The 72,089-nt window shown below is 38.6% G+C and overlaps 3 protein-coding genes and 1 long non-coding RNA gene across 7 annotated transcripts; 2 read left to right on the top strand and 2 right to left on the bottom strand.

Moving 5' to 3' along the window:
* Positions 1–18,617: 18,617 nt before the first annotated feature.
* si:ch211-214p13.9 (cell surface glycoprotein CD200 receptor 1-A) lies at positions 18,618–28,557 on the top strand. Of its 2 annotated transcripts, XM_027162637.2 has the most exons (7): positions 18,618–19,142; positions 20,245–20,307; positions 20,925–21,236; positions 22,623–22,904; positions 24,755–24,860; positions 26,901–26,964; positions 27,076–28,557. In XM_027162637.2, the coding sequence occupies exons 1-7, from the start codon at positions 19,073–19,075 to the stop codon at positions 27,166–27,168; spliced, it is 990 nt and encodes a 329-aa protein (XP_027018438.1). In that variant the 5' UTR covers positions 18,618–19,072; the 3' UTR covers positions 27,169–28,557. The 2 variants fall into 2 exon arrangements, with proteins under 2 accessions (XP_027018438.1, XP_027018439.1); XM_027162638.2 differs by lacking the exon at positions 20,245–20,307 and having other exon boundaries at positions 18,621–19,142.
* A 2,909-nt stretch (positions 28,558–31,466) lies between these two features.
* On the bottom strand, positions 31,467–38,932 carry si:ch211-214p13.7. 2 transcript variants are annotated; one of them, XM_047815122.1, is made up of 4 exons: positions 38,675–38,932; positions 38,193–38,215; positions 36,957–36,964; positions 31,467–32,013 (listed from the first exon to the last, which is right to left on the bottom strand). In XM_047815122.1, the coding sequence occupies exons 1-4, from the start codon at positions 38,701–38,703 to the stop codon at positions 31,825–31,827; spliced, it is 249 nt and encodes an 82-aa protein (XP_047671078.1). In that variant the 5' UTR covers positions 38,704–38,932; the 3' UTR covers positions 31,467–31,824. The 2 variants fall into 2 exon arrangements, with proteins under 2 accessions (XP_047671078.1, XP_047671077.1); XM_047815121.1 differs by having other exon boundaries at positions 31,467–32,022; positions 38,675–38,923.
* A 9,158-nt stretch (positions 38,933–48,090) lies between these two features.
* On the top strand, positions 48,091–51,907 carry LOC113653166. Of its 2 annotated transcripts, XR_007140911.1 has the most exons (4): positions 48,091–49,115; positions 49,980–50,021; positions 50,568–50,783; positions 51,555–51,907. It is a non-coding gene; the product is annotated as an uncharacterized LOC113653166 (long non-coding RNA). The 2 variants fall into 2 exon arrangements; XR_003443051.2 differs by lacking the exon at positions 51,555–51,907 and having other exon boundaries at positions 50,568–50,908.
* A 4,710-nt stretch (positions 51,908–56,617) lies between these two features.
* On the bottom strand, positions 56,618–60,783 carry si:ch211-214p13.8 (B- and T-lymphocyte attenuator). The gene is made up of 5 exons (XM_027162549.2): positions 60,504–60,783; positions 58,674–59,009; positions 58,411–58,563; positions 58,303–58,328; positions 56,618–58,195 (listed from the first exon to the last, which is right to left on the bottom strand). Exons 1-5 carry the CDS (start codon positions 60,586–60,588, stop codon positions 57,899–57,901), a joined length of 897 nt encoding a protein of 298 aa, XP_027018350.2. The 5' UTR covers positions 60,589–60,783; the 3' UTR covers positions 56,618–57,898.
* Positions 60,784–72,089: the final 11,306 nt, after the last annotated feature.

Genomic DNA, 72,089 nt, shown 5'->3' with positions numbered 1-72,089 from the left:
GTAATTATTTATAATTTATAAGAATATTGAAACAAAAAAGAGAGATATTGTGACCAAATGTGTCACAATATCATTACATTATTTCATCACATCACCATGCATAATAATAATAATAATAATAATAATAATAATAATAATAATAATAATAATAATAATAATAACCTTGTTACATACAATGCATTTTATTGCAGATTATTTCCAAGTATTATCAAAACTGATTATAGTAGTGGAAATCTTAAAATATAATAATAATAATAATAATAATAATAATAATAATAATAATAATAATAATAATAATAATAATAATTAAATTTTATTATTATTATTATTGTTATTATTATTATTATTATTATTATTATTATTATTATTATTATTACTACTACTACTACTACTACTACTACTACTACTACTACTAATATTACAACACTGCTCAATGTGGACCTAATGAGTTGTGTCAAAGGAACTTTCTGGAATAAATGGGAATTATTAGTGAAAGGGGCCTTTGGCTATTTATTACATAATAGTTGCTATATCATGTGGACCGTATGAACACACAAACAAACATACACAACACTTTGCATTCTTATCCCCCTTCTCTATCTCCACCTCCGCCACCACTAATGAGCATGCTTCTCTAAACCATGCACTGTCATTTCTGGGAAGTAGCTATGACTATCATGCTTTCCTCCACTGCAGGTTATTCTCTCTGTGAGACAGAAGCAGAATGTGGGCAAAGGTTCCCCCACCACCCACTACCAGAAACACTGTATCCTGTATTTACAGACACGTATACGGCATGAGAGTGTTTTTTACAGTTTCTACATTTTGAACTGTGGAACATACTGAAAACGTGTGTGTGTGTGTGTGTGTGTGTGTGTGTGTGTGTGTGTGTGTGTGTGTGTGTGTGTGTGTGTGTGTGTGAGATAGAGAGAGATAGAAACTGAAGTGAATAATGAAACTGAAGCTTCACCATGATAGCAGGTTCTTAGTAATTTGCTAAATTAAGTACACTTACACATAATATGTAAATTCAGTGTATACGCTATTGTCTTGCTTACAATAAAGCTGTTTTTATTTATGATAGTTTTATTTAAGGTCTTTTTATTATTTTATATCAGCATTAATCAGATACAGCTGGTTGCTATGCTTGAAAGATGGAAGGATTAAAATCTAAAAATAATAATTAAAGTACAGCAATGATCATTAGTGTTAAGCATTGTATAATATCATATTATATCAAGTCTGTGCATGATTTGTAAAAATCAAGAAAATAAGAAGATGTTGTAACACTTTTTTTAGGATATCAATAAACTCATTTTTAGCATCTGTTCTTTTGTTTACTTTGAAAGCACAAATTTGACCAGGCAGTTACTCAAGTCAAGTCAAGTAACTTTTATTGTCATTTCAACCATATATAGCTGTTGCAGTACACAGTGAAATGAGACAACGTTTCTCCAGGATCGTGGTGCTACATAAAACAAAGACAGGGCTAAGGACTTAGTAAGTAGTCCTAGCCACATAAAGTGTACTAAGAATAAATATAAATAAATGAATGCTGTATACTCTCATGACAGTTAAAAGCCTCCCACTCTCCAACTGTCGGGCCTCAGGGCCTCAGGGCCTCAGCTCTAGTCTCAATCAGATGCCCTCTAAACTCTTCTCTCTAAAAAGAATTGTTGAATACTGTGGTTACAAGCATAGGCTCTGTCTTACTTAAATGAACTTTATCTCTGTTCTTTCTTCACTCCCACACTACAGATGCTGTTCAGTTATGACAGTTACACAATTACATTGTCATTATGTACTATATAAGCAGATTTAAAATTAATTTACAATAAATAATAATAATAATAATAATAATAATAATAATAATAATAATAATAATATATTTTTCTTGTCAGATGTAAGATGTAACACTACTGACAAGCTTCATAATTAGTGCATCAATCTTTCAGATCTGTGAAAGCAATGCAATGCAGATAACCACAGAAACTATTCGAGAGTGTTTTCATGTAGCCATGGTGCTCTTCTCCACTGATTACTGATTCTGAACAAATGGAGTTGGATTATAAGTGCACAGTGCAATTTTTTTTTTTTTTTGATGATAGTTTAAAGTTTGACCGGCAAATAAATTCAGTCGTCAAAGCTTGCTTTTTTCAGCTGCGTCTGCTTTCTAAAGCAAAGTCTTTTCTTTCTTTTAAAGATTTTGAAAAAGTAATTCCCGTTTTTATTTCATCTAGGCTGGACTACTGTAGCTCGCTTTATTTTGGGATCAGCAAGACAGCTTTATATCGCTTGCAGCTTGTCCAAAATGCTGCGGTTTGACTCCTGTGTGGGGTAAAAAAGAGGGAGCATATTACTCCTATTTTACGCTCACTACATTGGTTTCCCGTTTGTTTTAGAGTAGATTTTAAAGTTTTGCTCCTCATTTATAAATCTAGGAATTGTTTGCCCCCCCTTATCTCAGCTTGTTACTGACTAAGTATCCACCTAATAGATCCCTTCGGTCTTCCAACCAGGATCTATTGTTTACCTCAAAGTCGAGGCTTAAGTGCAGGGGAGATCGTACTTTCTGTATCGCTGCCCCCAGGCTCTGGAATGCCTTGCCACTCTCCATTAGACAAGCCTCGTCTCTAAATATTTGTAAATCCAGGCTAAAGACATTTTTATTTTCAAAAGCATATGGCTGATGGGATGTTTGTATGATTTTCTGTTTGATTGTTGTGTGTTTTTAATGACCTAATGGAAAGCACATTGGTCAACGGAAGTTGAAATTATTCATGCTATATAAATAAATTGTCACTCTTATTGTCACAGTGTGATTAGCCTGTATTGTTTTTTATTGTATCCGCAAGCCCACATGGCCACTTCCTCCAGGGTTTCAATCTAAATGTAATGTCACTTACAGTAACTGTGATAAATGTGCTTCATTTGAGCCCACCATATGTGGCTAGCGCACATGACGCCTGTGGTTTGTGTATGATGTTTCCAGATTTGTCTGCTGCAGCATGCAGTGGCTTTCGTTGCTAGGGTCCACACTACTGTATATGTCTGATTTTGGGTTACTTACCTCAAGCATCTCTGGCTCACTCTTACGTTACATAAACATGCCAGTAGGTGGGATATCTATACTACGTTGCCCTTAACAGACCAGTTACAGGGACAGAAATAAATAAAAAGTGTAATTTTCCGCATGATTTGCTTTGGTTATATGCCATAATGTCATCAGAGCCTGCATTGATGTACATGCATTCCATGACTATATCTCATATAATTTATTGTACTTGGTCACAAGATAGTGTAATTACTCTGAAACCACTGGAGTTTTTCTATAAACAATGACTACAAACTCTTTTTAAGAAATCGGTTCAGTCTCACCATTGATCAATTCTAAAAAATATATATATATAATTTGCTAAGTAGGGACAATCTGATAAAATGTAGATATTTGTCTTGGGTTTAAGACTATACATAGCCTGATTTCACCATTAAAACAGTTTGAGAATATTATAGCAACCATTCCTCAAGGGGTGGGGAAAGTGGGGACTGTATTACTTATCTCTCCCAGAAAATGTAAATTTAGTCAGTCCGTATTCTCAGTCAAAGCTGCAATTGAACCAAACTCCATCTTTTCTATCATTGCCATCTCTCTCATGCTTGTATATGTAGCTCTGTGTTTTATTTAGTTTAGTTTTCTTATTATTGTATTTTACTTATGTGCAATCATGTGTTTGAAAATGTTTGGATTGTATTTTTTTGTTGGTGGGTATATGTGTGTAAGATGCTCTGTTTTTGTTTTTAGGGTGACTTTTTTCAACATTCTTTAACATGGGTCTGCAGATGAAAAATAGCAGAATCTAAACACGCACATTTACAGCCATGGTTATTAATGTGCATTGCCCCTGTAAACAATTAATTAAACTAAAAAAATAATTAAATGAACAATCAGCCAAATCAGGATGCCGAATCTGCTGTCACATCTGCCGCCTAAATGATTAGCTCATTTCCTTCCGTCATGAACATGCAGACCTGGTTGTAAATGTTGAGCTACTTTCAGTGAAATATTTCTTTTTTCCCCATTTCACTTTTCAGGTGCGCTTGCTTGCTAGAAACTTGAGAGTTGTTTGAGAGCCATGCAAAAGACAAAAATCAGGAAAGTGTATTGCTGTCAGATATGATTGCATTTCTGTCAGGACCACTTTGTCAAAAGAGAATTTATTAGATGATATGCATGCAGTCAGTGTTGGTGGTATGGTTCTGTTCTGGGCAAGAATCCACAAGCCTGTCTGTGCGCATGTATGGACAGAGCGGGGAGAGCAGCGACTAGGAAATAGAATAGACCCCCGTATAACAGAACCATTAATCATGCATGTATTAGATAGCTCTCTTATGCATTTGGAAAGTAATAAATGAATGGATGGATAAATAATTAATTAAATAATTAGAGAGAGAGAGGGAGAGAGAGAGAAAATATGTGGAGATTTATGACGTAAACTGGTACAACGGACATGGGTTTCGGCATGGTACAGTCGGGGTTGGAGGAGGGAGTTTAGATCACGGCAGCAGCAAGCCGTTAGAGCGGCTCTATGAATGGGAATTTAAATGGACGAGTAATATGGATGTCGTAACTGGATATGGTGCGGGCCTTGGACAGCTGATTAATTGATTAATAGCTGGTGCACGCTTGACAACATGGCCTGCCAGAACTAACGCGATGCTTGATTTCTGTCAGGACCACTTTGTGAAAAGAGAATTTATTAGATGATATGCATACAGTTAGTGTTGGCGGTATGGTTCTGTTCTGGGCAAGAATCCACGCACCCATCCATGCGCATGCATGGACAGAGCGGGTAGAGCAGCGACTAGGAAATAGAATAGACCCCCAAAACAAAACCATGTGCCAAGGGGAAAATAAACCCAACATAACTGCTGCAGCATGAAGCTGGTAAATCCGGAACTGGTCAAAGGTCGGAGGAGCGTCATCCAGGCTGAGCGAATGTCCGCATATTGCAACGAGCATGTCGCTGTAGTCGGTTAAAGCAAGGTGTGAAGCAAAGGGGAGTGTGATGCACCCCTGCGCAGCGATATAAACAAGCATGTTGGATATCCACTATATAATAGTGAGAACGGATAGGGGAGCACGCGTCCTGTAGAAACTCTGGTTTCTCATGAAGCTTGATTTCAACATCCAGAGGGAAGAGAACGTTGTGCAGTATGAAGCTAGTACATCCATTTAATCAAAGATCAGTGGAAGGTCACCCTGGGCTGAGCGAATGGCGGCATATTTGCAACGGGCATGTTGCTGTAGTCTGTTGAGATGAGTGTGAATCGTAGAAGGGGAAGCATAATACACCCCTGCGGCAGCGATATAATGACAAGCATGTGGTATATACACTAGGCAAAAGAGGGAATGGGTAGGGGAAGCATGCACCCTGTAGAAGTATGTCCGGGGCTAATCAACAATCTGGGGAAGCATAACCCTGGGCTGAGAAGATGGCGGCATATTTACGGCAGCCTGTAGCTGTAGACGTTGTGGCCGAGTGTGCGGCGTAATGGGGGAAGCAAAACACACCCCGCAGCAGTAATATGACGACGGCATGTTGTACATATGCTAGCTAGCAATAACAGGTAGGGGCGCATGCGCCCTGTCGAAGACTCGAAGACTGTAGAAGTACAGCTGGGGCTGATCAATAGTCAGGGGAAGCACCCTGGCTGAGCGGATGGCGCGTATTTGCAATTTTTTTTAAAAATTGCAACGAGCATGTTGTATATCCACTCAGCTAAGTGCAGCAGTGGAAGCTTCCCCTGAGCTGAGCGGGTGGTGGCATATTAGCAACAAGCATGTTGTATATCCACTCAGCTAAGTGCAGCAGTGGAAGCTTCCCCTGAGCTGAGCGGGTGGCGGCATATTAGCAACAAGCATGTTGTAAATCCACTCAGCTAAGTGCAGCAGGGGAAGCTTCCCCTGAGCTGAGCGGATGGTGGCATATTTGAAACAAGCATGACGTATCGGATGCTGCGGAGACGTTTTCCTGAGGGAGCAGAGAGAGCAGTCTGTGGGACGGGTGGCGCGTATTTGCAAAAAGCACGTTTTTTTTATTTATTATTTTATTATTATTATTTTTTTAAATTGCAAAATATGCTTGTTGTATATCCACTCAGCTAAGTGCAGCAGGGGAAGCATCACCCTGAGCTGAGCGGATGGTGGCATATTTTCAACAAGCATATTGCTGTAGTAAGTTGAAAAGCTATCCCTCAGAGAGAGAGCAGTCTGTGGGACGGGTGGCTGGAGTTATTGATGATCCTCCGGGCTTTCCTTATGCACCGCCTGGTGCAGATGTCCTGGAGGGAGGGAAGCTCACCTCCGACGATGTGGCTGGCAGTTCGCGCAACTCTTCTAAAGCTTTCCGTTTGCCAGCATGCTGTTCCGAACCAGGCAGTGGTGCAGCCCGTCAGGATGCTCTTTATAGTGCAGGTGTAGAATGTTCTGGGGATGCTAGGGCTCATTCCTATCTTCCTCAGCCGTCTTGCATAAAACGGGAAAAATTGGGGAGAGGAATGAGGTAACCTAGCATGACATGTTACTTAGCATGCATAACATAGCATAGCATAGCGAAGCATAGCATGATGTGGCGTGGCATGACAGACTGTACAACACGCTAGCCCTAAGGTCGCACCATTAAACACGAACACACGCGCCGTATCGATTAACCGTAAGTTTAAAGCATATTCAAACTTCCTTTAGGCTCAGGTATAACAGTAGTAATCATGACCGCTTATAGTTCCATATCGCGAACACCATATTGCGAAGGGAGACAGCTTGCGGTTTAATCTCTTAATAGCCACCGAGTTTAAATCGCAGCAGCAAGGAAGCGCAGTTTAGATCACGGCAGCAGCGAGACGCTAGAGCGGCTCTATGAATGGGAATTTAAATGGTCGGGTAACATGGATGTCGTAAACGGATTGGAGGACAGCTGACTATCAGCTGGTGCATGCTTGACGACGTGGCCTGCCAGAACTAACGTGATGCTTGATAACACTGCATAATAGAATATAAATCTTAGTGCTGGTTTCAAACCCAGGAAAAATAGGAGGGTTGCTTTAGGAAGGGCATCTGGCTTAAAACCTGAGCCAATCAAATCTGTGGACCAGAAGATCTGCCGTGTTGACCCTGAACAAGGGGCAGCAGAAAGATGAGGAAGAAGAAGAAGAACAACAGAATAATAGAATATGCAATACAAGATACTATCAGTCAGTATATTATATAGTCAATATCACTATCAGTATCTACAGAATGGTGGCTCTTCCATAGGGAAGGGTTTTGCCAAGCTTCACCATTTATATGTTAAGAATTTGTTAGTATTTTCAAAGTCCCCATTCAGAACTCTATATTATCGGTGGACTGTGAGCTTATTTCCTTTCCATGGAGTTGTTTTGCATCTTATGGTAAAAAAATAAGAACAGTCAAAATGCTTCTCCCTTTTGAGATAGTTTCTTTGGTGTGATTTTTAACGGTACTTGGGCTGGAAGCCAAGCAACCCTGATAAATTCTTTTAGCTTCCTTTTGTGACGGGGACCACTTAAGGTACTGAAACATGTGGTAGCCTAGTGGTTAAGGTTTTGGGCTACCAATTGGAAGGATGTAAGTTTGATTCCTACGTCCACCAAGCTGCCCCTGAGCAAGGCCCTTAACCCTCAGTTGTATAAAAATGAGATAAAAAATGTATGTTGCTCTGGATAAGGGCACCAGGTTCCCACTGCTGGGCCCCTGAGCAAAGCCCTTAACCCTCAATTGCTCAGTTGTATAGAAATGAGATAAAATGTATGTCTAAGTCTGCTAAATGCTGTAAATGTAAATGAAACACGGTTGAACAAATATACAATGCAAATTACTCAGAACAACCTGTACTGAATGCTGGATGACTTTCCGTTAAGGATTTTGAACCACACATTAGAGGATTACTGTGAAAACTCACTAGATAGTACCCAGTAGCACATTAAGTATGGAAGCCTTTTTAATGTCATTTAATTTTTCTTCGTTGTCTCAGTAATAATATTGTTCATCTCCATTAAAACAAAAAAGTCAAAAGTGGCTGCTTCAAAAATTTGTAGTCAGTACATTGCAGGTCACATGTGAAAATATCATTTCATCTTCCTCTTTGGTCACTGCCAGCTCATGTTCATGTGCTCCAAAGGAGAGGACTGAAGCTTAAAATAGCTAGAAGAGTGTGATTCTGATCCTGTTTTAGGGATACATAAAGACATAAGGACACACTCACGCTCACGCTCACACACACAAACACACACACAAACACACACAAACACACACACATACACACCCACACACACACACACGCACACACACGCACACACACATATGCACACACACTATTAACTTCTTGACCAGTTTAATGTCAGCAAAAATTTACACAAACAACAGCTCATAGCAGGAATTAAGGTCTTTTTCATATGCATTGTAAACACTTTAAATCGTCCCAGACATAAACATGCAATTTGTTTGTGATCAAAACAAGCATAAATGAGTCATACTGTGCTGGCCTTGTGGTTTAAGGGTCTATCCAGTTTTTCCATACGTCAACATAAAAAAAAGGCCAACTGTCAGCACCACTCTGTTTGCAAGATATGTGCAACCCTAGTGACATTTTCACCACACGTTTTCTCTTCTCAACACTAAAAAAACTTGTCAAGGGGGACATAGCTTACCGCATCCTGTATGATACTTATCTGATTATCATGCATAGAGCTGCATAAGCACACACATCACATTATGTTAGTATTTTGCTCTGATACACATACATATCAAATAAGATGTGTGTTAGTTAGAAGTTTGATTTCCTCAAGTGAGAACAAGTTCTGCTCTCTGCTTTACCTACTGTATTACCTAGGTTGCTTTTTTTTAGCAACTGAGCTTACACTTAAAAGCTGGACCTTTGGTGTGAGATAGACAGATACAAAATATTTCTTTTACTATATAAGCATTCAACATCTGGGATTTTACTGTTTGTTCCAGTCTCAAAAAGAAGTGATGATATAACTGAAAGAACCATTCACATATATAACATTTCTGCATATACATCACAACAGCTTAAACCCTGATCCTGTATTATCTTTGCACAATTTCTGCACAAATATTTGCACAACCCACTGGCTCAGAAACAGCCTGGGACTTAGATGGATCAGGCATGATATCAGGAAATACAACACAATACAATCTGAAGGAATATAGCTGGAAATGGGTGAGGGTAGGAATCCCGGTTATATCAGGTCCCAAACATAAAGCAAGTAAAGAAAAAAATGCTCACATATACAATAAGCTTGCCACTGAATAATTATAGAAATACAGTGATACCAGGAGAGAAGAGTGCATTGACATACGAATTTTTTGAGATACGGGCTGTGATTCGACCAAATTTTTGCCTTCGTCACGGAACGAATTAAACTCGTATCTCGAGGTATTACTGTATATGAAGTGCCAAATATTTAGGTTCAAATTTTTTTATTGTGTAACCATCATTAATACTGATTTTATCCATTTTTCAACAAATCAAACTTTTTTATAACAAACAACACAAACATCGCATTCAATCATGTAAGAAGCATGTTAGTTATACCCCAATCATTAAGATAAAATGAAATAAACCAACTAATAAGATAAACAAAGAAACAAAGTGGGTGGGCAAAAAAGAAAGAAAGAAAAAAAAAGGCATCAAACAGAAGACAGAGATTTAAGATTTTTTTTTTTTAAAGATGCTACTCTTCCCAGAGCGTCTAATATTTTCTACTGTAGTTTGAGAAAAAAACATGGTATATACAAGCCATTGAGATGTAGTAGGAGATTTCCAGTGAATTAGAACAACACCTAGCTAATAAAGACGTTTAGAACTAAACTGAGACCAGACCTTTGGAACCCCAAATATTGCATTAGCAGGGCAAACATCAATACAGACCCTGAGCACCTCGGACATCACTGTAAAATAATAAACCCAGAACATTTGCAATTTGGAAACAAGTAAAGAACATATGAGTCAATTTGCAAAGAGATTCTTGACGTCTATCACATCTGTACTATGTAGTAGAATATATTGCAGATAACCAGGCCTTAGAGACATGAATTCTATGTAGTATTTTAAATTGTATAAGGTTCAGACGAGCACATAAATTTTCAAAATTTGTGGCTTGTGATGAGGGTAAAATTTCAGAAATACTTTCTATTCTTATATAAGAGCTGAAGAGGGATAGTTAGGAAACCAAGTGACCGCACAATGTCTGACCTGTAAAAACTGAAACAGATGGGATTCGGGCAGCCCTAGTTCACTGTACATAATTACAAAAGGTACCTTCTTTATATAGGTCTTGAAAGCATCTGATGCCTTTTCCATGCCATTGCTTAAAAACAGGATCAGTACTAGATGGTGGAAAAGTGATTTTCCTGTAGTGGCATTAGTGTTGAGGCAGAGATGAATTTAAAATGTCGCCTGAATTTACCCCAGATCTGAAGAGTGGATATGACTACTGGATTATGTATTAAAGAAGTAACATTTACAAGATAGGGGTGAAGTAGGCAAAGCCAATAAAGAGGTAGGTATGCATGAACTTGCCTCCATCCTGCACCATAGTGCAGTGGATTAATCGAGCCAAAATATGGTATGGTGACCCATACTAACTTTGTGACCCATCCAAAGTGCACGCACAGCAGTGAACACACACACCGTAAACACCCACCCGGAGCAGTGGGCAGCCATTTATGCCATTAAGGGCACCTCAGTCGTTGCCAGCCCGAGACTCGAACCCACAACATTAGGATTACGAATCAGACTCTCTAACCATTAGGCCACGACTTTGCCCACAGGCCATGACCAATAGTAAAACATAATTGTAAACCCACCACTAACCCGACATCTATGAAGCAATACTGGGTACTTTACCGCCCCACAAAAAGTGGGTAACAATCTGGTCAAGAAATGCTTAGGAAAAAACAAAGGAATGCACAAGAAATTTAGGCAAAACATTCAGTTTTTCTGCAATAATCCGGCCAATCGATTACAAAAATAGACTGTTGCTGATATTTCCCCAACAAAGAAGAAAAATTTACAGACAGCAGAGAAAGCAGGGATTTAGTAATATTAATGCCAATATACCTCAGTCCTGTTTTACTTATTTTAACTAACAGGGCATTAACAGGGAAACACTCACTCTTCTGAAGATTTACCTTATACCCAGAAAATGATCCCAATTTTTCTATAATGGATAAAATATCTGGGAGACTCGAAATTGGATTGGCAATATATAATCATCAGCATAAAGTGACAGTTTAATTTCAATGCCTGTTGAACCATGTATCAAAACAAAGGACACGGCCAAACAGAAAAGGGGAAATTGAGCACTTCGGCCGTGTTCCCCTTCTCAGACTAAAATAGCTGGATCTTACATTATTGCTGTGTACAAAGTAAAATTAGTAAACATTGTTAAAATAAAATAAAAAAATAAATACATTTATATTAGAAATTACATTATAATAAATAAAATGATTCCCAAACCCAAATTGTTAAAAGATTTTGAATAAAGATATTCTTAATCTACTCGGTCAAATGCTTTATTTAGCATCAAATTTAATCACAACCTCAAATGTTATAGCAGATTGTTTGGAATTAATTACATTTAGAAGAGTGTGAGCATTAAAAAAAAGGTGTCACCCCCTAATAATACCGGTTTGATCCTCGGATATGATCTTTAAAAGTATGTTTTCCAGGCAAAAAGCCACCACTTTCACTAAAATCTTGGCATCTACATCTACAGGAGCTACAAGATTTGGGATCCTTATCCTTTTTTAAAAGCAAAATTATGGATGCTTGTGTGAGTGTCTCTGGTAGGAAGCCCTTCTCTATGGATTCCATGTATACAGCCAAAAGTAATTCGGACAATTTACTTTAAAATTGAAGTTCAGTTTTAATGGTCAATAAGTCATCATCCAGCATGGACCGTAGTTCATTACCAACTTAATTAACTCTAGTTTTTATTTCACTTGTCCAGACAAAGGACAAATCGTCCCTGCCAAACAAGCTTTAACGTTGACACTAGAAAATAGACAATAATGTGCATACATAACCAAAATCTGCTGGAATTCTGCAGGACCCTAAGTAAACAGGTGATACTCCATAACTCGCCTATCCGGAAGTGCCATATAATTATATATTTGATTCATTTAATTAATGACATGATATGTATATCAATCAGCTGTAACATGACAGGTTTAATATAGGTTAATTCAATTCAGTTTATTTGTATAGTGCTTTTAACAATTCACAGTGACAAAAAACAGCTTTACAGAAGTATAGAAGTATAGAAAACAGAATAAAAATAAAATTGAAAGTTTAAAAAAAAAATTTGAAAGTTGTTGGCTTTTCCTGCTATTCAATGGATTGTACCTACCAAAAGTGGCCCAAGGAAGCAATGTTCTGCTGGAAAACCTTGGCTGCTGGCATTCTTCTAGATGCTACTATAACACCAACCACCTACCTAAACATTGTTGCAGACCAAGTAGACCTTTTCCTGGTAACGTATACACTAACGGCAGTGGCCTCTTTCAGCAGGATAATGCACTCTGATACACTATTCAGGAATGGTCTGAGGAACATGATAGACTGGTCAAGGTGTTGATTTGGCCTTTTAAATTCCTCAAATCTCAGTCTGATCAAGCATTATTGGGATGTGCTGGTCAGATTAGTAGGAGGGCCTACTTTGCAACATATACTGTAGGACTTAAAGCTTAAAAAATGTCTTGGTGCCAAATACCACAGCACACCTCCAAAGTCTGTGCCTCGCCGGATTTTAAGTTTAACATTAAGTCACTATTTATATCTAACATCTGTCTTTAATGAGCAGTCAGGAGGCAACAGTGGCAAAAGAAAAACTCCCAGAGATGATATGAGGAAGAAACCTTGAGAGGAACCAGACTCAAAAGGGAACCCATCCTCATTTTAGTCCTCACATTTCTGTTTTTAATGAAAGAAATCTATTGATTGACTTTCTGGATAGTAAAGGTGAAAGAACAGTTATGAACATTATTGTTGATACTATATAGTTGATACCACACTAAGATCTGCTCACATTACTGTAGGTAAACATTAAATGATTCATCATGTTGCAGAAACTAAAAGTGTAAATCCACTGTGTTTTTTGATCGCATACAGTTATATGCACTCTGTGCTTTTATAGTACACTTGTATTTCAAATGTGATGAAATGTACAATATTTTTGTAAGGAAATCACAGAATCACAATGACAGCTGTCATGACGCGGGGCAGGAAGCGGACCCACATGCAGGATAGCAAAACAAAACAGGGTTTAATAACAAAGGGAACACAAAACATGACACAGACTGAAGACAAGACAGGACAACAGTAGATTCCGCGCTGCACAAGGCAACGCGGCACAATTAAATGCACAAGACAATCATGACACAATGAGGAGCAGGTGTGGTGACAGGAAGGAGCAGACGAAGGCGGGGCAGACACGTGACGAAAAACAAACAAAACTGCACGTGGCCAAAGTCCGAGCTGAATCATGACAGAGCCCCTCCCCAAGGCGCAGCTCCCGAAGCGCCAAATCCCGACAAGGTCCAGGAGGGGGGAGCGAGGCACACGGCAAAGGCAGGTGGGGGGAGCGAGGCACACGGTAAAGGCAGGTGGGGGGAGCGAGGCACACGGCAAAGGCAGGTGGGGGGAGCGAGGCACACGGCAAAGGCAGGTGGGGGGAGCGAGGCACACGGCAAAGGCAGGTGGGGGGAGCGAGGCACACGGCTAAGGCAGGTGGGGGGAGCGAGGCACACGGCTAAGGCAGGTGGGGGGAGCGAGGCACACGGCTAAGGCAGGTGGGGGGAGCGAGACACACGGCAAAGGCAGGTGGGGGGAGCGAGGCACACGGCAAAGGCAGGTGGGGGGAGCGAGGCACACGGCAAAGGCAGGTGGGGGGAGCGAGGCACACGGCAAAGGCAGGTGGGGGGAGCGAGGCACACGGCAAAGGCAGGTGGGGGGAGCGAGGCACACGGCAAAGGCAGGTGGGGGGAGCGAGGCACACGGCAAAGGCAGGTGGGGGGGAGCGAGGCACACGGCAAAGGCAGGTGGGGGGAGCGAGGCACACGGCAAAGGCAGGTGGGGGGAGCGAGGCACACGGCTGAAGGGCCGCGCATAACTCCCGACGCACCACTGCCAGTCCCACCCCTCAGGAACAGGGAGGGAGGGAGGGAGGGAGGGAGGGAGGGTGGGAAAGAAGAAAATTATATATATATCCTCCACAGAACAGAAAATCCCAAAAATACGGGCCTGCAACACCAACCACGAACAGGAAGTGGGGCGACGCCCTCCACGGGAACAAAACATGAAGCGACGCCCCCCACCGGACAAATGCGGGGCGATGTCACAGGACATCGAAAAAACAAAACAAAGTGAGGTGGCGCCCCCCGCGAAGAAACCGGATGCGGAGCGGCGTCCCTCACCGAAAAAATGCGGACCGATGTCACCAAACCCGCAAAGTCCGGGGGAGAAAAAAAACAAAACAAAAAAGCTCCCACGATAACCGGTCTGAGCTGCTATCCTGCTGGGTCCTGGTGCGGCGGAATCTTCTGTCATGACGCGGGGCAGGAAGCGGACCCAGACGCAGGACAGCAAAACAAAACAGGGTTTAATAACAGAGGAACACAAACCATGACACAGACTGAAGACAAGACATTCCGCGCCGCCATCGGCAACGCGGCACACTTAAATACAAAACACTAATGACACAATGAGGAGCAGGTGTGGTGACAGGAAGGAGCAGACGAAGGCAGGGCAGACACGTGACGAGAAACGTAAACAAAACTGCACATGGCCAAAGTCCGAGCTGAATTATGACAACAGATAATTTCATGTAATATTGTTTATTTTTATCTAGATAAATTATATAATGTGCCATGGAAAATGTCAGTGATTGGTCATCTGCCATGTCACTCAAATAGCCTCTTCTTACGAAAGACAGGCAAAAGATTGACTGGACTGACTTTATACCCACTATTTCATATAATATTTTCTCTAAAAATCATCTCTCTCTCTCTCTCTCTCTCTCTCTCTCTCTCTCTCTCTCTCTCTCTCTCTCTCTCACACACACACACACACACACACACACACACACACACACACACACACACACACACACACACACACACACACACACAGAGAGAGATCTAGGGGTAATTTAGTGTCTTTAATCTCTAAGCAAGTGTGATCCATTCTTACTTTAATTAATTAGTATTTCATATAACATTTTTCATATTTTATATAACATTTTCTCTAAATATCGTCACACACACACACACACACACACACACACACACACACACACACACACACACACACACACACACACACACACACACACAGATCTAGGGGTAATTTAGCGTATCTAATCTCTAAGCAAGTTTGATCCATTCTTACTAACTTTATGTTTTTACTTTAAGTCAAATTACAAACAAGGTATTGTTTGAAATCTGGGTTAGGCTCAAGCAAAAAAAAAAAAACAAAAAACATTCAGATGCATTAAATCCACTTTCACCCACGATTCACCTCTCACCCGGTGTACATACTTTTCACAGTTTCAGTATAATGATCTATTGTACATTCTCAAGTCTCACTTCCTGCCTGTGAATATCTGATGCACATCATTTTTTATGTTGGATTTTGAATCATTTCGTAAAATGGAAAAAAGAAAAAAGAAAAAAAAAAGAAAAAAAGAAGACAGCTTAAAAAAATAGGTTTTAAATTAAAAAAAAAATTTCGTTAGAATGTAAAACAATTTGTAACTAGATTTGTAAAGTTCGTCACGACAAACTTTGATGTTGGCATTGACGAGGCAAGTATTCGCAAAGGCCGGTGCTTTTTGGAGGCGAGTGGACATAAGGGTCAGTGTTACATTTGGACACAAGTGAAGACGAGCATGTGACATCATCAGAATACACGTGAGGAAGTTCCCCTCATTGCTCTGAGTGTTTTGATATGTCACATTCCATATTGTAAAAAAATTTTTGATTTTGTATATTTTGGGGGGGGGGGGGGGGGGGCGGCGGGATAACCAGAAGGCTTTGTTCAGAGTATCACCCTAAAGGAGCTGGCCGAGTTTGTTGTAGAGAGTTCGAAAGCTTGCTGAGTTATAAACCTCCAAAGTTTATAATGGGAGTCTATGGGAAAAAAGGCCACTTTGAGACCCAGAAGTACCGGTACTCGGATCGCTTAGAAAAGTAATAGCAACAAACTTCAGACCAGGTTCTATAACATATCCAAATTTGGTGCATGTGGCTCGAAAGCCCTAGGCCACATTTAATTTTATATATTTTTGTCTAAGCTTAAATAGGAAAACAGAATGTTGGCTTCTACAAAGCCAACATAATTAAATACCATATACATTTCTGGCAGACCTTCAGCATAACTTCCAACAAACTCAGAACAATCCATTTTTCCACTCAGATAAGACCTTAACTATGACACATCATAGCCACATGACTCACAATACTCATGTTGTGATGGCTGGTCAAGATATTAAAGAGAACACACTTTTTTAGCCACTTAGCAAACTATTAGTGTTAAGTAAAGCATTATATCTGAAGTTTTCATCTTACTATTACATCGGTTTTCAATTACTATTACACACCAACTTATACTTTAAGGTGTGTACACCTTTCAAAATTAAGGTGCATTAATGACTTACTGTACATCTTCTTAGTGTTTTTAAGTTTTTAATAAATTGTTTTGTTCAATTTACGAGTTGCTTGTAAATTTCTGTTCATTAATCCATGGACTCATTGTAAAATGCTGATGACTTAGCAGACACGTCAGTAACAAGAACTGAAAAATAACAGCACAAAACGTGATCAAATCTAGGAGACGATCTAACATCGATCAACACCGTCTACAGCCTGGGTTAAAAAGAAATCTGCTCTATCCTTGCTTCATACAATTCAGTGTAATTTTCATAGCTATTTGTGAGGCTGTTGTGCTAAGTTTAATAGAAGTCCACAATAGTTAACTTTAAGACATTTGTTATTAGCAAATATCCTGATGACCAATGTAAAAAACGTTTATCATCCACAGACAGCCATGTAAATACAGTGCATTTAAACAGGGATAAACTACAATATTTCCTTTTATCACATTACTTTTAGTACCTCATTATTAAAATGCAAAACAACTCTCATGCCTTAACAAAGACAGGCTTTAAGTCTATGGAAAATGACGCAACTAGAGGCAGGCTTGGGACAATGCAAAACAAAGGCCCTTTATTGGCTCCACACATTCACAAAGACACAACAAAGATACAACCAAAAGATATCATTTGGACGTCATTCATTGAAATTATGTTCTAAAATGAAAGGTTTTCTGACGTCTTATGTCCAGTGCGATTGTTCACATGACAGCTATACAAGGATCACATTTGTTTCATATCTGATCATTGCAAATATATTTCCAACATCTCATTACATCAACAATGCTAACTATGAGGATTACTTTTCCTCATAGTTAGCATTGTTGATGTAATGAGATGTTGGAAATATATTTATTTATATAATATTTTATATATAAATATATATATATATATATATATATATATATCTATATATATATATATATATATATATATATATATATATATACTTTGACCTAATATTAACTAATTTCTTTTAAGCTAGTTTACATTTAAGCTAGATTAGATGGTGAAGCTGATTAGCCACACACAGCAGGTTGAAGGCTGAAAACAGCTAACAATTACACTGAACACTTAAAGTGCAGCTACAATTTTGTCACTCATTTGAAGTAAAATGTATAATCCATCTTACCTATTACACTTTAAGTATGAATGAAGAGACTTTCCTCTCAGGTCACAATGATTTTAGTTACTGATGACAAATTAGTGTCTCATTTCACAAATAAAACAAGAAGCACATGAACACTAGCTAAGATACACCAACCGCTTTATTGCTAATCACCTAAAAGTTAGCTTAGCTAGCATAACTTGAAATTTCAAAACTGCAGTAATACGTATTTTTTATTATTAGTTTTTCTTTTCTATTTTTAAACAAATAAATAAACAGATTCCATTAATAGGTGTTCTAATTCTAAGATTTAGGTCTTATTTTTTTGTTAGGTATGATAAAAGTCCATCTTATGATTTACAAATATATGATTATTCAGAAATGTATTGACATTTAAAAATGTGGTGCGTAAAAAAATATAGGATTGTGTTAAGAAGTAAAGGTCAAGGATTAGGTAAAAGTGAAGGTGAAAGGGAAAGTAGATAATAACATTTCTTAATAGCCTTACTATTAAAAATATATGCAATATACAGAAAATGGATAGAAAACTATCAATATTGTATTTAGTATTTATATTTCTTAAATAAATATCTCTTTCTTAAACCAAATTTGCATATTAAATCTTTAGAAATTTAAGTAGTAAATCTTTAGATGTGTGAGGTTTGTTTATACACTAACAGAGTGTAAAGAAGAGAAAAAGTGACTGGAAGTTGTGCACTTTGGAAAATGCCTCCATGTGACTGTGGTGGTTTTGTAGGGTAGGAAGTTGACGCTGTTGTTTGTAGGAGCAGCAGTATGAGAAATGTAAAAAAAAAAAAAAAGAAAGTAGTAAAGGAGCATACAAGAGGCTTATAATGTTGAAGCCAGCAGAAGGAGCCAAGCCAGAAGGAGCAGAAGAACAAAGACCAAGTATTTCAACAAGTTCATGCCTTTTGAAAAACTGTGTTTATTTTATACTTGGCGAGCTTTCTTTAAATACGAGTGGAAAGAAATAGAGACGCAAGACAGAGAGTGAAAGACATTTCTTTGAGGCGGTTGCTTTTCTGACATCACAGCAAGCACTTTGAAGTGAATCAGAAACTTTGCAAGTTTTCTGAGGAGGGAAGCAGAAAATCACATTGTGTGAATTACAGACAGACAGAAAACAAAAGAACAAGACATAATAACAGAGCAAAAGAAGACGTGTTTCACTGTGGGGAGATCCGTTTCGGAGCCATGGAGCTAAAATTGGTCCTGAAAGCTGTCTTACTCTTTGCTGTTTGTATTACAAGAAGTCGTGCATCAGGTTTGCTTGTTACGTTCTCTTATTACTTGTTCTGATTTGATTTATGTTCTCTTGTGGATATGTAGAAGTCCAAGGGGTATGTGGGAATGTGTTCAGGGATTTTGTTATAATAATATAAAATATATAAGTGCAATTGGCTATTTAGCTCAACAACATATAAAAAATACTCGTTAAAGCTAGACTAAATAAAGGTTTTCAGGGGAAACCATTTTTTATATCCAGTAGAGTGTTTCTTTTCAAAAAGGGTTCCATATTACGACGGAAAAGCATTCTCTAATGAGTGTTTTATTGAAAGCGATTTGTCTTTTCTTTACTGATTAACGTGAATGCAGTTAATCAAGCTAAACTAAACTAAACTAAACTAAACTAAACTAAACTAAACTAAACTAAACTAAAGTAAACAATCATTTCCAGTCAACTCAAAATGTGATTCACTGAGTTATATTTTGTCAGTAAATTGATCAAACATGATTCACAGAGGCTTCTAATCAGGGCACCTGTTGGCCTCATTTAACCCACAATGGAAAGAAGGTTCTGTATCTCCACTGTGAGGAGGACGGCATGAATTGCATTATCTTTGCGGTGGCACAAACTGCTTTCCCACTACTGTCTATATAGATATGTCAGTGCACGTGTGTTTGTTTCCTTTTTAAGATCATCAACCATGAAGCAGCTGTCTTCCTCTGTGGGGGATTCTCGGGGGAAACTTGTACGCTTTTTTTTTTTTTTTAAATTCAGTAGTTGTTGTGGGTGCTGTTTTTTTTTTTTTTTTTTTTTTTTAGAACACCGCTGCATGCACAACTGAAGAGAAGGAAAAACATAAAAAATTGGATCAAGATGACATTTTGATTCTTGCAACTACTGTATTAACTTTGCTTGTAAATATGGTGCTCACTTTTCCAGCTGAAATAATGATTCCACCAACTAATAAAACAAACTAAAAGTTTAAAATAACGATCCATGGCTAACATTAACGTGATGAATAACAGCATTTACTAATATTTCCTGTAACAAAAAATTACACCACATTAAAGCAATAATGCAATAACATGTTTTGTTGTTATTAACTCTTACTAACACTCTATGGACTCATAATCCTCAGGAGCAGATGACAAAGAATCTCTTCATGCTAACAAAATTGCTTCAGCCAAAGAAAAGCTCACAGGTAAAAAAAAAATCCATCACTTCTAATCGATTGCTACTCGGAATGAGATTAAGCAAGACCAATTGGACCAAAAAAATCCTTTTTACAAATAAGCACTTTTACCCATTTCTTCTTCCTAACAAATTTTGTTTCTTTCTAGGTTTTCTACTGTTTTTTTTTTAAAACATACTTTTTGTTCTTTTATTTTAAACACACTATATGTCTAGTGCATAGTGACAATGATCAACCATGAAAAAGTTATCACTATACTAGCTGATTTAAAGAAACACACATCATAATTTAGTTTTTTTCATTACACAGCAATTTGTGACATGTTTTGTGTCAACCAGATATACTATGTGCTATAGTTAGAATAAGGGGAAGTCACATGCACCAGTTATAAATTGCAGAAATGGATAAGACTCATGGATATAGAACAAACCGCAAAGATAAATGTCCAAGTGTGTCAACATGATGAGAATTTTTTCCCCCCTCGCTCAATTCACAACTAGAAAAATGCATAATGAGCTTGATGTCTGGTGTCTAACAGACGGATAGTCGAATAACTGAAATGTAGGTTTTAGTTTTGCATACTTTCAGACTAAAAGTCTAAAATGTGTGTTGAATGTTTCTTCCAGAATATAGGGATCAGTTTGCTGAATTGGGCACAACAGTCACCTTGAAATGCACCAACACAACGATTGCATGGGACGACATGATTTTTGTCATCTGGAAAATTCAATTGCGAGACAAAAATTGTACAATTGCTGTGGCTAAAAATGATTCTGATTTTGACACCTGCCTTGATGGGAAAAAGCAGAACCACACAGCAGATGGACTGTACCACCTGATCATCCCAAATTTCTCTATTCGGGATGAAGGAAAATACACCTGTGACACTTCATACCAATCAGGTGGTACAGTAGAAATAGTCACAGTGTCTGCCTGGGGTAAGTGAATGCTAACATAGACAACACTATGCTGTGATGGTCTCACTTTAAAACGCTTCTGTTTTAAAAGTTTAAGATTTATAGAGAGCTTTACATTTGTCCTTTTGGGATCAGTAAAGTATCTAAAGTACAGAATGGCTTATTACATTGGGACTCTGTGATCAAAAAAGAATGAATGTTTATTCATATACTTCATTCATATATTCATTCATTCTTATAACTGTATAAAAAAACACTTGAGTTAGTTGATGTATATATAGTTGCTAATATCTAAATGAACTAATATAAAGTATTTTTATAAAAAATAACACCCAGACAGCAAAAGAATATATCCTGACATCTTGCACTCACAGCATTTACACTAAAAGGCAAATAAGTGACTCAGTTGCTTGTAGTATGTGTGTGATTAACAGATTAGAAAAACAAGCTAATTATACATGAATTGTCACACATACAAATAAAATAAATAGCCACCTGTCACAATGTTGTTTACCTGTATAGCATGAGGTCTGAAGAACCTGAATTAATGCTAACAATGTGATTATAAAAATCTAAAATTGTCAGATTGATCCAAAGAAAAAAAAACTATGTTTTCAGAATGTGTATCACTGAGATTTTGAGTTTGAATCCTAACAGTGCTACTGTACAACTCTCTGGAAATTTAAGAAAGCATAATTGCCAATTAGGTCTCTAATATACGTAAAATTATTTAGCTTGATTGTTAGATTAGATTAGATTAGATTCAACTTCATTGTCATTACACATGTACAAGTACAAGGCAATGAAATGTTTATGTTAGGAGTTTATGTCTAACCAGAGTGCAATAGCAGCTAGTGCAGGATATACAGATTTTACAAGATTTAATTGAGTTAAATAACATGGTAATATGGAACATGAACATAATATACAGATGGCTATAATCATAACTGAAATTTACAGAAGGATGTAACAAAATATATGGCTATTTATATAAACAGTAATTTACAGATGTGTATGTACTATGAATATAATATACAGATGAATATATATGTGCTATGAATATAATGTACAGATGAATATATATGTGCTATGAACATATTATACAGGTAAATATGTATGTACTATTAACATAATATACAGATGAATATATATGTACTACGAATATAATATACAGATGGCTATTAGTATAAACTGAAATTTACAGAATGGTATGTGCTATAAACAAAATATATGGCTATTAGTATAATGTATTGCTGTTACTATAAACAGAAATCAGGTGGGTATATACAATGGTAAAGGTGATTTGTTAAGATAAAAATGTAAGTCTTTAGTCTTTACATTTAGATTTGTTGAGACTATGTTCACAGCATTTAATCTGATTTTATGAAATGTCTGTTTTATGAAAAGCCCTTCTACAACTAACTGGATGGCTTGAATATGAACGAGGACACACTGTGGCTGTGTGTGAAGCTACCGGCAAACCACCCGCCACCATACATTGGAAAACACCATGGAATTCAACCTTAGTCCTTCGAAAGGCTTTTGAGAATACAGGGCAGCTTTACAGAGTGGTTAACCGCTTATACCTTCCTCAACATGCTTCATATGAAAACCTCACTTGTGTGGCTACTAGCACCCTGAGCATCTTAAATCACCCTGTGTCACAATTTAGCAACTTCACCTTCAGAGGTAAGCCATCCAGATTCATCAATTTACATTACTTAAAAGAACATTGTTATTGTTATTTCAAATTGAAATACAGTAAACAGATGTAGCAAACATTTATACGTTAACGATTATAGTAAATACAGCACAAATTAATTTTACTAACTTCTTCAATTCAAGTGCAAACTGACTCCGCAAATCTATAACACATCAAGAGTACTGTAAGTAACAGATCATTAATAATAACTGAATTAATACTTACTTAAATATAAGCTAATGATGAGTTAACCTTAACTATGACATGAGTCTTCTGAATTCATGTGTAAAAAAAAATGACCACCTTTAGAACATATCAGAACATTTGTTGTTAAAACTCAATTAAACACAATCAATATAAATTAAAGGTGCATCATTTCTTGGTAATAGAATTTGCTATATGCAGTGCACAAACATCAATGAATGGTGCCGGATTACTTTCATAATTTACGCTGATTCGCCTTATCGAAGATGGAAAGATGAATAATAAAAGCGCCAATCACTTGTTTTGTGTCATAATCTAGTAATCTAGGTGAAGAATTGGGGCATTAAGGCCTGGGACTGTGCTACTTTACCCACAAGAGTGAAATTAATAACATTTATTAATTTAGCAGAAGCTATTATCTAAGACACATGTTTAAATGTTTAGATACATTAAATGTTAGTGAGATTTAGTTTACCCCAATATGTTAATTAAAACATTAACTAACAAAGCATGTTCTAGCATTTTTTAAAGTTGGTAATTATTCAAGACTCAGGTCATAGTTAGGTTTAACTCTTTATTAGTTGATAATTAATGCATGCCTTAACTCATCGTTCATTCAAATATAAGTAAGTATCAATTCAGGTATTAGTGCAGGATTATTCACATACTGATAATGTAAAGTGTTACAATTCTATGTCTAGTATGAAAATATACATACATTTCATACTATGAAAATAGTATGAAACACAACATCTTAACACAGAACTGAAAATATCTGACAAACAAAATGTACAGGATAAAAAAACAGAAACCGCTAAGTATTAACAGTTCCTATTTTTATATGTATTATATCAGCTATAAACAGTCTTCCATCACCACGCGCTCTTTTTCTTTTTCCGAGGAACTTTATGAGACATAAAATACAGGTTGTCATATCAGCAAACAAATCTACAAAGCACTGATCGGAATTCAGACATTTGTTCATACATTTCTCAAAAGTTCTTCATTATACAATTTGCACTTGACTTTATAGTGTAAACTTTAAAAAATTAAATGATTTCTAATCACACCATTCGTTGTACCGTAGACAAGGACGGGGTTTCTTTCTGGTTCCTCTGAAGGTTTCTTCCTTATATTGTCTCAACGAGTTTTTCCTCACCACTGTCACCTGTGGCTTGCTCATTATGGATAAATATAACTTTACATTTAAAATAATATAATTTCTATTCTGAATTGTTGTATTCCATTAAAACTGCTGTGTAAAAATGTTGATTTAAAAATAGTCAGGAAACAAGTTACAGATTTACCTTAAAATAGATTTACCTTTATTTGACCAAACGTATGTCCAGTAACAAAATGAAAGCATTGTGTTAATTTCTGCTTCTGCACTGATACATTAATATACAGTATATAAACTAATTTGTCTACAATACTTTAAAGTTACAGTCATTACAATAACCACAATTTTTTTCTAATATGTGTATTGTACAGTACAGTATGACAAACATTTAATTAGCTCTTCTACAGACCAATGAACACTGATGACGTTTAAAGACATAAACCTTAATGTCATGTCGTAGATCTATGGAGGAATAGAGTACTGGGAAATATTGTGTTATATGTCTTTTTTCAGATGCACGTTCAAAATGGCCCATTATCCTTGCATGTGTCTTGGCCGCCATCATAATTGTATTTTCTTTAACTGGACTTTTTTTGTGCTCAAATTTCAAGCTCTTAAGGTAAGTTAGTTTTAATGAACATTTTTATAAATGTATAAGTTAGAGTAAATTCATCTATTCAGATGATGTAACTTCTCTGTACTTGACATGTTCAGGTATTTGTATGGGACAATATCTTAAATATGGGCAATTGTATATAATATACTGTATATAGAGAGTATTATATATATAATTTACTAAAGAAATATACTGTATAGAACATTTCTCCGTACTCAACCTGTTTTAGTTGATTTTAAGTTCAAGCTTTAAATTTGTATTTAAAGAAACAAATATATCAAACTAGAAAAATGTACCAACTCAAAGAGTATTTAAAGTTTAAAATGTATTCAAATATATAAAAATAACTTTAATAAGCAGAGGACACGGTGGCTTAGTGGTTAGCATGTTCGCCTCACCCCTCCGGGGTTGGGGTTTGATTCCCGCCGCTGCCTTGTGTGTGTGTGGAGTTTGCATGTACTCCCCGTGCCTCAGGGGTTTCCTCTGGGTATTCCGGTTTCCTCCCCCCGGTCCAAAGACATGCATGGTAGGTTGATTGGCATCTCTGGAAAAATTGTCTGTAGGGTGCGAGTGTCTGTGCCCTGCAATGGGTTGGCAATCAAGGGTGTATCCTGCCTTAATGCCCAATGATGCCTGAGATAGGCACGGGATCCCCATGACCCGAGAAGTTTGGATAAGTGGTAGAAAATGAATGAATGAACTTTAATAAGCATTTAAGTTCTTTATTGAATACATTCCAAATATTTTCCCTTGCTGTCATTTTGCTGTGTGCTTCAAGCATGAGATGTTGAAGATTAATGAAGAAACATTAATGAAGAAATATGAAATTTTAATGATAATATATAAATGATTAAATTTCACAGCAAAATGTCTGCTTTATACATTCAGTAGAGGTTTCATTAATGTTTTAAGTCACTTATTAGTGTTGTGAAGGACACCTTATCTTCTTTTCTGTTTAGTTCATAATTAGTCTGTTGTACATACTTAATAATGCTTATCCAATCATTTATTAGACATGACTGCAAGATGCTGTGTATTTTCTAGTCACTATTTCTATTCTGTTCTAGTTTCTTGTGAAACCTTTCTGTCCTTCCTCAGCTTTAACAGATGGTGAAAACTTAGTAGATTTATACAGTGACACACTCTTATTTTGACATTTCACATCTAGAAATCAAACAGCTTGTAATTGAATTAAGCTGCTGAAGTGATATGGAGGTTTTTGTTTCTAAAAACTATTAGGTGTCCACATAGCTGTTGTATTTTAATTATATTTTAAAATGAGGAAAATTGAGACAAATAAATCAAATTAGTCCAGGCGGCTACAGAAGCCTAAGCACGAAGATGATTTATACTATTACATTTCATCCTTAAAATGATGCAAAGCACCATTGTGACGGATATAACTCAGTTTTACAAAGTTCTTGTGAAATAATTAACATACTGTTTTAAGTATGTCATTTCACTACATATTAAAATGTAAACTTTAGGTGGCTTTTTGTGGGGCATGTGATAATCTAGTGGTTATGGTGCTGGACTACTGAAAAAAGGTTGCGAGCTCAAATCCCAGATCCACCAAGCTGCCACTGCTAGGCCTTTAATCGAGGTCCTTAACTCTCAAATGCTCAGATGTATAAAATGAGATAAACTGTAAGTCACTATGGATGGGGCATCTGTTGTAAATGAACTGTATTTTGTAGCTATGACTTTGGATTCTCGTGGCCATAACATAATAAAACATACAAAATTATGTGATATTTAGTTTGTGCCCTTTAAATAATAAATCCTTATTAAAAATATTTATTTTTGTTCACAGCTTATTAAATTAGAACCATGTAATCTCAGGAAAAATGCTATAATTGGCACAAGTGTAAGAGTTAATTATAAAGGTACAAGAAAAAGATGCATTTGTTACTAAATAAATAACAAAGCTTGCATTTTTGTTAAAATCCAATCTTTTAAACAAACCTTTTTTATCCAGTCTGAATTTAGTTCACTATTCAAAATGTATTCATCCAGTTTATGACCTTGTTTATTGAATTGCAGCATTTTTAGAAAGCTTTGCTGCAAACCTGAAATGCCTGTATCCAATGAAGAAAAACCTCAACAGGTAAAATATCTTCCTTTGTCTTTTTGCAATTATTAATTGTTAATAATGATAACAAACACTTTGATGTTTGCTGTGAAACCTAGCGATGTTTGTGATTGGGTTTTTTTTCAGCCCTATGATCCTGAAGAATTACAGCCTTATGCAAGTTATGTGCAAAGAGTAAACTCCATCTACAACTCTTCGGCCGACCTCTTTAAAGCGTGAATCACTCCAGATTTACGTGAATGCAGGAAGACAGATCTCAGTTGGGCCTACAGATGTGCATACTGTCGTGAGGTTTGCACTCGGCAAATGCAGATTCATCAGTGCACACCTACTCTTTTGCCGGACGAAATTACACATGAGTCCTAATACTGCTGTTAACAAGAGCTGATGAAACCCCTTGAAAAGAACATCCTCCAACGTGAAGACTCTGATGAGAGAAATACAAACCAGAGTGAGTCAAAGTGAAAGAAGGAGTGGAAACAAAAGGATTGTCTCATGATTTGGAAACTTTGAACTTTCAAGTCACAATATAAAGAACCTACATTTAGAGGTGTATAATCAGACACAACTGAAACAATGCAAGTGGAATATTAGACATTGTCAAATAGATTTTCTCCAAGTGAGACATTTGCTGTGTTCTTTTTTATGTGAGCTGGTGCAATATTACAGAAGACTGCGTAGCCTGATTAGTGTTGTTGGTTTAATCGGAGGTTCTTTTAAACCACACGTCTTTGTGTTTCCTTATCAGAAAGAGTTCCAACCAGTAACCTATCGCAGAGGTGCCAGTAGCAGCCGCAGCATTCATAGTTTGCCTGCTAAAACCATAAGGGAATTGAAATGAAATGACATGTGAAAGATGCTTACAGTATTTACTTTTTAGAATCACTTACTTTCACTTTTGCAACATTATCTTGGCGAATTCTGACTTGAGTTCTTGAATTCTGGTATGTCAGCCAACAGAAAACTATAGGGAAGAACCATAACGAGAAAAGAAACTTGTGCAATGGCGTTCTGTTTTTTCTCTCTGACTGCTAAATTGCAAAAAGGAAAAAAAAAAGAAAAATATAGCAAATGTCTAGAAAAATTTACATTTTTTTCATTTATAGTATATCAGGTTTATTATAAAATTCTAATAGGAAATTATCGATATATTTGACCATGTTTAAGATATTTTCACTTGTTATTTTGTGTACTGAAGGATTTTCTTGGTAGACATGTAGTCATGTTGCCACTTCTGCTTAAGAATACAAAGAACTTTGACAGGTTAATTTTGTAAGAGAGTAAGATTTTCCACTAATTGCACAATGAACACTGTAACAAAGCCAAACTAATATTTTTATTTTTATTTTTTTTTACATTTTTTTAATATACTGTATATGCAATAATATGCCCAGTTAATAGATGCCATTTGTGATAATGTACTGATGTAATTATTATTGAAATGTAGCATATTAGTCAATGGCATGTCCTGTATACAATTGAAATGTACATTAAGCATGTTTGTTTATCATCTCTAAATATGTAAACGCGCTACCACTCTGACTAATTATCAGAATGACCCATTTTCATTAAGCGCTTAAAATAAATATTTTTGGGTTAGTCGTTTTATTTCTATTTTCGTCTCAAATTTTGTTTGACATCCTATGACTCTTCTGCTTTTCTTTGATAATACTTCGATAAGCCTCACAGTTACACATACACAGTAATTTCAATAATGGTGGGATACTTTTTCAATTATAATAACTGAAAGAAAAAAAAGAAAGAAAAAAGAAAAAGAAAACAAAATGAATGAAAGAAAACATAAATGCTTGAGTCGAATCAACAAATCTTAAATCGCATATTTTAATTCTTCTCATTTTATTATTGCTTTTATTATTAGTCTCGCTGCTTATGAGTAAGCGGGGCTCAAGCTGACGCTGATTCATTTCTCATAACAGCCTGTATTTAAGTGTTTATTCACAGCAATTTTCTAATGATCATTTATAAAAGAATGAAACATTGTATTTTTACCCATATACAGTTATATGGATAATAGCATAGCAAGATATTTGCACCAAGGTCTCTTTTTTTTCTTTTGATGTGAACATTAAACAAATAAATAAGGAAGCTTGATGTGTCAAAGTTGTAGGAGATGTCTTACCTCAGCGGTTAAGGTGTCAGACTACTTCTTAGAAGGTCATAGGTTCAATTCCCAGGTCCACCAAGCTGCCCCTGCCTGGGCCCCTGAGCAAGGCCCTTAACCTTCAATTGCTCAGTTGTATAAAGATAAATAAAAATAATGTAAGGCACTCTGGATAACAGTGTCTGCTCAATGCCATAATTCAAATTGGAAAAAAGTTTTAAATTCAACCCAATTTTCAGTTTTATTTGTATAGCGTTTTTAACAATAGACATTGTCTTAAAGCAATTTATATAAATACTGTATACAGTAGAAATATAGGATAAAAAGATAGTATACATAGTTAAAATTAAATTCAGATTTATTACTAATGAGCAAGCCAGAGATGACATTGGCAAGGAAAAACTTCCTGATGATATGAGGAAGGAACCTTGAGAGGAACCAGGCTCAACAGGATCCCTCCTCATGTGGGTGACACTGGAGAGTATGATTATTAATAATGTCCTTTCTACAACTGTTTATATATTCAGGTGGAATTACGTAACCAAAAGCTCCTGAAAAACTTATAGGTCAGCATCAATTCTGAGTTCATTATAGACTTAACACCGGTTTCTTCCTGCCAAAGCCTTCAAATGTTCTGACCTGAGTGCAACAGCAGTTCAGAGTTGGCACCATAGTCTCAAAGTGGTTCAATCCATAGCAGTCCAATGGGTCTCTATGCTGTCCAGCAGTGAGCACCACCAAACAAAGGACTCTCCCATGCTAGACAACTGTTGACTAACTGTTGACATTATAGACTCCTTCAGTAATTGTTAAATAAATTCCTCTTTGAAGAAATGAAGTGTATCTCATTTGTATAAAATGAGCGGCAGGTTGCTCCGGATAGGTGGGTCTGCCAAATGCCATCAATCTAAATGTATTTTCACCATATCACTGATTTTGTATTTTACTTGAATTGAAAAAAATCTGATTATTATTATGCTTGGATTATGTCTACAGTTCACTGTACAAGTCCATATGAATTAATTGTATGATGAATGAAGAATTTATTTATAAAACCCTATGATTTAGATTACACTAGGGACTGCTGGCTTTTGGGAAATTAATCAGCACCTTCTAACCAAACAGAATTCAGAATTCATAGAGAATTCAACTGCACTGTGGAATAAAGTACATCATCTGGCTAATTATTAACAGTTTGAGAGTTATAGCATTTATATTTCAAATATACTTCAAAACTCTTATCACTCCTCGCACTGTACCTCGCTCGCTTAGATCTACCAGCACTGCTCCAACTGATCCCACCATCTCCCAGGGTATGAGGGAGATATACAGCAAAATTATTTTCTTTTCTGGCACCGAGGTGGTGGAAAAAACTTCCCCTAGATGTCCTAACATCTGAGTCACTGGCTTCAGACTTCAAACGACAGACGAAGACCTACTGTACCTCTTCCTGAAACACTTGAGCTAGCACTTTTTCCCCTTGTTTATGTGTATGTTTAAAAAAAAAGAATAAAAAATACACAGTTGATGGTATCCTAAGTCTGTAACCTAGTGAACCAGTGTTAATGTATTCGCTGATAGAGATTTAAAAGCCACTCCGGATAAGGGCGTCTGCCAAATGCTCTAAATTTAAATGTCACACTTTAGAGTCATCAGATAACTGATAAATAAGCTGTGTATTTATTTCAAAGTACTAGGTCATCGCCCTTAAAGAGACATTGTCTTGTGTTTGTTTGAGGCCATGTGGCCATGTGGCCATGTGTGAATTCATAATCTTCCCCATTCTTTAAATGAATCAGGCTGGAATGGATGGTGAGTGAGTGGAAACTGATGGTAAAGTGTGTGTATTTCTCACTCGTTGTCATAGGAAAGAAAAGCTCATATAATCTTTGTGATATTACTGTCTCACTCCCTCGCATCAGGGTCTGCAAACGAAACCTACCTTTTTTTAAAAATAGATTGCATTTGGGATTCCCCATGACTCTAAATGAGGTGTAGATTTTGTGCTCAGCAATGTCAGCAGGGTGCAATACAGTATGTGTGTGGCGTCATCTAGAGGCGGTTTACTTACCTTTAATTAACTTTTTTCATTTTTACAATAGATAAATAAATAAATACACCAATAAATGAATTAATTAATTAATTAATTAACAAATAGAACCACTCACACTGCATTTTCTAATTTCAAGGAAATTTTTTATATGATTTCTCTGTTTAAACCAAGTTAAAATTATTTACATAATTACATTATTTCTATAGGGAAAGTATATTTTTTTGTAAGTTATAGAACAGATACATTCAATACATCCAAACATTATATACAAAGGTAGTTTGGATTATGGACCCAAAATGAAAGCATTTACAAAGCAAAATCCTTAATATTAAACTGTTAAAATGTGTGTGTGTGTGTGTGTGTGTGTGTGTGTGTGTGTGTGTGTGTGTGTGTGTGTGTGTGTGTGTGTGTGTGTGTGTCCAACTATACTAAAAGAGTTAAATCCACACTCTGAGTATTAACTTAACAATAAGTAATTTGCTAAGTGACATAATTAAAGCTATACAACAAAATAAATGCAAACCAGTGGTCACCCAAATGCTAACAGTTTTATGTTGATTATTGTTAATGTTTATTATGATAAGATGATAAGATGAGGTGCACATGGTTAACCACTAGAGTCTAAAATTGTAAATAAGTTGTGTTATACTATATATATAAATATAGCTAATGTTAAGTTAAGCACACAATGCTTTTAAGCTCAGCTCATCAGGACATAGTCATCTGCACAGTCCTCGTTGTGGTCCATTTTTTTTGTCTCAGTGGGAAGCTTAACTTCAGCATAATCACAGTCACTATCCTTGGAGTTTCTTCTGTCAGACGTTTTGTCATGCCCTGCTGTCTTTTCTTTGCCATGATCAATGGTGGCATAGAGAACATCCTCCTTAGGCTCTTCTGTCTGTAGGAAAGGAAAGAAAAAAGAAATGTGTATTAATTAACAAAGGGATGTTTTCAGTAATGTTACAGCTATACTGTAGCAAGCTTAAACTGTTGTCTAAAACATGTTGTCCGGTCAAATGTAAATGAACCGGTTATAAATTAAACTCCTAATTAATTAAAAGAGGTAATCCAATAGCAGAGCTGAATGGGGTGCAATCATGTTAAAGGAAGTGGTAACTCAGTGGTAAAACTGTTGAGCTATATATCAGAAAGCTGTGAGTTCAAATATGAGAACAAGTGGCCCTTGTTTAGTCTTTGAGCAAAATAGTATGGTCTTTGATGCACACTGCAATATAAGGTAATAAATAAAGTAATTGCCTGTAAGAATATTTCAGTATTTTACATGTAACCCTGCTGCAGTAAATTCTATGAATTTTACATTAAATGTTCTGAACCGTTAGAAATGATGTAGTTTCCTCTGTAGTTAGTATGAGCATAAGCATATCAGGTTCTAACACCTTATTCTTACACGTACATATTTCACAAGCCAAAACGGAACTTCACATTCATGCATACATTGTACAGTTATCATTTTAGGCCATATTTGAATTAGAGGAGCATTTCAAAGTGTCAAGTTGGAACTAGCAAATTGCTATAAATAGACAACCAATTTAGTTTTTAACATTGGATTGTGCTGGAACTAGAGGTCTTCTTGGGTCTTAAGAAATGTACCCAACCCGAAGTGACCCGAATCACTTTTTCACCCGAACCTGACGTGCATAATTTTGTTTTTTTAAGAAAGACCCGACCGGAGACAAACCCGAAAAAATTTGACCCGAGTCCGACAGCAATTTTTTTTTAACCCGACCGGACCCGAATGGTGCATAACTCTACACTAAAGTAACTGCTACAGAGTGGATTCAAAATTGATTGACAGGTAAAATGAGCTTACCGCCAGACACATGTCGCCAGCCACGTGTCGCAAGCGGTCTTTGCAAACAGAAGAGAGGTTGGAAAAGGACTCGAGTCGATGCACACACACGAGATACAGTAGTTCGAGTCTTCTCGAACCTTCTCTTATGGAACCTCTTTATAAAATACACCCAAAGAGCTGTATTCTATTTTTCATAAAACAGCAGATTAGCCAATCAGCAGTTGTACGTTTTTTTTAAACTCTGAAATCTGTAATCTATCTATAAAATCTAGCTGTCAGGTTTGGGAGGAGAAGGTGATTGCAAGTACAGATAGTAAAGATGACGCAAAGCACATATGACTATGAGCTCTACTGTAGCACACACAATAACATGTTAATACAACTAAAGCTTCCCAACAAAACACACCAAAACAAGAACTTGAATGTAATCACAGTTGTGAGTAAGTACTGGGACATGTGACATGCTAGGGCTGATGAGTAATATAGTCTGACATCAATTTCTGATAAACTAGATAAAATTAGACACACTGTAACACATGATATCCTGAATAAAGTTATGTGAGCATATTACTTTAACAACAAATGTCATGATAGTTTTGGATACTGAACTTAAGTTTATAAGTTCTGAAAGGTACTTAAGAAACTAATAGTAATCCATCGTCTTCACTACTTGTGAGTTGAAATAAACAAAGCTTATCTTAAGCTTGAGCTTAGTTTATTCTCATTTCTAAAGCAGTAGGTGAACTTCTGTTTCTAAATTAAAGCTAAAATTAAATTAAAGCTAAATGCTAAAGCTAAGACGAGGTAATATGACGAAGCGTGCGTAGCGTTTGGCTTCACTGTGACTACGGTGGGAGACGAGGAAAGAGGTTTACTGTTGTATGTTTAGATGTTAGTATGTTTACCGTGTCTAAAAATGTTGTGGACAGCATGAAGCCAAATAAATTAAGGTGTCACTTAAAGACATTATACCCCAATCACGCTGAAAAGCCACTTGAGTTTTTTCAGCGAAAACGTGCCGAATATCGCCAACAATCGTCCCACTTTGTGAATGCTATTTCAGTAAACCAGCGAGTTGCTCAGTGCAAAAAACCCCACTCCATAGCAGAGGAGCTGATACTGCCTGCATCATTAGATATGGTCTCTGAGTGAATTCTGGCTGTGTTTAGAGAGGCAGTATCCACTCGTAGGGCAGAGGGCCATGGGCATTCTTCTTCCTTTTGCAGCATCTTATCTTTGTTAGACTGGCTTCTCTGCTGTTCCTGCACTGAAGACCAAGTACAGGTCCCAGCTAAACATTGAGCAGGAGCTGAGAGTTGCAGTATCATGCTTCAAACCATGCTTCAAAACGCTGTGCACTGCAAAACGTGCTCATTGTAGCCATTAATCCTGACTTCTTCATATTGGTTAAAAATAAAGAAATAAAATAATCAGCACAAATTGTTTTATTAATTTTTGTTTTGTAGGTCAAAGTGTTTTATATATTGTGCCCCTGAGTTAATGTTGCTGATCAATTTGAATTTATTATTATTTATTGATTATATTTCATTTTATTTTTCAGTATCAAATGGTCAAAAAATGTTTACAGTTTAAATAAGGATTGTATTTTTTTTATTTAAATTTTTTAAAATATATGTATGTGTGTGTGTGTGTGTGTGTGTGTATATATGTATGTATGTATGCCATTTGAAAAACAAGGTGAATCTAATGTGCTAATGGCATTGAACTGTTTTTCTAATATCCTAACTGCATGTACAACCGTGAAATACAAAACCTTCATCCTGATAAAATGTTACTGTGGACTTTCCAACTGAACACAGTTATTGATTTATCTTCAGATAGTACCAGTAAGAGCATTTTTACATTTCCTGCCCTACTTAGCTCATGGGTCTTATCATTAAAAAAATCCATCACGCCTGGCTTACACAGTTACTGTATACTTAAAATAACACCAGCACAATATTGCTTATACATGGAAGTGACAGCATTCTAATGATTCCTAAAACCCTGGACTGTCATCAGTTCAGCACCAGTTGTTAATATTCAAATCCCAGAAACAATGGTGAGATTATGTGTCTAATTTGAATGCCAAATAACCAACGACAAATCACAAAGAAAAATACACTGCTGCTTGTTTACAGTAATCACTCATACTGTCCAGTCCCTGTCGCTCCATTCGAAATGGAAGTATAGATTCATTTCCATAATGTCATTTATTAATTCTGTAGAAAATTTATAACAAACCCATCATGAAATGTGACAAAGTATTACACTGTAAACAGACTCTTACTTAACCCATAACTACTTAACCCAAATCCACAATGATTAACTATTACCAGGACTATTTTGTGTATACAGTAATACTTTGGCAATATACAAGACTAGATTAAAGCATGTGTTACCTATTTGTTTACCAAAAAGGTTTCAGTGTTCAATATTTCCTCCCAACAGAGTGTGGCTGTGACCTAGCAAACCAGTGGTAATGTATTCATTCATAGAGACTTTAAAGCAATTTTGTACAATGCTCTCGATATGGGCATCTGTCAAATGCCGTAAATGTAGATTAGGTATATCAATATCAATGCTTTTCAAGTGTCACATGACAGCCATGTAGTAGTAGTTCAGTAGTTTAAGAAGGCTGTGTGTTCAAATCTTAGAATCACCAATCTGCCCCTGTTGGGCCCTTAATCCTTAACTGCTCAGTTGTAATTAGTTCTGTGAAAGGTTATCTACCAAATCTTATAAACACCATGATTTTAAGTTAAACTGTATTATATTTAATAGAAAGAATTTCATTTCCTCAGCTCCATTTTCTATTTCTGCTTTTATGGTCAAAGGATGTGATCTAGTTACTGATAATAAACCCTGTCTCTGATGTTTCATCTCAAGTAAGGACTGCCAGTCTTAGGCAATACCCAGAAACTCTTTAAATCTGCATAAATAATGACATCTCGTCATTTCCCAACAGATATAGCCCATTGCGTGTGTTATACTGTACACGAAATGATGGTGTAATGTTAATGACTTGACTAGTTGAAGTTTAGCTTTTCAGAACCTTTTTCGTTTTGCTTTGGCCTCTGATCTGTGATACAATGCCATGTATACAGAGCACAGTGATACAAATGCATTTCTACTTCTAATTATACTTTTTAGTAAATTATTTGTTGTACAGTGCGATAGACAGGCCATAAGAAGCTGATGCTATATGATAACGTGACATTCTTAAAATTGAGACATATATGAATAAAAAGCGAAGTTTTCTTTCTCATTGTCAATCAATAACCAGGAGAAGGGAATAAAAATCACTAGACCTTTTTTGGGGGGAAATTATTCAGTGCAATGCCATATTAACCCTTGTATGTTGTTCGGGTCTGTGGGACCCATATTCATAAACATCAGTAGTTTAGAAAAACTTTGCTTCCTTGTAAATTTGTTGATTTTTTCCACTCATAACTTGATTAAAATTGATTTTCTTTTTTTTATTACATTTTATTAAAAAACAACAAAAAACAAATAGCACTTGAATTAAAAAATGTGATGTAATAAAGGTAAAGGGCAAATATTAACCATATCTGCTGTTTATATTGCTTGTACTATAATTGGGATGAAGTAAACATCTGTAGAGTATTTTAACATAAAATTTTTAATTGTGTTGAATTAAAAACCCAAAAATGCAGCAGGTCACCAGACCCACGAACACTGGCTGAGTAACAAACATACGAACAACATACAAGGGTTAAATAAGTGGTTTTGATTGTGTTGCCAGATTATAGTTCAATGCACATATACTGTAGGACTATATATAAATGTCAGTGGAAACCTGACATTATTAGAAATGTGAGACAATTTGCATGACTGAACTGATATTAAAGACATAGAGTTCAAAAATCTAACATCATGTGTTTACTATTAAAAGAAATAAAACTGCTGTTTCTAATTAGATTTTTTTTTTTTTTTGGTAACCAGCAATTTTCAAAATAAAGTTATATGTGTTGTGTGTGTGAATGTGACATACTCACCTGTCCTGCTGCAGTCAGTACATATAGAGACATAGCAATCCAGAGAATGGGAGAGAGAGAGAGAGAGAGAGAGAGAGAGAGAGAGAGAGAGAGAGAGAGAGAGAGAGAGAGAGAGAGAGAGAGAGAGAGAGAGAGAGAATCAACATTGATGTTTACATTATTTAACAAATTTACATTACTATACAAATTTGCAGTCAAAAAGGTTGATAGTCTTCTTCCAAATAGACTTAAAATAATCGACTTATAATCTTGAAGATGCTCTGTCACTTATAAGATTTTAATCAGTTCCATATATGATTTTTATCAGAGCTGATAAAACATAAAATAGTGTCACAGTTACGTCCTTCGGAAAGTTGGCGACACTTTAATATAAACCTATAAATCACCAATGCAATATATTTCTACTTATCTGATGCTTTCATATAGATGAATACATACATTCTCTTTAATTATATCATAACTTAGAGTATTAATCAAGAACATATACTTTAACAATAGTCTTTTCATGTTACAAATGTAGGTTAAAACCAGCTTTAATTCATTTCATTAATTAGACCAGTCAGACCAACAATTTACATACAGTTATTTACCAATACTACATTGGCATGGTGTTATAAAAATGGGATTATGCTAACAAGAGTAGCTCCTAAGGGTACACTTAAACTTAGTTGTGTATAGACATGATTTTAGAAATACAAAAACATGTATTTAACATGTATACTTCATACTGAAAAAATTATAAATTGCCAAGAACATCCATAATTGCGATCATTTGGCTTATCGCACACTTCATAATGTAAATGAACTTAATACTGCAGTATTTTCATAAACGGTTGTAATAGCTGTATGTGCGTTATCATTCATTTATCATTATGACAGCATTAGTTTAGTAATAAAGATTAATATATTAATTATTTGTGGACCTTATGTTAAAGTGTTACGGTAACAAATGTTAGACATGAATCTATTGTTATTTAGGGTGATTATCTTAACTCAATTTCAGTTCATTTCAGTTTTCAGAATACATTGTACAATCTCTTATTTCTCCAGGATGCTACAGTGTCATGTTGCACCACATTACACAATGTAGGGATTACACAACATTGTTTCATATATATTATACTGTATATAAATTCAGGATCAACTTCACTGTCATATGGACGTCCAAACTTATTTGCACTCTGCATGTATTTCAATAGTGATAAAAGAAAAAGAAATAAGATAAAAGATTCTTACCGTTGTCTTGATATGTGTCTTTTCTAAGGAAATGAGATAAAAATACAGTATTACTACAGACGAACAGAGTACACAATTTAGATCTGCAGTTTAAAGTGAGTGGAATTTGGGATATTTTGTCCTTTTTTGATTTCAACAAGTGTCACAGACAGACTCGAGTAACTAAACTGTGCCTTTCCTTGTTACTGATGCTTGCTACTGACTACTTTTTGTATCTTTAATATGTATCTTTTACCTTTGTTATAGATTGTATAGTGTACTTGTACACTGTATAGTGTAAAGTAAAGGCTACAAAGCTTAAATCTACACTACAGGCACTTCCACAGCTACACCAGTGACAAGAAAAGTACACTTTACTAAATTTTTTTCTTCTGAGAGGATATTTATCATCATCGCATTTTAGACATAGCACCTGTCATACTAATGATGTTTGTAACATTGGTTAAGCATATCATGTGTAAGTAATTTCTGTGATCACCTACCTTCTCATGAAGCATGAGTGATTTCCCATAATCTGAATCCTTTTGCGTATGAAGTGTGAATTTGAGGTCTAACCAAGTGAAGAATTAAAGAGATTAAGAGAGGTCAGTGCACATGGCGTACAAATGTTGAATGTTCAACCCCGCCCCTTTTTTTACTACCAACTGAAAAATCGAGTGAGAGACAAAGTACAAAGAGGAGAAAGAGAATACAAATGGCCCAACTAGTGTGTGTGTGTTTCCTTCTGCATTACTTCCTGTGCTCTGTGGTTTATATGGTCTTATACCATACACATGCAACGTCTCTCTAACTGAACCCCCTGCACGTACACTTTGTTTTCCTATCCAGATGCATATATGTTTTAGATGTTTTTTAACACACCTTTTTATTTTTTTTACGTTATTAATCCAGTGCATTTACCATCAACCTGTGGCTGTATTGTAATCCCAATTGTAACATCATAATCCTATTTTAAGCAAAGCACCGTTGAAAACTCTGTTGACAGAATCAATCCTCATATGCAAAATTAACCATGTACATAAAATGTCCTATCTTATGTCCTATCTTAGGGTTGAGAGAGAGAGAGAGAGAGAGAGAGAGAGAGAGAGAGAGAGAGAGAGAGAGAGAGAGAGAGAGAGGAATTTCCATATATTGACGCTATGAGATGTGAGATAACATTATCTTTTCATAGTTTTAAAAATTCCCCTTTTCTCTGTCTAGGAAAAAGTAAACATAAATAAATTCTATTTGAGGCAACTTTACTTCCTTGTTTTGGATCCGCAAAGTGCTTAAAATGGCTAGGCTGAAAAAGGAAAAGTCTGACTTTCCACATGAGACATAAAGTAAGAACGAAAGCATAAATGTTTTCCCCTTTTTCAAAAATTAGTAGAATTTAAACACTTAATTTTCAGAATTTTACCTAAAATGAGAATGTCATCAGATGACACTATCTAACTGTCTTTGGTGACCCGAGAGAAGGCTATAGTGGAAAAGCATCACATGGTTGTTATAGATGAACTCATCTGGTGCTAGTGTCAGAGATGATTAAACAGACACAGTATTAACAGAGTAGTTGAAATATGAACGCAAACACCTAAACGCTTTGGTATAGCTGTATATTTGTACCAAGTTACTGTTGAAACAGGAAGCTGATCGTTTCCTCTGAGATGTTGAGAACGGACACCTCTTACAGAACTGTTAACAAATAAAAGTGTATTGCTGTCTGTCGCCTGTCTACACATGTGAAATTCAAAGATTTTGAGCCAAAATGATTGCATACATGTGTGTTTGTGAGTGTGTGTTTATGTGTATTCAGTTTCACGGTACAAATTGTGTCCAGCAGTGCATTATAATGCTGATGTTGATATGTTTTGTATTACTGTGTTTATACATATTCATATACATATATTTACATACAAATTTAAAGTTTATATATATATAAAACATTAAACTTGTATGTAGATTTATTAGCATTTATCCCTATTCGCTCTGACCAAACACACACACACACACACACACACACACACACACACACACACACACACACACACACACACACACACATATACAGTATATGTTTGGACAGACCAAATCTTCCTCTTCTTCTACTTTGCACTTTTTCCCCATTAGGGGTCGCCACAGTGAATCATCTGTTTCCACCGAACTTTATCTTCGGCATATTGTAACAATTACCTTCATTTTCTAATTTAACACATATATCTCCTCTTTGGCCTTCCTCTTGACCTCTTACCTTGCAGGTACAGCTACAACATCCTTTTACGAAGATCTCAATCCAAGCTCTCTCACCTTGTCCCCAAAACAGCCAACCTGAGCTGTCCCTCTAATGTGCTCGTTCTTAATCCTATCCATCCTCGTCACTTATAAAGAGAACCTCAACATCCTCATCTTTTTGTGGAAAAGAATTTACCCTTTGGGGACAATAAAGTATAAACTATCTCTGCTACCTCTATCTCTGCCTCATGTCTTTTCTTCACTGCTACAGCCTCTAACCCACACAGCAGAGCTGCTCTCACTACTGTCTTGTACACCTTTCCTTTAATTCATACTGACACTCTTCTGTCACCCAAAACTCCTGACACTTTTCTCCACACACTCCAACCCGCCTGCACTCGCCTCTTCATCTCTTTGCAACACCCACCGTCACAGTGGACGGTTGACCACAAATATTTAAACTCCTTCTTGACCTCAGCCCCCTGTAACCTCACTGCTCTTACACATGTATTCTGTCCTACTATGACTGACTTTCATTCCTCTTTTTTCCAAAGCAGATTTCCATCTTTCAAGTTGTTCCCCCACCTGCACCCTACATATCACAATTTCATCCAAAAACATCATTGTCCACAGTGATTCCTGTCTGACTTCATCTGTCAACCTGTCCATCACCATAGCAAACAAGGAAGGACTCAAAGCTGATCCTTGATGTAGCCTCACCTTCATCTTGAACTAATCTACCTGACCTATGGCACATCTCACTGCTGTCATACTCCTCTCTTACATATCGTAAACAACACTGACGTACTTCTCTGTATCTTAGCCCCTCTCTTGGCACCCTGTCATACACTTTCTCTAAATCCAAAGACACTGTGCAGCTCCTTCACACCATCTCTGTACTTCATTAACATTCTCATTAAGCCATACTGCTGCTCACAAATATCGACTTCCTTTCTTAACCTAGCCTCCACTACTCTTTCTCATAGCTTCATTGTGTGGCTCGTCAACTTTATACTTCCATATATGCTACAACTCTGCACATCACCCTTGTTCTTAAAGATTGGCACTAGAACACTTCTCCATTCCTCAGTCACTTTCTCACACTCTAAAACCCTGATGGACAATCTAGATAAAACCCCACCTATATTGCCTTTCCTCTTTCTTTCTGTCTATAAACAGTTCTCCTTCCTCTTCTTCCTCAACCAACAGCAGTCCAATTTCTGCCGGGACCCTGTAGGTTGGCAGTGCCGGTGGCGGTCGTTGTTAATTTGGGCCTCGACCGATCTGGTATGGAATTGGCATGTTTCACCCCAAATGCCCTACCACTTCACAGCCAGCATTGCTTAAGGTAGAGACAAGGGTCTATAAACAGAAAGTAATTTATCCACCACTTACCACGCTATAATATATACCTATTTATAGCACCTACTACATCCCTGTACATGAGTCATCCATTCCCCTTTGTATATCATACACCCCACCTCCATAGCATTTGTGAAACCTCTGATTTGTTTTTTGTAGCCACAGGGCTCATTGAGAGTGTCAGTCACTTGTTTCGGTCTTTTGTCACACTCTCCTGCCACACATATATTTAATAAGCCGCAGCACCCAAAATGTATCTGTCCACACCGCTGTCTCTACGGAACTGGGCAAGAATCAAGCGAGTCTCCCCTGGAGTTCTTAGTCAAGCCTGACACTTATCAGCCAATCAAAAAAAGAGGCTACACAATGGCCAATCAGAAAATAGCACTATTGTATCTGGGTAAGATTTAACGCAACAACCAATGAAAAAAAAAGCATTTCGTGGAATTGTTCAGTATCATCCTCGTTCACCCACAGAGAAAACCACTGGAGCTGCGAGCATCACTTTGAGCACAGAGTAAGTCATGATCTCCTGTTTTAATGTTACAACAAATTCACAACTTGTTTGACACAAACAATGACATTGTGACTGCTGTTAGAGACGTTTCCCAGATAATCAGCATCAGGTTTTCATGAGTGTCTGTATCTTAGCCAACAGTTTTACAGCCTGTTCACTGACAACACCTGCTCAGAACAAGTAGTCTAGGACAGTGGTTCTCAAAACGGAGGCCTTGAGATGGTGGGCTACTAACCAACAGCACTAAATTGTATAATTTAATATGTTTTGTTTAATTCAAATATTAAGTTTTGGACTGTTTTATGTCATAAATGTTCTTTTTGTTGCGGGGTCGCTAGACATATTTAAAATACAGTATGTCACTTTTGCCTGTCTTCAAAACTTGAGAGCCCTGTAGCCAGTTGGCATCAAATCACATATCTACCTGAGTTAAGTATTACCTAATATTACCTGAATAAAGCAAAACACAAAAACATGAACAATCAGCTACCAAAATACAACCAAGGATTTGGAAAAGAATCAGTCAGGTTTGAGAAAAAACCTTAAACTTCCTAAATAGCTTAAACATCTCATGATGCCTCAGTTAATCATTTGTTGTTAAGAATTGAGAATGGATACGGAAAGACAGTATAACTTGAGTATCACTAAAATGATAATGAGTTAAGTTATTTATTTTCACCACAATTTTCAAAACAATTTATATACACAACGAAACCACTGAGAATTTATCTCTTCTCTACCACATTAAAGCACCTGAAAAATTGACCTCAAGACTATAACAACAATTCTAGTATAATACAAATGGAAGATGTTTGAATTTTAAGAAACACCATAGTAAAAACTGAGTTGCTGTAATAGCCTTTGTTTCTCATTGAACGAGGTGTTGAAAACATTCCTTTCATTCACTTACATGTTTTAAACAGAAGAGGTCAGTGTGAGTCTAGTTACAAAGAGAAAACTTCACTAGATAAGAGTGACTAAAATCAGTGACTAAAATGCCTGCAGAAAATAACAAGCTTTAAATGTTTAAAATAGCTTCAAATGTGACATTAGTTTTATTGGCCAAGAAATAATACAATAAATAATTACAATTCTACAAAGATGAGTGAACCAAAATTCATCCAAAGCACTGTAACAGACTTAATGAAAGGTATCTCAAATGCTTAATTGAGCTTCTTGCTGCTTAGGGTGGCCTAACCAGTTATTAGGTTTAGTGGGCAAGCAATTTTTCACACAGGGCCATGTAGGATTGGATTTTGTTTTCCCTTAATAATAAAAACCTTCATTTAAAAACTTCATATGTTGTGTTCATGTGTTATCTTTAACTAATATTTAAATTTGATTGATGATCTGAAACATGTGACAAACATGCAACAAAATAAAATCAGGAAGGGGGCCAACACTTTTTCACATTCATTCATTCATTTTCTACGGGGAGCCTGTCTCAGGCGTCATTGGGCATCAAGGCAGGATACACCCTGGACGGAGTGCCAACCCATCACAGGGCGCACACACACATTTTCATTCCCTCACACACTCACACACTACGAACAATTTTCCAGAGATGCCAATCAACCTACCATCAACCTACCATGCATGGACCAGGGGAGGAAACCGGAGTACCCGGAGTAAACCCCCGAGGCACAGGGAGGAAACCCCCGAGGCACAGAGACAACATGCAAACTCCACACACACACACACACACACACACACACACACACACACACAAGGCGGAGTCAGGAATTGAACCCCTGACCCTGGAGGTGTGAGGCAAATGTGCTAACCACTAAGCCACCTTGCTCCGCCACTTTTTCATGCTTCTTTAACTGCTAAGGCCTAGAGGGTTTGGCTCTCCAACAAAAACCTGCCCTGTGAATGTAGTTCCTGCATGTATATGTCAAGTCAATTCAAGAAGCTTTTATTTTCATTTAACTGTTTATATCTGACGCAGTACAAAGTGAAATGAGACAACATTTCTCAAGGACCATGGTGCTACATAGAACAAAAACAGAGTTACATAGAACAACATAAAGCTAAGGACTTAAAGTAAGCTGTAAGTAAGTTGTCCTAGTTCTTCATTAACCGCTTCAGTGTGACAAGGAGAATAAACCTTTAATTACAGATTATACTTTCGTAAATCTCTGAAATCAATCCCATACACAATTTTATTAAACTCACAGCATCACATAGTATCTGACTCTTACTGACTCAAACCTGACACTTACTTATTATTGTATATCTAGTCTACTAATCTGATAAACATGTAAATAAGGTCTCAATGAAATAAATCTTTTTGATTTATAAATAAATTATCAGAATTCTTGTTTCCCTGTTGTTTCAATTTAGCACACAAGACTGTATTTATGCCTGATGTTGGAACACCGCTGAACATAGTTTTGGTATTAATGACTCACTCATTTGTCTTAAAGGGAAAGTACAAGATTGCTTATTACTTCTAGAACTTTCTAGGCCATAGAGCAGGCTATAAAAAGCAAATGAAAAAGCTTCCTTCTAAACTAACTTCTAAACTAACTTTTCCCCTTTCATGTTCCTGTTGATCTGTACAGCAGAGTGAACAGGCAGCCATATTTTAGACTCAAACTGTATTTAATTACCTCTTTTGCCACAAAATATAAACCTAAAGCAATTTATACCAACAGGGTTTTTTCCTTTTTGAAGTCATAATTTGACACCCTATTTCTGACTAACACAACAAATTACATACCTTATATTATAGTTTATTTACTTGAAGCTGGCAAAGTATTTCCGTTTTGCTATCGTTACCCACATGTAAAGTACTACTAAATAGGAAATGAAGCTGATGTGAGAATTGAAGTCTAGCTGTGTGGTTTGCACATAGGAAAATCAGCTGAGATAAATTTACTCTTGTCAGAGTTCATAGACAGCATGTGGTCGTGATTGGACTGTGCAGCCAACTGCACACTTGTGTGCGTGGTTGTGGTATGAAACTTTATATAGCGGAAGACTTCTTCCTGCTTTCCCTACTTAAAGTATTTCACTACCTGTGAAATACTTTAGCAGTGATTGAGCAAAGTTTATTTTTTTAATGTAATCTAAAAGCATTATATGCTGTATATTTCAGTGGAGCAACTCAGGATACATTTAGTTTTAGGGAATTTGGAAGATACACTTATCCACAGTGACTTACAGAAGTGCCTTGAATTCTCAATCAGTGACTTTATTGATACTGGTTCACTAGTTCACAGACTAAGAATTAAACACCATTTAGGGAGAAAATAATAAGTGCTTGTTTAGCCCTTTTTACTAATTGGCGTTTTTTTTCTCTGTGAAATAGAAATCGACCTTGCTGACATTTTCAGTGTAAATAAATGAATTAATTTATTGTTGTAATTACAAAACAAAATTTGTCAGGACACAATTGGCTTTCAGTGTGAGACTCGTTCCCTCTGTTGGATAACTTCACACAGATTTTGAGTAGTGCTTGTGGATGTGATGGTCCAGAGGTCCAGGCACTGGGTTCCTAATCAGAAGGTCGGGGTTCAAGCCCACAAGCTGCTGCGACATCTACATTGGGTCCTTGAGCAAGGCCCTTAACCTCACCTGCTCCAGGGGCGCCGCACGATGGCTGACCCTGCGCTCTGGCCCCAGGCTCATAATAGCCTGGGATATGCTAAAACCCTGGGGGGTCGTGGCCTAATGGTTAGAGAGTTTGACTCCTAGTGTTGTGGGTTCGAGTCTCAACTGAGGTGCCCTTGAGCCCAACACCACCACCCCACCACCACCTACTCCCCGGGCGCCACAGCATAAATGGCTGCCCACTGCTCCTGTTCACTGCTGTGTGTCTGCACTTTTGCTGTGTGTGTGCACTTTGGATGGGATAAATGCAGAGAACGATAAATGCAGAGAACGAATTCTGAGTATCGGTCACCATACTCAGACTGTTCCATCAATCTAGCTAGATCCATTTTAATCATCGTCGTCTTCCCCGGACAGTTATGCCAGTCTGCCTGGATCTATTTTAATCTTCGTCTCCCCCGGACTGTTCCGTCAGTCTTCGTGGACTATTTTTCTCTTTTTTTCCCCTGGTGCCCTGCGGCATCACCCCGCACCTTTTTTCCGGTGAGGGACGCCGCTCCTGCCGTTTCCTCCAAGGAAGACATCGCCTCACTTCATCCGCAGGGGGTGTTGCAGGCCCGTGGCGGAAGTTTTTGCCCCCCCCCCTTTTTCCCCAGGTTGTCGAGGTGAGGGTTTGGCCGTGGTGCATCGGGGAAGCTGCTCGGCACATTAGCTCGGCTGTGGACGTTGCTTGGCCCTTCCGCTTGGCGATAGACGTCACTTGGCCCTTCAGCTCGGTGGTGGACCTCACTCGGCCTCCCAGCTCGGCTGTGGATGTCGCTCGGCCCTTCAGCTTGGCGATGGACGTCGCTCGGCCCTTCGGCTCGGCGGTGGACGTCACTCGGCCTCCCAGCTCGGCTGTGGACTTCGCTAGGCCCTTCAGCTCAGATGCGGACGTCGCCTCGGCCCTAAGCTCGGCTGTGGATGTCGCTCGGCCCCCTCTGGCTGCACCACCGTGTGCCCTGCTCCCCCCGCCTGCCTTGCCGTGGTCCTTGGCTCCCCCGCCGACTTCACCATGGTCCTTGCTCCCCCGCCGACTTCACCATGGTCCTTGCTCCCCCCACCTGCCTTCGCCGTGGTCCTTGCTCCCCTCACCTGCCTTCTCCGTGGTCCTTGCTCCCCCCATCTGCCGTCGCCGTGGTCCTTGCTCCCCTCACCTGCCTTCGCCTTGGTCCTTGCTCCCCTCACCTGCCTTTGCGTGGTCCTTGCTCCCCTCATCTGCTGTCACCGTGGTCCTTGCTCCCCCATCTACCGTGCCATGTGCCTCGCTCCCACTCCTGAACCTTGCCAGGGTTTTGGCACTTCGGGAGACGCACCTCAAGGGGGGGTACTGTCAGGGATAAGCATGGACTTTCGGCCATGTGTGTTTGTTATTGTTCCTCGACATGTGTCTGCCCCACATTCGTCTGCTCCTCCCTGTCACCACACCTTCTCCTCATTGTGTCATCATTATCTGTGGTATAAATGTGATCCTCGTTGCCGATGGCAGCGCGGATTCATTGGTTGCGTCTAGTCACGGTTAGGTTTCATGTGTATTATTTTAGTCCTCGTCATTGTCCTGTATTTGTCTTTATCATTTATTAAACCCCATTCCTTTGAAGCTATCATGTGTACGGGTCCGTCTCCTTCCTTTTCTGGTTGTGACAGTAGTCTAGGGAAAAACAGAAATTCTTATAAAAATCTTCTTTTATAATAGTGTCTACTTTTATATGAGTCATCCAAGTGTCTACTTTCACATGAATGTAAGACAGCAAAAAATTCCAATGCTGAACATGGAATCAACAAAACAGTTTTAATATCCATGTTTGGTCTCTAATAAAAAGTTAAGTATTTCTTGAAGTGATAGATCATTATATGTTGTTTGAAGACTTGTTTGGGCTTCTTGGGGAAAAATTTGGCCACCTTGGTGCCAGAACAAAGAACAGGCTTGACCAGTCTTATATCAGAAAATATAGAAGTAATGGTGGCTAAAAGGAAGTAAAAATAATGGACACTTAACCAGAGGAGGATATGTAATTAGTCTTGCCTCCAGAGTGAAAGAACTATGGGGACAATTCACTGCCAGTCCACCAGAGGGGGTGCTGGAAGGGAATTGGTAATATTTGTTTCATGTCATGTGATTGTGTTCACCTGTTTCTAATTCCTTCTTTATGTGTTGCAGTATTTATACCTGCCATTTTGTGTCTGTCTTTGTCGAGTCAGTACTCTACCTGCTGTTGAGTTTTGTCTGCTAGGATGTGGTTTGTTTGTTACCCAATGTGGATTTCCCTGTGTAACCAGTGTAGCCTGCATTGTGTTTTGCGTGAAATAACCACACAGACATCAGATGGTGGTTTGACTCTTCTTTACTTTGTCCCATGCTCTCCCATGCTAAACCAGTGCCGGTGCCAGGACAGGAAATTAACATATACAGATTTATTGTGTAAATCTTCAGCGGCCCAGAAATCGATCCAAACAAAATTTCCTCACACAAGGTGCTTATTCCTGGGACGTAAAGTGACTGTTGGTCATCACTGGGCCAAGTTTTTTCTGGTTGAAGGGAACCAGACCAGGAGGAAACACAGCTCAAAAGCTTGAGAAACGATTCACATTCTGGGTTACTGTTGTGACAGGTTTCAGTATGGACTGGCTACAAACTGTTACAGGAGCATTAAACAGATTGCTAGCTCCATCCATTTCCTGAGATCCCACATACAGCACTGTTTTGTCGCAACTATTTACTACAACTTGCAACTATTTACAAAAAATTCTTGCAGGTCTGACTCAACATTTAGGGGAAGTTCACCATTGCCCATGCTAACCCCCTTCACACATGGGCTCTTTAGTTTAACTGAGTTTTAGGAGGAAGCGGTTCAAGGCCTGCTGTCTCGGGACAATTACTCTTAAAGTGTCCAGATTTGAGGTAGTTATGACAAAACCTAAAGTATGGCACATGCAGAGAGCATATGTGGTGTGCTCTTTGGACTACACACTCTACATGCTGAACTCACACTGACTTGAGATCTGAAGTTCTGTCTGTTCTACCGAGATTAGATGAGGACAGTGAGGCAGTGCATGGTGATAAAACTTCATCCATCATGTCAACCAACTGCTGCATACTAGCATTTGGAGTAACAGGAGACGCATTGGGGTTGAGCTGACCATTTGAACATGGTGACTGACCTAATGAGAGTTTGAGCTGCTTGAGAATATTGGGTACAGGATCATTACAGATTTCTGATGGCAAGTGAAAACAGGTAAGTAGTGTGACAATCCTGTCAATCCTGTTAATAGCGATGACAATCCTGTCGCTCTTGAACCTTGGCAGGCTCCACTGTTCAGCAGGCTTAAACTGAAAAGACAAAGCAAGGCCAGGATATGGACAGTGAGAGACAAACATCAAAACAGCTTTAGCTGCAGGGTCTTAGACACACTTATTACACCTATGCAAACACTCATCAGCAACATCAATTGCCTTATTCAATTGTATCCAATAGTCCATTGGACTCTCATATGCCTGAGGGAGTGTGTTGCAAAAGTCAGCCATAGGCATATTTGAATGCATCAATTCACAGATGTTTTGTTTCAGAATGTTTCCCAAACACTGTGCTAGGGAGCAGTGCAGTAGTCGGCCTAGTAAACTGCGTAAGGACACTTTGACTACATCCCTCCCTTTTACCGCTAATCTGCTAAAAATGAAATCAGTGGCTTCAGCATGATCAGTGCATGGCTTGGCCCACGGTCTCTCTTGATTAATAGGCTTTAATGATGACCTATCGTAATGTCTTCTGGAGAAAAATGAGTCGGTCAGGAAGTCAACAAAACTCTTTACTGTGCCATTAAGCAACAGTCTGTTTCATGATGTTACGCACGAGCCCTCCTAATCTGCAAGCACTGGGCGAGCACTGCGAGTGTTCACAGCGAGGAAACCCGGGAGAGGAGATCGGTGATCAGGCGAGCCATCATGCAACCACGGCGATCTGCCAAGCACTGATCCGATTATCCGAAATGGTCACGGCACCACATGTAACCGCTGTAGTCTGCATTGTGTTTTGTGTGAATTAACCACACGGACATCAGCTGGCGATTTGACTCTTCTTTATCTCTCCCATGCTGAGCAGGTGCAGAAAAGGGAAGAGGAGGTGCCAGGACAGAAAATTAAGGTCAACATTGCACACAGAAATTTAAAGGGGAAGATGCACACACACATCTGTCAGCAATGTAGGGATAAAAACAGACCCAAATGCAGGATAGCTAAAAATATATGGATTTATTAATAAAAACAAACAAAACTAACACACAGACACAAAAAAAGACAACCAAAGACATGACAAAAGGCGTGACAAGAGACGAGGAGTCACGATTAAATACAGTACTAAAGACAATTAGACACATAAGGGACAGGTGTGCAGAGGTGGGAAGGAATAGACAAGGGCGAGGCAGACACGTGAACACAGAATGTAAACAAAAAGCACATGGCCAAAGTCCGAGCTAGATCCTGACAACATCAGGCATATCAGGTATCATAACATTTTTTGTGTAATTCTATACATACATTATACAGTATATATATATATATATATATATATATATATATATATATATATATATATATATATATATATATATAATATATATGAAAAGCACAATTTTCGTACTTGTTACACCTGCCCCATTTCCTCAGGTTGGTCCTCTCACTTCTGTTTCAGCTGAGGATGCCACACGGCACCATGTTTGGTGTCAAGCACCACCCTTTTTTATCAGAGCCTAAAGGAACTTTGGCTCCACCATTGTTCCAGCTGAGGACTTTGCTCCAATTGTGGGTGTTGTGGAGGGCAACGCTCGGAAACCCATGTGGAGGATGCTTCCCTCCCACCCCTGCCGGATAATGCTCTGTCTCCAGGCTTGGATGAGGACGTTGCTTGGTAATGTTGGCTAAGCCGTGGATTTTGCTCGAGCATTTTGGTTAATTAAGAGCATCACTCAGTCATTGAGCTTGCCCATGGATGTCATTAGGAACCCTGGCAGTGGTCTCCGGATCTCTGTATATTTTCCCTGGGCCTTGCTTCATGTGCAAGGGGGGTGGGGTGGGGGGTTGGGGGGGGGGATGGTCATGGGTGACCCTCACTCTCTTCTTGGGTCCTAGTTGGAACAACTCTTGGGGTGTCAGGAGCCACACCTTAAAGTGGGGGAATATGTAGGGACTATGGGGACAATTCACTGCCAGGCCACCAGAGGGGGTGCTGAGAGGGTATTGGTAATCCTTATGCTTACATTTAAAAACAAGTTTTCTGAAGACATTTCATGTTACTATATATTAGTTAGAGTATCTTTATTTCAGTAAGAGATTATTTTAAAATAATAACTAAGAGGCAGATTTTTTATTTACAGACAGCTTTAAATTACTAAAGATTTTTATTAGGTCAGATATTTGGTGGAATTGCTTTTTAATTGTTTAATGAATCAAATGCTTGGAGCAGCCTCGCAAAAGCTTCTGACTTTCCTGCTTATTCGATTTCTTGCTTAAAAGATTTGGTGAATATGTTCACGTTGTACTCTTTAAGTTTAGATGTATATTTGGGATGACTGTCCTGTTAGAAAGATGTCTTCAGTCTTGAGGTGTTGCTTCAGAATTTCTAGATCATTTATCTTGTTTCATCAAGTATCTGATGGCATGGTTTCTGATGTTCCAGCAGAATACGCCCACAACCTGATGCTGCTGTCCATGCTTCAAAGTGGGGTGGGGTTCTCAGCATTAAAAGCCTCAATACATAATGGTGATCATTATGGACAAACAGTTCAATTGTTATTTCTTCTAACCAGAGGACCTGCTTAAAAAGGGCTGATAATCACCTACAAATTTCAGTCTAGAAATTTTCTTTCAGGTCATGGTGATGTAATACTCTCTCATTTGCCAGGACCTTTGTTGTGGTCTTTTTTGTATCTCCTAGGCTGAGTGTATGTGGCTCTAAGATGTGCAAGCCTAGGAGTTAATTTGTGTCTCAAATGCAGTGCCTATGTAGTCCTAAGTTTTTTTTCGTAAATTAAATATGCCTATTTACAAAATTTATGTATTGTTTATTAAAAATGTTATTTAACACTATGTGTCGAGATGCTGATCTGGCACGTGAGTTCTTTTCCTTCCTTGAAGTGTGTTTTTGCATGGTGGAAGTGCTTGCAGGCAGGATGGGCATGCATCAGCTGAGGTGTGAAAAAAACTAAGCTACAAGAGTCCGTTAGTTGCTTGAGTAAAATCTTTTCCTCTAGCTCGAGTTTCACAATGCTTATGTGTAGCACAGGTAAAAGTCTGCGAGTCTGTAGTCCTGCATATATTTATCTATTTTCTATGATTTCTGAATAATTATGAAAAACAATTTATGTAAATTCTGTATAAAATTCTTAACGTGAAAGACATTTCAAACAACCTTTTGATGGCTGCAGAGTAAATATCACTATTTTATGATGTACTGTATTAGGAGTAGCAATTATTAGATTAGAAAGTGAAGTAAATATAATAAACAATTTCCTGACCTTTATACTCAAAACAATCACTACTGTTACATTTGTTTTTACACTAAAAAACTAATTAAGGCATAAAATCTGATTCATGTCACTTCAACCCAGTAATGTGTGCATAGCCTTAGTGTTTTAGATAAGGTCTACCAGTCTACACTAAAAGTTAATGGTGATTTCTTTATATAAACAAATTTAAAGTTTAGTATTTCACACGGCTCTGTTCTATCCCCACTTCTTTCATTATACACTTCATATGGGTAATTTTTTTCATAAACATGGTATTACACACAAATATGTATATTTCAGTAGCTGAAAAAAAAAACGTATACAATGCATTAAAAGCAATTTAAGATTTGAATATGATTTTTTGCTAATCTCTGACTTAAAGCAAATATAAAGCAAATGTTCATGACATCTGAGAGGAACCCACCTAAACAATCATTACAGCATACCTCACTGAAAGCTGGATAACCATGAAGGAAAATTCTGGCATCCTCATTACATATGTGGTTATTCCAGAAAGCATCTGGAAGACCACTTAGTTATACATTCATTTATTGGGGATCTGAATAATGTAATAGATGCAGTGTTAGGCTTAAATATAAAAATAAAATCCCTAGACACTATAACAAACTTATAGTCTTTATAATAGTCTTTATTTTGAATTTTTCATGTACACTGTTGAAAACACAGTAAAATGAAAACCCAGTCTAGACTGTGCAGAAAAAAAAAATATTTATGGTTTTAAATTGTTTTTCTAAAATAATTTATTTAGAACAAAAACAATTAATAGAAATAAGAATAAAATGTGTTGCATGTAGTAGCATGATGTACAATTTTGTTAAATTACAGTTCAGAATGCATATATTAACAAGAATGTTGCTTCATGTTTGTTATTACTATAAAATATGCTATATATAATACTATATAATTTAGTTTGAAGAAACCAGGAAGTGGTTTGAACTACTTCTGACACAAATATTTACTGTCATTTGGACCTGCACCAATAGACCAGTGTTAACAGTATTTATTGTTTACCTATAAATATTGCAAATGTGGTATGATGCAGATCTGTAAAACTGGGCAGATCTGGTCTGGGCTTTTTTCTAAAACAAAGACACAAAAAACAAACAAACAAACACTAGATTGTCTCTATTATGGCCTCATTATTTGGCATGATCTGTCACGTGGACTGCTTTTTTTCCATTTTAGGTCAAGTTGATTTTCCATGTTAAAAATATTTCATTGAATATGTCATCTTAAATCCTATGTCTCCAGCCTTTTTGTGATGATTTGAAATGAAAACATCCCTCAACACTTTGCATCTTGTGCATGATGCAAAAACTGCATGCCAGTTTCAGGAAAAACAAAATAGGGCAATCTCTTTAGCACATCAGTTTGCATATCAACACTTCCTTAGTGGCTACTGCTTAGTGTGCAGTTTTTCTTCCTATTGTCAGCTGAGACCTACTGTATATCTACATCTGGATTTGTTTAAAGTAGAATTATTGCACAGCATCTGAATATGATATATATATTTGACCATTCCAGAATTCTTCTTTTTTTTTACTTTTCAGTGAGTTATTGTAGCATTTACTGGTATGTTTGTGTTTTTACTCCATCAGCATTATTATTATTGTAGTAGTAGCAGTAGTACCTAATAGCACATTTTAACTTGCATCAATTCCACATTTTTGCACACTTGCACAATATCTGAATACAGTGTTTTCAAGTATGTTTATGCTTATGTACAGATCTCTCTCTCTCTCTCTCTCTCTCTCTCTCTCTCTCTCTCTCTCTCTCTCTCTCTCTCTCTCTCCAAATTCCTGCTACATTTGCCGTGTCCTTGCTCGTATCTTAAATTGCTCGTATCTCAAAGCAATTTTCCCCATTTAAATTAATTTAAATCCCATTAATCCATTCCAGATCGCAAAATTCCACTCCAGTTGTATTGTTTATGTGTTTTGAATATGAAAAATGTTCAGTAACTGTATTTATAAATGACAAATATTTTATACAAATATAAATACATCTGCCGGTCGTTTTAATAAAAAACCTGTCCGGTCGGCATATCAGATGTGGTGTAGTTGCACAAGTACAAATCTTTTAACGGATCCAACGCTCAAAACGGATCCGAAAATTACGGATCCACAAATGGTAGGCACCTCACACAGCACCTTTGCAACTCTCCATAGGAAATAAATGACTTCCAGTTTATCGGCCGTCGTTTGTCGTGTGCAGTGGAAAGGTGGCTTTAACCGAGTGAGATGCGGGAAGCTGAGGCAGGGGAAACAGAGCGCACGTGGTTGTTGGGGATTTTTGTTTCGGCGGCTCGGATGCTCGTATCTCAAAAATTTGTTTGTACCTCAAGGCAAAAATTTGGTCGAATCACAGCTCCTATCTCAAAAAAGTTGTATGTCAATGCACTAATATCTCGAGGTAACACTCTCTCACTCACTCTCACTAATTTTCTACCGCTTATCCGAACTTCTCGGGTCACGGGGAGCCTGTGCCTATCTCAGGCGTCATCGGGCATCCAGGAAGGATACACCCTGGACGGGGTTCGAGGTAACACTGTATATATAAAATCAATCAGAAAATGTAGCAGGAATTTGGAGAGAGAGAGAGAGAGAGAGAGAGAGAGAGAGAGAGAGAGAGAGAGAGAGAGAGAGAGAGAGAGAGAGAGAGATCTGTACATAAGCATAAACATACTTGAAAACACTGTATTCAGATATTGTGCAAAAATGTGGAATTGATGCGTTAAAATGTGCTATTAGGTACTACTGCTACTACTACTACTACATATATATATATATATATATATATATATATATATATATATATATATATATATATATATATATGGTATGTTTTTGTCAGGTTGCAAGGTCCAGAGTTCCACTTCAACTTCAATTTTTTTGACAGATGGACTCACATTTTCCTCAAGCATCTTCTGATACACAATGTAGAATTCACAGTGGATTCTATAATGAATAATTAAATTTTAGACACATGACTCTCTCTCTCTCTCTCTCTCTCTCTATATATATATATATATATATATATATATATATATATATATATATATATATATATATATATATATATAGATAGATAGATAGATAGATAGATAGATAGATAGATAGATAATATCAATCAGTAAAGAAATCAATCAGTATGTAAAGAAAAAATATTTTAATAAAAGATTGGGCTGTAGTGATCTCCTACTTGGTAACAGCATTCATGAGCAGAAAATCTTAATGAATTATTCTCTGTTCATCATGGTGGAAAAACATTTCTGAGCTTTACAGACACACTTTTTAAATTTTGTCCAGGCTTAGTAAATATAACACTATTCTGTGTGAAACATGTGGTCCCAGTTATTATTACCACATATTCCTCCGCCTTACACTTTTAGTGAAGCACCAGCTTGACTGTTTTTTTTTCCATTGACTTGAGAACATTTAGTACAAAAACAGAATCATCAGTTTCCATTAAAAAAAACGGTGTGGAACCAAAAAAAAAAAACCCCAAAAACACCTAATGTGCTTTGCAGTATTGAACTGTTTATGTTGCTGTTGTGTATGTGCTGATGATAGAAATTTGGTAACAGCTCAATAAACGATTAAAAAATGACATTCTCAAACACACAAACACACCAACCACAACCCCAAACAACCCCCCCCCCTTCCCCACACTCATGCACACACACAGTAATAATCACACATTCTAATGCACAAATACACAATATTATACTTGTGTTATCAGTCCAATAACTTACACAATTCTCCTAGTTTGTGAACATAGTGTGTAAGAAGGTACAACCACTGGCTGCTTTCTGTTTAACTTTGTTTCCGTACTAAAAAGAGAGAAGGGGCGTCTAAACCACAATGGTGTGTGAAGAGGTCTAAGACCCTTACCATTATTACGTGACTAAAAGTAGAACAGCTGATGCTAGTCATTTTTTCCATGTAATGACACTGGTACACATTTACAAAGAGGTGACAGCTGATGTAGACTATTGTAAAATAATGTTACGGGTCATTTCCTTTGGGGTGACATTTGCAGCCCACTATATATCATTGATATATGAAATGATTCAGTCTGCAAATCATGTTGCAGCAGTGCAATGCAAAGAAAACCAGCAGTTAACCAGTATAACCAGGCATCTTGTTGGTGAGAAAGTGTAGAATCAACACACAGAAAGGAACTCAAATAATCACTACAGGAACTCTACAGGAACTCAAATAATCACTCTTTATAGCCATAGTGAGCTGAAAAGAATCTCAGAACATGTACATACACTCGTGCCAGCCAAGAAAAGGAATCTGAGGCTAAAGTGGGCACAGACTCACCGAATCTGTGTAGATGAACATAAAAAAATACAAGTGAAGTTTTTAACATTTTAAACATCTTCAAATGTATCAGATAAATAAGAAAAACTACTCCAGCACCTACTGTAGAGCTATACAGAATATTTTGGCAATCCAAGCCTACTTTAGCGACATGAAATCATCCATATGTACAAAATATATCTCTGCTAGGGCAAAAACAGTCCTAATTACTACAGTAAATAAACAAACCAGAATTAAGTTCCTAAATTGTTCTTTTAATTACTTAAAGATCTTTTTTTGCAGAACATGAATGGTCTTCTAACTCCATGGTTCTCAAAGTGTGGTCTAAGGGCCATTGGGTGTCTGTGATGTCCCCTGCTTTGTTTTTTTTTTGTTTTTTTTTAAATCACAGGATGACAGTTTAGATTACTATCATCAGCTAAGATGAAAGTTGTCATTATTATTTAGTTATCACAGAGTTAAGCCAGATTGGATGGTGACTTGAAAATGAAAATGACGAGACATACAGCTAAGTATGGTGACCCATACTCAGAATTCGTTCTCTGCATTTAACCTACCCAAAGTGCAAACTCTGTCATTAAAAAGTATGAATGTGGTTGACAATATATTGATATTGAATGGGGGTGGAACCAAGGGAAGTGACTGCGAAGGATCACACACCTGCAATGAGCTTCAGAAGGGATTAAATAGTGAGAGACGAGGAAGACCAATGAACACACAGAGCTGTGTGTATATATCTATAGTGTGCTTTTATATCTAAAGCATGATTTTAAAGCCTACCTTCAGTTTTCTATTTCCCTGAACCTTTCCCAACATGCTACAAGTATATGTTTTGTTTTATTTTATGTACAGTAAGATAGTGCTGAATGTACAAAGTCATGTCAAAAGCAGGAGTAACTGAATGACAGAAAGTCATATATTCGTAAATATTCAGAAACGCTAAAATTATGAATACAAATAAATTAAATCTATGCTATGATCATAGGTGGGGTCTTGGAATTTCCTTTAATCTAAAAAAGCTCCCAATTATTCATTATGTTCTTCTATGAGAACACTTTACACTAACCCCAGCTCCTGGTTGGCTTATCATAATACTCACACTGCTAATTTATTTCCCTCCTCCTTTAACAGAAAACATTGAAACTCTGAAGTTGTCCCAAATTATTTTTTTAGCCAATTCGGATGGATGCATACTCTGATAGCTGGTCTCTTGATTGATGGCGGACTGCAGAAGGTCCACTGGGAGTAGGATGTTGAAGAGTGGCGTAAACAATCTGCTCTGATCCGTCACTACTGTTTCTGTTCCCCTGTTCCATTACTGCTGTACATTTCTGATTGTTTTCTATACACAGAGAGTTCTGCTCTGAATTTAGCTCATCTGTAGTTGCATCATAAATGTTGTTTTGCTCTTCTGGAATTTCCTGGGACTTTCCTGATGTGGTGGTACTCGCTGGTCTCGGACAGTTCTAGAGAGGACAAAAAAGATGTGTTTAATGTTGTAGTAAGAAATTATTTGTACGAATGTGTTTAATGTTGTATTTAAAAAATTATAATGTGTGCACATGAGGCTTACCTTTCTTCTGTGGTTGTTTCTTGAATCTAAAGAAAAACATTTATTAATTTATTAGTAAATTTACATTAGATTTTAAAATATAGCATAATGCGTAAGTATAAAACTCACATTGATTTATGCACAGGAAAGAGAACAACATCACGAACAAGACCAGACCGAGGGTTCCTAAGAAAATGAAGACATACAGAAGTCGCCTGTCATCCGTCTCCTTCTCCTTTTCTGGTGCGGTGGTGCTATTTATACTGGTGTAGCCGGGAGGATCTTTGAAAGACAGTCAAACATCATTATTTTTATTTTATATAAAATTATAACTAATTTCAACAATCAATTATAATTTCCATTTTTTTAGAAACTGAGATTCCATTCCTTACCTGAAACATTGATGTTAATGTTGTGGCTTTCTAATGAAAAGCCTGATGTAGTAACCTTACACCTATAAATGCCACTATCATCTGGCACAAAGTTCCTGAAGTGTAAATATGAGATTATCTCCTTCAAGCCTGTTTGTTCCTTTGTAACTGTTACTTGATTTGTTTCTTTGATGTGTACAAACATGTTACCAATGTCACCAATTTTTATCCATTCGACAACAGGAGTCTCATTACAGTATGTCACAGGGCAAGAGATGTTTAACTGGTGTTCTATGGAGGCTGTGTAAAAGGTGTTCTTCCGAAGTTTGATTTCAGGGACACATGAAGTAACAGAATCTACAGGAAGCAGATAAAACAGATGGGGTAATACAGAATATAACTGCAAAATAAATGCACAGTCCCTTAATGTGATATATAGATAGATAAATAGATAGATGGATGTTTTTTGTATTTAATGTAATTACATGATAATAAATGCTCTATATTCTACAGCTCATTATTTAATGGTCTATTTGGAATTAAGAGGAAAGCTGGGCCTCTTCATTACTGCTTCAGTCTCAAGAGCTCAAAAACTCTTTTGCTAAATATTGCTCCTAAAAAACAACATTTGTCTCACAATGCAAGAAAAAACAGTAAGATTGGGCTAAGATTTTTTGTTTATAGTCCAACTTATTCTTCAAAGACCCCCAAATCATTTTGCAATAAAATGTATCACATTTTAAACCAAACTAAACATTGCAATTTTTTCATCCTTGATTTTTTTTTACAAGCAGAGTAAAAAAGACAAAACTGAAAGTCAAACAGTTGTGTGTGATTTGTATACTGTAGCTGTTATTATCTGGGGTTTTCTCTGCAAAAAGTGTTGCAAAAGCATGCTTGGGCTGTACAAATCACACAGTCGCAAATGTTATGTACTCAAAATACATGCAGACCATATTTTTTATAATGGATTTAGTCTAAAGTAAGATCACTTCAATAAACAGACTCAAGTCTTATCCATAGAGATAGTTGATTACATTACACATGTATACAAGCATACGGCAATGTCAGCTCTGAATACATCTTTATCCAGAGAACTTGGTTGTATAAAATAATTCAAAATTAACCATCTTAATTTAGATTCCATGAGTCTCCACATCCGGTTTGTGTTAAAAATTCTACAACAATTCTACATTTATGAACAGATACAAACGAATCTAAACAGGCAACCAAGGGATGGATGGATGGATGGATAGATAGATAGATAGATAGATAGATAGATAGATAGATAGATAGATAGATAGATAGATAGATAGATAGATAGATAGATAGATAGATAGATAGATAGACAGATTTATGACTGGATGGATGGATAAATGACTTTCTGATGGTTTTATTATTTTCATTTATACATTTTCTTTATTCTGCAGGTCATTTTGTTAGACATATTTTAATGCCCTATTGGAATTAACAGGACATCATAATCTCTTTGCCAAACCTTTGGCCCATAAAACAAACTGTTTTGCTCAGTGTAGGAAAACCACTTAATATATTTTGGGGTAATATTTTTGTTTCTAGACCACACTGAGAAAAACTACGAAAGCAGCATGTGTCACGATTTTGTGTTAGGCTACCAAGTGAGACACGCAAATGGACAAAAAACAAAGTTAGACTTTCCGTTTTTTTTAATTGTTCGGAATCAATTACTTAAAGCAAAAAAATAAACCTGAAAGTTCTGGGAAGGTTTTCAGAAAAGATTTTAATGAATGTAAATGAAATACCTGAACTAACAAATGACAACAACAACTGCCATAATGACAACAATGGCTAAACAAAAACAAAATGACTTACCTTGTGTATCTGCAGGTACAATGAGAATAAAAACTACAAGTATGCTAATAACTACAGAGATCAAAAACTGAACCGGTCTTGCCATGGCAAATGAAGAAAAAAAAACGTAATAAAAAAAATCTAAAAACCTGTTGATCTTCAAGACAGGTTCATTTTCAGTGCTTTAGTCTGGAGTGAGTAAGTAAAGATAAAGCACAGTCTACGCCTTCTCCTGCTTTCACTCTGTGCCTCCCTCTAAGTCTCGCACATGAACACACACACATGTGGTTTCCATTTCCTTCAATACAGTCACCTTTATTTCCGCCTCCTACACGCTACTTAGTCAAGTGCTGCATTGCTAAAATTTTTATCTTTGATTTCTTTCCAGTGTGAATTCACTCCTTGGTGTGCTGCGAATGTTTTCCATCCAGATGGATAGAAATACGATATACTACAATTCTATACAAAGCTACGTAGTGTGTACTGCTCATCTTTTGCGCAATATGTGTTTGTCCTATATGAATGTTCTTAAGAAAATGAGGACACACAGCATCACAGATATGAAACCACACTCTTCTAAAGACACTCTGCCAGCATTCCTTACCACATCCAGGCAGAGGCAGGATTGGTGAAGGTGTTGGTAATACATTTCTACTGTATAAATGCTCTTTTAGAATCTAGACATGTGGAGGTTGTCCTGGGGTTAACCACACCTTACGTATCAATCTTTTTGGAAAGTTGTTTGCAACTTTTATTGTAGGCCAAACTGAAATAAAAATTACAGCCAGATTTACAAGGGTTTCAGTAACACTTACTTTTTTGATCACTTTCCTGATTAATATTTACTATATTCATTTACTATATAACATAATATTTACTATATATATATATTTTGATTGAAACAGATGAAACAAGTGTATTTCAAATTTCCATTTCTGTTCTGTGTAAGTGAAAATGAATAATAAAATTCTGTATTCTATAATATTCATTCATTTTCTACCGCTTATCCGAACTTCTCGGGTCATGGGGAGCCTGTGCTTACTGTATCTCAGGCGTCATCGGGCATCAAGGCAGGACATACCCTGGACGGAGTGCCAACCCATCGCAGGGCACACACACTCTCATTCACTCGTACACTCACACACTACGGACAATTTTCCAAAGATGCCAATCAACCTACTGTCAGGACTCAGCCCAGACTTTGGCCACGTGCATCTATTTACGTTTCTCGTCACGTGTCTGTCCCTCTTTCGTCTGCTCCTCCCTGTCTACACACCTTGAGCACGTGAGCAGGTACGTTTTCTTCTTCCATTCAAACAGATCCATTCCAACTCTCTGCCATGGACGTGCTGGAAGTGAAGAAGGTAAGAGTGGCTTGCAGTGAACGATCTTGTGGCGATTGCAGGTGTGGCACTGTTCCACCATTTGACGGATGTGTGATGAAATACCCGGCCACCAGACGGAGTGTTGTGCTCGAGCACGGCACTTTGTTATCCCCTGGTGCCCGTCATGTATCCGTTTTAGTATGTCGCTCTGCAGCATCTCTGGAATGACAAGTCTGTCACCTTTAAGCAAAATGTCATTAGGTACAGTCAGTTCTGCTCTCACCTGCCAGTATGGTACCAGCTCTTTGCTCAATTGATGTTTTTCAGGCCAACCTGCAAGACAGTGTGCTTTTACCTTTCTGCAGGTAATGTCCTCTGCTTGAGCTTGTTGAATAAGCTCCAGTTTGTTGTCAGTTACAGGGACGGATGACACAATTGTATCCACAAAGACCTTTACATCCTTTTCCAGCTGTAAGTCTGCCTGTGATGGACCCACCTCCAGTGGTGCCTGTGAGAGTGTATCTGCCGTGATTAAGTTTTTCCCTGGAACATGCTGAATATCAAAACTGAAGCGCAGCAAGCGAAGGCGAAATCTGAGGATTCTGGGTGGTAGTTTGTCTAGTCCTCTGCTTCCCAGCAGTGGTATAAGTGGTTTATGGTCCGTAAGCAACGTGAAGTGCAGACCTTGTAGATATAAAGCCAGTCTCTCACATGCCCATGTGACTGCTAGTGCTTCCTTTTCGATCTACGCATAGCGCTTCTATGTGTCTGTTAGACTCCTGGATATGTATGTTACTGGCTTCCATGTTCCGTCTTTCTGTTTCTGTGATAACACGGCGCCTAAGCCGTAAGATGATGCATCTGCAGCAACCTTTGTCTCTCTGTCCTGGGAATAAGCAGCCAGCACTTTTGGTGAACTCAATTCTTGTCTTAATCTTTGAAACACTTGTCTCTGAGGCTCATCCCATAGCCAATCAGATCTCTGTTTAAGCAGTTCTTTAAATGGGACGGTGAATGAAGCAAGTTGTGGCAGGAATTTAGCAAGGTAATTTGCCATTCCGAGGACTCTGCGTACATCTGCCACACTCTTGGGCTCTGGCATATGCAGAATAGCACTGACTTTATTTGGATCTGCCTCCAACCCTTTTGTTGTGATTTTGTTGCATTTCAGTTTTAGCAAACTCACACTTTTCATTCAGCGCAAGTCCCACTGCTTGTAATTTTTTCAATACTTTGTTCAGACGCTGGTCATGTTCATATTTGTCTCGCCCAAAGACTAGGATGTCATCTGCATGACCTATGACCCCGCTGAAATCCTCCAGTAGCTGTGAAATTCGTCTCTGAAAGTGTTCTGGTGCCGATGCAATGCCAAATGAAAGTCTGTTGAAAAAATATCTCCCAAATGGAGTAATAAACGTGGTGAGAGGTCTCGATTCTTCTGTAGGAGGAATCTGCCAGAAGCCTGATCTTGCATCCAGTTTTGTAAATACTGTAGCATCTGACAACATGGCCAAAGACTGATCTACAGACGGAAGAATGTGACGCTCTCTCTTGACCCACTTGTTTATATTTTCAAGTCCACACATATACGTATCTTTCCATTTGCTTTAGGAACAACAACCATTCCTGCACACCATTCTGTGGGGCTGCTCACTTTCAAGATTACACCCATTGACTCCATTCGGTCAAGTTCTTCTTTCACTTTCATTCTGAGGGGTATGGGAACTCTTCGGGGTGTTGACAATGCGTATGGTATCGCCTCTGTCTGCAGCTCTATGTGATATGGGTCTTTCAGCAATCCTAGGCCACTGAAAACTGTTGGAAATGTTCTAATGTAATCACAGTCCTGTAGTGTGACTGTTTCCATTCTGTGAACGAGATGTAAGGCCTCAATAGCGGGAAGACCGAGAAGAGACTGTTAGTTTGTTTACAACATACACTTCCTGAGTGCTGCTCTTACCTTTAGCACCCAGCACACACTGGAAACATCCTTTAACATCTAGAACATTGTGTCCTGGGCCATACAGGACATATTTTTGGTGCTGTTTTCAGCTGACCAAAATTATTTGCTTTGTAGATGCCCTCCGGAATCGCAGACAGAGCAGCTCCTGTGTCAAGTTTAAAATGGACAGGAGTTCCGTTCACAGTGACAGTCTCTGTCCATTCTGTAACAGTCCCTGTTGACAGTTCTCCGAGAAATGCGTAATTCTCACACTCTGAGATTTCTCTGTCCTGTTGCGAAACACAGTCCAGTTTGTACGTCCGACACACAACTGCGTAATGGCCCTTTTTCTTACATTTCCGACACTCAGCATCTTTTGCCGGGCAGTCTTTCCATGAATGTTTCCTTCCCTGTCCACATCTACCATAGTCTTTTTATAGTGATTTTTGTTTCCTTTTATCATTTTGATATCTGACCTGTCTCTTATACTGGACCATAACATGCTTGTTATAGCTTGTAGCAGGACTTCCAATCGCATCCATATTCAAACCGTGAGTGACTGGTGCGTCTGTTCTGTGTAGCACCGTTTGTTGTTTCTTTACTGTTTCGTTTTGGCGCACTGTTTGTATAGGTTTTGCTAACGTTAGCTCTGGGTCGAGTTGTAAACGTTCTGACAGTCTTCTGTCTTTGATGCCTACAACTATCCTGTCTTGGATTAATTCTTCTTTCAATGCGCCGAAATTACAGTGTTCTGCCAGCTTGTGTACTGCTGTTATGAAAGTCTCTACACATTCAGACGCAGTGCTGTCTGAATGCCTCCACCACAGATTCATATTTTTTTCTGTCTGACTCACCCAGCGGTAAAAGAGCAAATATATCATCTGCTTCATCTCCCATGGTATATAACAGGGAGTTGATCTGGTATTTCTCAGGCTTTTCACTCAGTCCCGATGCCATCTTGGATAATCCGCCGCATTGGAGAAATCAAACGCCTCCGGATGCGATATTTGCAGTGCTGCAACAGCCATCATGTGATTTGTTTTCTGCCCGTGGTTCTCTGTTACCTAATCGCTATGTTCACTTCTGACACCATGTATTATGATGTGTATGCAAGCTTTCTCAATAACCACGCAGTACACCGTCATGTCCAACCCACATGGTGAACATCCATTTATTATTTTCCCAAAACACACCGTGCTCTCTCTTGCATTATGGATAATGCAGTCCTTATTGCTACATAAACTGTACCCCTTCTAAAAATAATCAATTCAGCTGTCCAACTATAGGCCAATATCAAACCTCCACTTTATCTCCAAGATCCTAGAAAAGGTTGTAGCACAGCAGTTATGTTCATACCTACATAGGAATCACATTCATGAATTGTATCAATCATGATTTAGGCCTCATCATAGCACAGAGGCAGCACTAGTTAAACTCAGGTCTTATTTGACAGATCATTATCAGTACACACAGTGGTGTGAAAAAGTGTTGGCCCCCTTCCTGATTTTTTGTTTTGTTTCATGTTTGTCACACTTTAATGTTTCAGATCATCAAAGAATTTTTCAGGTATTAGTCAAAGATAACACAAGTAAACACAACATGCAGTCTTTAAATGAAGGTTTATATTATTAAGTGAAAACAAAATCCTAACCTACATGGCCCGTGTGAAAAAGTGCTTGCCCTGTAAACCTAATAACTGGTTAGGTTAACCTTTGCAGCAAGAACTACAATCAAGCGTTTGTGATAACTTGCAGTGAGTCTGTTACAGTGCTGTGGAGGAATTTTGGTCCACTCATCTTTGCAGAATTGTTGTAATTCAGCCACACTGGAGTGTTTTAAGGTCATACCACAGCATCTCAATAAGGTCAGGTCAGGACTTTGACTAGGCTACTCCAAAGTCTTCATTTTGTTTTTCTTTAGCCATTCAACCTGATTAAGGGCAACTGCATGTGCCTGGCCTCAGTCACTTCCTATGCTTGAATTATTTGCCGCATGTTTTTGTGCTTCATGCTTATTGCAGCATTTAAATTATACTGTTTTTTTATTTCCTCTCTTTAGTTTATATTTTACATTGTTGCTTTACTTCTTTAAATTCTTTATTTTTCTATCGCAGTTCCTTTTATTCCTTTTCATCAGGAGACGCTTGTTTGTTTCCTGTCTTCAAACAGCTAGCGGAGAAAACACTCTTTGTTTCTTTATAATATTCTGATCTGATTCAAGTCAAAGGTACGTAATCATTCAGTATGGCAAACTTTCAGCTTGTCCAGTGTGTGAGCTGCAGGATGTTTAGTAATTCTTCCTCTGTCATTAGCATTAATTTTACATGTGATAAGTGTATGTTAGTTAGCTCTCTGACGGAGAAGATCTCAGCTTTAGAGGTGCGCATCCAGACACTAGAGAACATTAGCGATAGTTGTGTAGTTTCTGTAGGCAAAAATCTGGATGCCTTAGGCGGAGTTAGTAACCCTCCATATCCGGGATTAGAATCCTCACAGAGGGGCAAATGGGTGACGACTTGGCGGCAAAAAGTTAACGCTAATGCTAAGGCTTACACGTTATAACGTGTTATAGTGACTTCCAAATATTTTAACCTAAGTTGAAATTAACGGTACTGGAATTAACGTTACGCTTATTTGGTCTGTTCGTCCGGCGGTACCTTTATTAATTCTATGAAGGCGGTATCTTCCCGGCCAAGAAAGATTCGCTTTCCTTTTACTGTATACCGTAATTTAAATTAAATTAACTTAATAGACCCCTCCTTGAACCGCCACCTTATTGTGGTGGAGGGGTTTGCGTGCCTGAATGATCCTAGGAGCTATGTTGTCTGGGGCTTTCTGCCCCTGGTAGGGTCTCCCAAGGCAAACAGGTCCTAGGTGACAGGCCAGACAAAGAGCGGTTCAAAAACCCTTTATGAAGAAATAATAACAAGGTCCGTGACGTCGCCCGGTATGGCGCAACCGGGGCCCCACCCTGGAGCCAGGCCCGGGGTTGGGGCTCGCATGCGAGCACCTGGTGGCCGTGTCTTACCCCACGGGGCCCGGCCGGGCTCAGCCCGAGGGAGCGACGTGGGGCCGATCTCCTGTGGGCCCACCACCTGCAGGAGAAACCGTAAGGGGCTGGTGCAATGTAGATTGGGTGGCAGTCGAAGGCGGGAGCCTCGGCGACCCAATCTCCGGACATGGAATCTGACTCTAGGGACATGGAATGTCACCTCGCTGGGGGGGAAGGAGCCTGAGCTGGTGCGGGAGGTTGAGAGATACCGACTAGAGATAGTTGGGCTCGCCTCCACGCACAGCTTGGGCTCTGGAACCCAACTCCTCGAGAGAGGCTGGACTCTCTACTACTCTGGAGTTGCCCGCGGTGAGAGGCGGCGGGCTGGTGTGGGCTTGCTCATAGCCCCCCAGCTCAGCAGCCATGTGTTGGAGTTCACCCCGGTGAACGAGAGGGTCGTTTCCCTGCGCCTTCGGGTCGGGGAGAGGTCTCTCACTGTTATTTGTGCTTATGGGCCAAATGGCAGTGTAGAGTACCCGACCTTCTTGGCGTCTCTGGAAGGGGTGCTAGAAAGTGCCCCGACTGGGGACTCCGTCGTTCTACTGGGGGACTTCAACGCTCACGTGGGCAGCGACAGTGACACCTGGAGGGGCGTGATTGGGAGGAACGGCCCCCCCGAACTGAACCCGAGTGGTGTTCTGTTATTGGACTTCTGTGCTAGTCACAGTTTATCCATAACAAACACCATGTTCAAGCATAAGGGTGTCCATCAGTACACATGGCACCAGGACACCCTAGGTCGGAAGTCGATGATCGACTTTGTGGTTGTTTCATCTGACCTCCGGCCGTATGTCTTGGACACTCGGGTAAAGAGAGGGGCGGAGCTGTCAACTGATCACCACCTGGTGGTGAGTTGGGTCCGATGGCAGGGGAGGAAGTTGGACAGACTTGGCAGACCCAAACGTACTGTGAGGGTCCGTTGGGAACGTTTGGCAGAGTCTCCTGTCAGAGAGATCTTCAACTCTCACCTCCGGCAGAGCTTCAACCAGATCCCGAGGGAGGTTGGAGACATTGAGTCCGAGTGGACCATGTTCTCCACCTCCATTGTTGATGCAGCCGCACGGAGCTGTGGCCGTAAGGCCTCCGGTGCCTGTCAAGGTGGCAATCCCCAAACCCGGTGGTGGACCCCGGAAGTAAGGGATGCCGTCAAGCTGAAGAAGGAGTCCTATCGAGCCTGGTTGGCTCGGGGGACTCCGGAGGCAGCTGATAGTTACCGGAGGGCCAAGCGAGCTTCAGCCCGGGTGGTTGCAGAGGCAAAAACTCGGGTCTGGGAGGAGTTCGGTGAGGCCATGGAGAAGGACTATCGGTTGGCCTCGAAGAAATTCTGGCAAACCGTCCGGCGTCTCAGGAGGGGGAAGCAGTGCCCTGCTCACACTGTTTACAGTGGGAGTGGGAATCTGCTGACTTCGACTGGTGACATCCTTGGACGGTGGAAGGAGTACTTCGAGGATCTCCTCAACCCCACCAACATGTCTTCCATTGAGGAGGCAGAGGTGGAGGGCTCGGTTGTGGACTCGTCGATCCCCCAAGCTGAGGTCACTGAGGTAGTTGAGAAGCTCCTCAGTGGCAAGGCATCGGGGGTGGATGAGATCCGCCCTGAGTACCTTAAGTCTCTGGATGTTGTGGGGCTGTCTTGGCTGACACGCCTCTGCAACATCGCGTGGCGGTTGGGGACAGTGCCTCTGGACTGGCAGACTGGGGTGGTGGTCCCTCTGTTTAAGAAGGGGGACCGGAGGGTGTGTTCCAACTATAGGGGGATCACACTCCTCAGCCTCCCCGGAAAAGTCTATGCCAGGGTACTGGAGAGGAGAATTCGGCCGATAGTCGAACCTTGGATTCAGGAGGAACAATGCGGGTTTCGTCCTGGTCTTGGAACACTAGACCATCTCTATACCCTCACCAGGTTGCTGGAGGGTTCATGGGAGTTTGCCCAACCAGTCCACATGTGTTTTGTGGATCTGGAGAAGGCATTTGACTGTGTCCCTCGTGATGGCCTGTGGGGGGTGCTCTGGGAGTATGGGGTCCGGGGCCCTCTGTTAAGGGCTGTCCGGTCCCTATATGACCGGAGCAGGAGTTTGGTTCGCATTGCCGGGTGTAAGTCAGACTTGTTCCCGGTGCATGTTGGACTCCGGCAGGGCTGCCCTTTGTCACCGGTCCTGTTCATTATTTATATGGACAGGATTTCTAGGCGCAGTCGGGGGCCGGAGGGAGTCAGGTTTGGGGACCACAGGATTTCGTCTCTGCTTTTTGCAGATGATGTTGTCCTGTTGGCTTCTTCAAATCAGGACCTTCAGCATGCACTGGGACGGTTTGCAGCCGAGTGTGAAGCGGCGGGGATGAGAATCAGCACCTCCAAGTCCGAGGCCATGGTTCTCAGCCGGAAAAGGGTGGCTTGCCCTCTTCAGGTTGGTGGAGAGTTCCTGCCTCAAGTGGAGGAGTTTAAGTATCTTGGGGTCCTGTTCACGAGTGAGGGAAGGATGGAGCGGGAGGTTGACAGGCGGATCGGTGTATCTTCCGCAGTGATGCGGTCGATATACCGATCTGTTGTGGTGAAGAAAGAGCTGAGCCGCAAGGCGAAGCTCTCTATTTACCAGTCGATCTACGTTCCTACCCTCACCTATGGCCATGAGCTTTGGGTCATGACCGAAAGGACAAGATCCCGGATACAGGCGGCCGAAATGAGTTTCCTCCGCAGAGTGGCTGGGCGCACCCTTAGAGATAGGGTGAGGAGCTCAGTCACTCGGGAGGAGCTCAGAGTAGAGCCGCTGCTCCTCCACATTGAGAGGGGTCAGCTGAGGTGGCTCGGGCATCTGTTTCGGATGCCTCCTGGACGCCTCCCTGGGGAGGTGTTCCGGGCATGTCCAACCGGGAGGAGGCCCCGGGGAAGACCTAGGACACGCTGGAGGGACTATGTCTCTCGGCTGGCCTGGGAACGCCTCGGTATTCCCCCGGAAGAGCTGGAGGAAGTGTCCGGGGAGAGGGAAGTCTGGGCATCCCTGCTTAGACTGCTGCCCCCGCGACCCGGCCCCGGATAAGCGGTAGAAAATGGATGGATGGATGGATAACTTAATAGAGCATGTAGTTCAGACCAGATATTGCAGGTACCTTAATTTGTGAGCGATACTCAGAGACAAATCACCTGTGGCTCAAAATTATGACATTTAATGAATGAGACAAACACAACATAAAACTAACTACACAAACATACAAAAGAAATAGGGAAAACGAAAATGAAAATAAAATAAAACAAAAGAAATTAAAATTGGGGAAAGGGAGGAAGAGACTGGAAAGAAGAAACTAGAGAAAGGAAGGAAAGGAATGGCAAGCTTAGACTCAAAAATTAATCACACCCTAACTGGGAAATCGTCACAGAAACTTAAATTCACCTTAAGATTCAATGAAAGATTCCTACTTAAAATTACGCATCTAGATTGGTTGGTAAAGGAAACGGTTACTTGCATTGGCTTACTGAACAAGAGTCCGGATGCAACAGAGAAAACTCTGAAAAGTCAGTTAGGGTGGGGTCAGACATTCTTCCAAGTTCTCCTGAAGATCAGAGCAGTTGTTGTTCTTGGAAGTGAAGCTTGCTGGAACTTCTTTGAAGGAAGATGGAGTCGTCTTGAAGCTGTTCCGGAAGTCTGACCACGGATTAGTGGTGTTTGTGACAATTTAAAGGTCGCGAACTCCACCCATCTTTGGGAAGATGACCAGGATTTTGAAGGGAAAAACTCCCTTTGTTTCAGGTGTCTGTGGGCGTGGTTTAGCTATCAAACTTTTAGATGACTTTAAAGTTTGATCCAGGGTGTATTAAGATGGTATGGCGCCTTTCGTGCTCAAATAAAATACACCAGTGCTTGAAAAATGAGTAACTGATAATTTTGTGGTCATTTGGATACTAAACATGAAGGGTAATGACGGTATGAAGGCAGCGGTACATTACATACATAGATCATTAATCAAGGCAAAGATAAAGGCAAAGAAACAAAAATGAAACATAAACAAGATGCACTTTCATTAGGGAAGTAAAAAGAAAACGATAGCTTCGTATACATTCTGACATCAGACCTTAAAGGGGCAAACGACATTAGAACAGGTATACATTAACATGCCATGATCAGTAAGATATGATGATAGAGTATAACGGATTTTAAAATACAATGTTGTTTTCTGACACATGAATAAAATACACCCTTGTCAGGAAATTAAGGAGCAAATAATTTTAAGTCAGGCAAGCCTTAAAAGAAGAAACACATTACAAAAAGGGTTATAAGAATGAGAACCTTAGAGTACCTTATCTTGGGTTTTATTAGTAAACGGAATGTCTCATTGTGTTGTGTGTGTGTGTGTGTGTGTGTGTGTGTGTGTGTGTGTGTGTGTGTGTGTGTGAGAGAGAGTTCTGTTTGCAGGCCCCAATGAGCCGCATGGGGTTATCTGGTCTTTGTGGAGACTCCAGACATTCTGGAGCCAGATGTTTAGTGTAAAACTGGGTTGCTCATCGGTTAATTGAGGAGTAGATGTTGAAATTTAGGGTGCCTGGGACATGAAATCTAAAATGACTGGTACAAGATGCTACAGCTGAGCAACCTGAAAGAGCTATGATTATAGGAGACCCCATCTTAAGGCATGTAAAATTAACTAGGCCTTTAGGGGCTCCAGCAGCACTGGTTAAGTGTATTCAGGGAGCCAGGATGCCGGACATTGTAGGTAATCTTAGGGTCTTAGGCAAGCATAGGTACTCTAAGGAAGTTTTCCATGTAGCAGCTGATATATGCCTTTGTCAGTCAAAGATTAATAAGAGTAATATTGTAGAGGTGTGTAAATTAGCGAAGCGATGTCCGAACCTGTAGTATGCTCTGGACTCATCCCAATGCCGCATGTTGATGTAGCTTACAGCAGCTTATGGTCGCTGAACTGATAGATATCTAAATTATCAGTATTTTGATTAGCACGAGAGGAAAGCCTTCATAGGTACCCAACAGTGGCAGCTTGGTGGACCTGGGATAAAATTCACAACCTTCCAATTGGCAGCTTAACACCATAACCATTAAGCTACCCCATGCCCCATCTATTTGTATCAGTAATGACTTCATGCATTATTTCAATGGAAAAATTGATAACATCAGGCATACAATTCAGACCATTAGACCAAACAAATTGATAGATAATGACATAGGTAATATTTCTGTTTTTGATCAGTATTTAGACCGTTTAAATCACATTAAATAAACTGACTTATTTTCACTGATTTCTTATAAAATACTTTACCCACATGTTTCATTAACAGATATT

Source organism: Tachysurus fulvidraco, chromosome 6 (genome assembly GCF_022655615.1).
Source record: "Tachysurus fulvidraco isolate hzauxx_2018 chromosome 6, HZAU_PFXX_2.0, whole genome shotgun sequence".
NCBI lineage: Eukaryota > Metazoa > Chordata > Actinopteri > Siluriformes > Bagridae > Tachysurus > Tachysurus fulvidraco.
Note: the sequence above shows the minus strand (reverse complement) of the source record. Positions and strands in the feature narration are given on the sequence as shown.

Coding starts and splice junctions, on each gene's coding strand:
- si:ch211-214p13.7 (XM_047815121.1), bottom strand. CDS start 38,703: ATGGGAAATCACTCATGCTTCATGAGAAG. Junction 38,216..38,674: donor CACTCATGCTTCATGAGAAG/GTAGGTGATCAC, acceptor TCATTTCCTTAG/AAAAGACACATATCAAGACA.
- si:ch211-214p13.9 (XM_027162637.2), top strand. CDS start 19,073: ATGGAGCTAAAATTGGTCCTGAAAGCTGTCTTACTCTTTGCTGTTTGT. Junction 19,143..20,244: donor TACAAGAAGTCGTGCATCAG/GTTTGCTTGTTA, acceptor CATAATCCTCAG/GAGCAGATGACAAAGAATCT. Junction 20,308..20,924: donor AGCCAAAGAAAAGCTCACAG/GTAAAAAAAAAA, acceptor TGTTTCTTCCAG/AATATAGGGATCAGTTTGCT.
- si:ch211-214p13.8 (XM_027162549.2), bottom strand. CDS start 60,588: ATGGCAAGACCGGTTCAGTTTTTGATCTCTGTAGTTATTAGCATACTT. Junction 58,564..58,673: donor CATTAACATCAATGTTTCAG/GTAAGGAATGGA, acceptor TGTCTTTCAAAG/ATCCTCCCGGCTACACCAGT. Junction 58,196..58,302: donor GAAACAACCACAGAAGAAAG/GTAAGCCTCATG, acceptor TGTCCTCTCTAG/AACTGTCCGAGACCAGCGAG.